This window comes from Ailuropoda melanoleuca, chromosome 4 (genome assembly GCF_002007445.2).
Source record: "Ailuropoda melanoleuca isolate Jingjing chromosome 4, ASM200744v2, whole genome shotgun sequence".
In the NCBI taxonomy this organism is placed as follows: Eukaryota; Metazoa; Chordata; class Mammalia; order Carnivora; family Ursidae; genus Ailuropoda; species Ailuropoda melanoleuca.
In genome coordinates this window covers 5,773,826-5,838,939 of record NC_048221.1, presented here as the reverse complement: position 1 = coordinate 5,838,939, position 65,114 = coordinate 5,773,826, and the positions used below count along the sequence as shown (strand labels likewise).

The 65,114-nt window shown below is 53.4% G+C and overlaps 4 protein-coding genes and 2 pseudogenes across 10 annotated transcripts; 4 read left to right on the top strand and 2 right to left on the bottom strand.

The window, feature by feature from the left end:
• Positions 1 to 4,430: 4,430 nt before the first annotated feature.
• MCEMP1 (mast cell expressed membrane protein 1) lies at positions 4,431 to 7,148 on the top strand. Its single transcript, XM_002921935.4, has 7 exons — positions 4,431 to 4,585; positions 4,916 to 5,056; positions 5,600 to 5,728; positions 5,964 to 6,014; positions 6,102 to 6,248; positions 6,537 to 6,602; positions 6,708 to 7,148. Coding segments are annotated over exons 1-7 (630 nt in total). The 5' UTR covers positions 4,431 to 4,491; the 3' UTR covers positions 6,710 to 7,148.
• A 140-nt stretch (positions 7,149 to 7,288) lies between these two features.
• On the top strand, positions 7,289 to 9,995 carry TRAPPC5 (trafficking protein particle complex 5). 4 transcript variants are annotated; one of them, XM_002921904.4, is made up of 2 exons: positions 7,289 to 7,897; positions 9,380 to 9,995. In XM_002921904.4, the coding sequence occupies exon 2, from the start codon at positions 9,392 to 9,394 to the stop codon at positions 9,956 to 9,958; it is 567 nt and encodes a 188-aa protein (XP_002921950.1). In that variant the 5' UTR covers positions 7,289 to 7,897; positions 9,380 to 9,391; the 3' UTR covers positions 9,959 to 9,995. The 4 variants fall into 4 exon arrangements, with proteins under 4 accessions (XP_002921950.1, XP_011226625.1, XP_019658065.1 ...); XM_011228323.3 differs by having other exon boundaries at positions 9,377 to 9,995; XM_019802506.2 differs by lacking the exon at positions 7,289 to 7,897 and adding an exon at positions 7,904 to 8,036.
• Positions 9,996 to 12,607: 2,612 nt separating this feature from the next.
• On the bottom strand, positions 12,608 to 20,293 carry FCER2 (Fc fragment of IgE receptor II). Of its 2 annotated transcripts, none has more exons than XM_011228325.3 (10): positions 20,145 to 20,293; positions 19,375 to 19,500; positions 19,009 to 19,062; positions 18,404 to 18,466; positions 18,127 to 18,189; positions 17,956 to 18,018; positions 17,779 to 17,868; positions 15,296 to 15,696; positions 15,076 to 15,182; positions 12,608 to 14,829 (listed from the first exon to the last, which is right to left on the bottom strand). In XM_011228325.3, exons 1-10 carry the CDS (start codon positions 20,200 to 20,202, stop codon positions 14,691 to 14,693), a joined length of 1,164 nt encoding a protein of 387 aa, XP_011226627.2. In that variant the 5' UTR covers positions 20,203 to 20,293; the 3' UTR covers positions 12,608 to 14,690. The 2 variants fall into 2 exon arrangements, with proteins under 2 accessions (XP_011226627.2, XP_011226629.1); XM_011228327.3 differs by having other exon boundaries at positions 15,296 to 15,447.
• A 16,973-nt stretch (positions 20,294 to 37,266) lies between these two features.
• CLEC4G (C-type lectin domain family 4 member G) lies at positions 37,267 to 40,487 on the bottom strand. 3 transcript variants are annotated; one of them, XM_019802485.2, is made up of 9 exons: positions 40,415 to 40,487; positions 39,988 to 40,089; positions 39,574 to 39,627; positions 39,320 to 39,382; positions 39,072 to 39,176; positions 38,662 to 38,751; positions 38,306 to 38,454; positions 38,074 to 38,189; positions 37,267 to 37,837 (listed from the first exon to the last, which is right to left on the bottom strand). In XM_019802485.2, exons 1-9 carry the CDS (start codon positions 40,467 to 40,469, stop codon positions 37,786 to 37,788), a joined length of 786 nt encoding a protein of 261 aa, XP_019658044.1. In that variant the 5' UTR covers positions 40,470 to 40,487; the 3' UTR covers positions 37,267 to 37,785. The 3 variants fall into 3 exon arrangements, with proteins under 3 accessions (XP_019658044.1, XP_002921952.1, XP_011226630.1); XM_002921906.4 differs by having other exon boundaries at positions 37,267 to 37,812; XM_011228328.3 differs by lacking the exon at positions 39,320 to 39,382 and having other exon boundaries at positions 37,267 to 37,812.
• Positions 40,488 to 44,303: 3,816 nt separating this feature from the next.
• Positions 44,304 to 44,536, top strand: LOC109490053 (annotated as a pseudogene).
• Positions 44,537 to 52,066: 7,530 nt separating this feature from the next.
• On the top strand, positions 52,067 to 53,880 carry LOC100467847 (annotated as a pseudogene).
• Positions 53,881 to 65,114: the final 11,234 nt, after the last annotated feature.

Genomic DNA, 65,114 nt, shown 5'->3' with positions numbered 1-65,114 from the left:
GGGGGGGGGGCTTTCTTCTGTCCATCTCTCTCCTCCCACGTTGTGCCTCCCCCCACCCCATCTCAGAGAACAAGACTTTACTTCCTCTAAGGACACTCACACCCAAGGATCATGGCCTCCTTCAGGAGGTGAAGTGAGTGTTACCTTTGAGGTGACGTGACGATCACCCTCGGGTCCCTGGCCTTCCAGGAAGTCGCTGGGTCATTCTGCCCCAGCCTCTACGATGCGGCTTCATTCGGGGTCTGGGTCTGGATGGGACAAGGACCCCCGCCCGCCCCCTCCCCCGCATACACTTCGGGGCCCCAAGCCCCCAGTAGCTCCAGGGTCAAGGTGGACCCCTGAGTCATCTTCCAGCCCAGAGCCCTGAGCCGCGATCCCTCACTCCCCAACCTCATGGAGTGGCCTACAAGGCGCGGGCAAAGCCGGGTCGTGGACAGGAGGGACTCTTCACAGGAGCAAGTTCACGTTTTCACAGGTGCAGCGCAGTTTTGAGTAGTTACAACCGCAACACACAGAGGCACCGACGTCCTCAGGAACACTTGGATACGAAAGCGCAGGGCTGGGTACTTGCGTGCGCTTTGGGGCATTCCTGGCGCTCTGAAGAGAGCATGCCACATAGTAGGCGCTCAGGAAATGTCTGTGAAATAAATAACCACGTACACAACACGGATACACCATCCAGGTGCGCACATTGTGTGTCTGCACAAGTACACAACCCAGTTACTACGGTCACACACACACACACACACACACACACACACAGAGGCACAAGAAAGCACCCCTGAAACACACAGGCATGGCCATGCAAGGAGGAACATAGACACATAGACGTGTAAACCCTGGACAGAGTCTCTTGCTCCCGACATCAAGTCCCCATCCCAGCCTGGATGACATCGGTCCCCGTCTGAATTCTGACCTGGAAGACTGAGTCACCTGCAGTCCCTACACAGCTTCCTGGAGGCACAGATCCAGGGGATTCAGAGTCCAGTTCCCTGGGAATCCTAAGCCAGGGGTCTTAAAAATCCAGCCCCTGAGAGATGCAGACACAGACTGCTGAACACTTGGTGCCCAATCTTGAAAGAGGCCCCAGACTCAAATGTCCCAGCCCCCAGCAGCACATTCCAGGGCCTGGAGTACGGGTGATGGAGTGGGGTCCTGGTTCTCAAGATGTTTTGGACTCTCCTGGAAGGAGGTGGTGGCGAGGGGCACCCTTGACTTCTGCCCATCTCCCCCCTCCCATGTTCTGCCCCCACCTCTGCCACCCACCCCCTATGATGGCACAGCCCCCTGTCTGATCCTGGTAGCCATGACCTGAGATCACAAACTCTCCTCTTGCCCCTGGAAACCACCCATACCCCAATCCAGAGATTCGCCTCCTAAATTCTCCCTCCTAACCCCACTGGGGCCATGGGGTTGAGATGGGACCACTGAGTCAGAAGTGTGTTGAGGAGCAGAGAGGGTGATTCTAGAACCTTGCCTGTCCTGCCCCCTCACTGATGTGGAGGGGTGTGCACTCCTTTGTCCCCAGACTGATTGGAATGCTTCGTTATCTCCAAGTCCCACTCAGTTGTCCCCCTGTGTCCAGACCCCAAGAAGGGGTCTCTTCAGAGCCCTCAATTCCAGCACGGTCATTCTCCTGCCCCAGAGTGCAGACTTGGATACGCAAGCCCCCTTCTCAAGCCTCCATTTTCTCACTTGCCAACTACCCAGCCCCACCCCAAGGTAGCCAAGATTCTTCTAGTTGCAAGTGCCACAAACCCCACTTTAAGTCAGCTTGAGCAAAAGTAAAAGGAAGTTTCTGGAGGTGCCTGGCTGGCTCGGTCTGTGGAGCATGCAACTCTTTTTTATTTATTTTTTTTAAAGATTTTTTATTTATTAATTTGACAGAGATAGAGACAGCCAGCGAGAGAGGGAACACAAGCAGGGGGAGTGGGAGAGGAAGAAGCAGGCTCATAGTGGAAGAGCCTGATGTGGGGCTCGATTCCATAACGCCGGGATCACGCCCTGAGCCGAAGGCAGACGCTTAACCGCTGTGCCACCCAGGCGCCCCGGAGCATGCAACTCTTGATCTCGGGGTTGTGAGTTTGAGCCCTGTGTTCAGTGAAAAGATTACTTAAAAATAAAATCTTAAAAAAAAAAAAAAAGAGGAAGTTTCTGGATATGTCTCTGACAGGCCCAGGGTTAAAGATTTATTTATTTATTTTAGAGACAATGCAGGGGGGCAGAGGGAGAGGAAGAGAGAGTCTGCACTCAGCGCAGAGCCGGATGTAGGGCTCGATCTCACAACCCTGAGATCACGGACCTGAGCCAAAACCAAGAGTCTGCTACTTTGTCCGGCGGGCTGGATGGAGCCTGGGCTTAGCTTCAACGGAGCTACAGAAATGTGCAAGTCTGTGGCCCCGCCCCCCGTACCTGTCCATCACAGCAGAGCCAGCTGCCCATTGGTCCGTCTCCTCTGTGATTGTTACATCAGGAGAAGGTTAAATCTCTCAATTGCTGCCTCCTTTCTAAAATCAGAGAGAAGCTGGCATTGAAACACTGTTAAATCAGTCTTCCTTGAGAGGACAAGGTTGGCAAGTTTAGAAAACAGAGCATTATCTTCACCAAACCTTGGGGGACCGTTCCAAAGTTATCTCAAATTTAATCACATATTTAAAAGCTAAAACATACCTACTTCTCCCACACAGAAAGTCTTTCAAAGGGACACCTGGGTGGCTCTGTCAGTAAGTGTCTGCCTTCCGCTCAGGTCATGATCCCAGGTCCTGGGATCCAGCCTGGCAGCTGCTCCCCGCTGAACAGGGAGCCTGCTTCTCCTTCTCCCTCTGCCATTTCCCCTCATCCCCTCTCACTTGTGTTCTCTGGCTCTCTCTGTCTCTCTGTCAAATAAATAAATAAAATGGTTTTTTTTTAAGTCTTTTAAATTTTATTTTACTTACTTTTTCCAAAGGGAGAGAACCATAATAGTTTAGACCAGCGCTGTCCAATATGGCAGCCATCAAATGCTTGAAATCTCCCGTCAGTGTAAATCACATTTGATTTAGAAGATTTAGTACCAAAACGGTAATATATCTCAATAATTTTTTAGTATCGTTGCATGCTGAAGTGATAATTTTGTATGTATATTATGTTAAATAAGATACATTATTAAAATTAATTTAGCCTGTCTCTTTTTGTCTTTTTTTTTTTAAAGATTTTATTTATTTATTCGACAGAAATAGAGACAGCCAGCGAGAGAGGGAACACAAGCAGGGGGAGTGGGAGAGGAAGAAGCAGGCTCATAGCAGAGGAGCCTTGACGCGGGGCTCGATCCCACAACGCTGGGATCACGCCCTGAGCCGAAGGCAGACGCTTAACCGCTGTGCCACCCAGGCGCCCCTCTTTTTGTCTTTTTAACGTGGGTGCCAGAAAATTTTAAATTAAAGATGTAGTTTACATTATATTTCTACCAGAAGGCACTGTTCTAAACTTAAAGAGATAATTCCCTACAAACTTTGTCTTGTTTTTATCTCCAGTTTTCAAGGTCACAGACACAAAGAGAGCTTTAAGACATCTAGACAGAGAGCAGACATGTGAATGCATGAATATGGATTTTTCTCTGCGGGAAACGTGTAGAAGCCTGCCAACGGGCAAGCCATGTGAATACGTGAGCAGATGTGTAATGGTTTCCAGAGGTGTGTGAGTGTGGGTAGGTGAGCGGATGTATGGATGAGAGTGAGTGTTTCCCAGTGTTTCTCTGTCTGGGGACCCAGAGAGAGAGGACACCATGTCCAGGGTTAGGTCAAGGAGTGCGTCTGGCCTCTGTCCCAGATATGGGTGGAGCTCCAGTGGTCGGTCCCCTTGCCTCACATCCGTTCCTTTCCTCCATGGGGCTTTGAAGAAGTAGAACTTCTTGGGGTGGAGCTGAGGGGTAGGACTGGGACAGGGAGCAGGAATATGTGGGAGACTTAGGAATCCTGCCTCCAAGCCCAGCTACCCCAAACCTAAAAGGTGGGACTCCCAGGTGCCACAGATGCTCTCCTGAGAAGAGCAGGGGATGAAGTTCATTTGGGTAGACACATACATAGCTTCCTGTGACATTTGTGACCATCCTTTAACATTTTAAAAATTTATTTATATGGAGTATAATTGACTTATAACATTGTGTGCACATTTGAGGTATACAGGTGTTGATTTGATACGTTTGCATATTGCAACATTATGACCGCCATAGCATTAGCTAACATTTCTGTTGCTGGTTCCTGATCATGCTGGTTCCTGTCTCTAGGTCTACGGGCTCCTCTGCTTGGCCCTCTGTAAGATCTCTGGTCTCCTAAGACCCTCTTGATCTGGGAGGGGGGCGGTGAGGATGCCCCAGGGCCGGAGGGTCCTGGGTCACTGAAAAGAGGAGGCCGACCTCTCCTCCCCCTACCCCCAACCCAGAGATTTCCTCATCTGCCATGACACCTTCCGGTGGGCGGGGATGTGTGTGAGCAAATTGGCCGACTGAGAACCATGGAGTCTGAGGAAATCTACAAGAAGCCGGAGGTCAAGATGCAGGCAGCAGCCTTCAAAAACAAGAAACAGAGGGGTCCAGCCGATAAGGAAGGTTAGGCACCTCGGGGTGGGGAGGGGAGAGGTCAGGTGGGAGAGATTGGGATGGGAGAGATAAGAGGCTGAAAGTGGGGTCACAGGGCTCCTTCCCCTCCCCCAAAATGTATGTGTGCATGTGTATCCCCCAAACGCTCATGCGTGCTCTGTCCGTCTAACCAAGAAGCGGCCCATGCGTTCCCCATTCCTTACCTTTTATCCCCGGAAATTTGTTGTGTGCAGGGGTTTGGTGAGCCAAGATCTCTGAGTCCCCTTCCCACCCTCACCCCACCCCCATCCCCACCCCAGGGATCCAGGCAGGTTTCTACTCTCACTCTCCCGCCCACAGGTGCAGATAACCCTGACTATGAGAATATCACCTTGACCTTCAGAAACCAGGACCAGCGGAAGGGCAGCCATTCACCACCCAAGAGTCAGGGCAAGCAGTCATCTGCCGGTGCACATCGCACAGCCTTGGGAGGGGACCATGGTAGGGCATCATGGGAGCAAGGAGCACCATGTGGAGGTTGGGGTCAGTGGTGTGGGGCGAGGTCCCATCAGGGCTTGTGTTACAGTCGGAGGCGGGGGCAGGGGGTTAGCTTCGCAGGTGGGGATGATGATGTCGGTGGTGTTGGGGTTGGTGGAAGTGTTGGTGAAGGTTTGGGTGATGGTGATGGTGGAGAGGTGACCACGTAGTAGACCACGAAGGAACCACCTAGACAGAGCCGATGAGACCTGTGGCTGGGGACACTGCTGACAATGGTAGGCACTGATGTTGACGGGTGTCGGTGACAGCTGCTGCTGACATTGTGAGTGCTGGTAAAGGGGATGGTAAGGGGGGGGGCAGGATGATGACAGCATTAGGGACAACTGCTGGTGGCTCTGGTCAGCGTGCATGTTGGTGGTCACAGTGGCTACAGCATTGGGAAGCATGGGCATGGGTGACAGAGCTTCTGATGGTGTTAGAGTCAGTGGTGATGGTCTGGGTGGTGGTGCTGGGCCCTGGAGGTCACCCGTCCTGCCTCTACCCCAGTCCCAACCCTGTCTAGGCCACCCTCAGACTATGCCCAGGTCCCCCGTTGTCTGCAAAGAGCCCTCGTGACCCTCCACATCCTCCTCACCCTGTCCTGCATCATTCTCGTGGCCTTGGTCCTGGCAAAGAGTGAGTAGGCCTTTTGGTTTCAGGGTTTTTGTTGTTGTTTTGGGTTTTTGTTTTGGTTTTGGTGGGGGGCCGGGACAGTGTGAAGAGGGTCCTCAGGAGGTGGGGAGGCCCAGTGTTTCCACTCTGTCTCCCTTCTCCCTCGTTCCTCTCCCTTCCCCCACCCTTGTTCCCAGGACTGCAGAACTGGGGGCGCCTCAAGGGTTTTCCTGCCTCCCCTGCCCCTCCTCCTGAACAGATTCTGAGATGTCCCAGGAGCTGCTGGTCTTGAAAAGGGAGCTCTGGAATGGTGAGGGTGGGACCTGGGGGAGGCCCAAGGGGTCGGGTGGGGGAAAGGAGAGCAGCGGTGATACGGACATGCCACTTCATGCCTCAGTCTCCATCTCGGTGCGAGAATATCAGGAGGAGCAGAATCGGGGCTGGAGCTCTGCCCAGCGGCTCATCATGGAGGCCAAGCAGGACATTGACGCGGTCAAGAGAAATGTCCAGTCCGGGAACAACGCAGTGAAGACACTACCAGCAGGTGCCCTTGCAGACCTTCACTAGGTGGAATTTGTCTCATGCTGGGTGCTGGGGAGTTGGGGGAGGGGAAGCAGGGGTCCCACCTTCCCTGTGCGAGGGCAGGGGGTTAGAGGTTGATGGATGTCACCCTCTGAGTCACTCAGGGGATATTTAAATGCTGCTGGGAACACCAAGTACACAGGTGCCGCAGGACCCCAGGCTGGGGGTCGGGAAGGGAGTAGCCTTCCAATAAAGGTGGGGGCCTTGTGTGAGACCCCACGCCTGCTTTCTCCTGTGCTCCTGCCCCCAGACATGAACCAAATCAAGAATAAGTTACAGGAAATCTCCAAGGCACTGGAGACGAAGCCACAGTCATGTAAGTTGGGGCTGGAGAGGTGGAAGAGGAGGGAGCCACAGGTCTGGCCCCAGTTTCTCTCCTGGGGGAGGGATCTGCCTGACCGTGGGTCTCCATCCCACCCAGAGACCTCAACAAATGAGAAGACATCGAAGACCTGGCTGCACCTCCCGATGAAGCTGGCCACATGTGTGTATCGTGGCGTGTTGTGAGCATAATGCATGACACAGTGGGTGGCTGTGTCAGCAAGGACCCCAAGAGTGTGTCAGTGTGAGTGCGGGGGTTGGCAACACGGGTAGCACCGTAAACACATGTGAGTGTCCTATGGTATGTTGTGTATAAATGCATCATGGCAGAGCTGTGTGTGGGGCACCCCGTGTGTCACTGTAATTGTGGGCGTTGCAGTGTGTGCCCTGTCACTACCTATGTTGGTGTGAGCAGCTGTGTGCCAATGCGAGTGTGACTAATTATGTCACTGAGGGAGTTCAGAGCGTGCACCCATGTATGTCCCTTTGTTTCTGCACTCACGGTTTGTGATTTGTGAAGATAAAGGCCGATGCAAAAGAACGTGGCTTTCAGATCTCATACTGGGAGCATCTGGGGGCTTTGGGGACCTGGTGGGGTAGGGTCTGGCAAATGTGGGGGGATGGGGAAAGGCACACAGTGAGCACATGGACATGATACCAGGAACCCTGGGGCACGAGGTTGTGTGGGAATGAATGCCCCGAGCGGGTCTTTGAGTGTCCGTGAACATGTACCCAGGGAATAACCCAGTCTCTGCACCTGAGAGTGTGGGCCTGAGATGGACAATGTCTCCCTAAGCGTAGGTGGGCCCACAGATATATCTGAGCCCTTAAGCAGGTGTAACTGTGCTCCTGAGTGTATATACCCTCTGAGCACAGACCCCTGGCTCATGGATGTATGTCCCTTAAGAGAACGTGTGCCTGAGTTAATGCTCGTGTCCCTAAGACAAGAGAATGTGTGTCCAAGGCATAGGTGTGCCTCTAGGACAAACAGACATATGTGCCCCTGAGACAGACACGTGGGCCCATAGTCAAATGTCTGCCCCTGAACCGGTGACCATCCGCGCTACTGTCTGGGAGCTGGCCAACGCAAGCCAGCCCGGCCACTAGCCTCATGGCCACACCCCTCGGTCGGGCGTCCCGAACACGTGCGCCCCCTGGCGGCCGCTCTCCGGAATCTCCGCCAACGCGCGCGCCCCGCCCACGAGCCCGTCCCGTCGCAGCGCCTGCGCACTCAAGGCCTTTTACGGCGTCGTAAAGCAACTCGGCCAAACGGACGGCCTCCGTACGCTGGTGAGACCCCGCCCGCGACCCCTTACCCACGTGGGCCTCGCCCGCTCCGGGACCCCCAGCCTCCCGCGCGCCCGGGGATCCTGGGCTACGGTCTCGGCGTCCGCTCTCCCCGCTCCGTCCGCTTCGGCCCACGCAAAGGGTCAGTGAGGAGGGTGGGCCCCTTCCCGCCCCCTCTGCCGGGTCCACGCTGGTGCGGGGGTCTCGGGGCTCCGGCCTTTCCGCGGCTTAGCTTACTGGCTTCCGTCGCAGCTCAGTGGGGGCGGGCCCAACACTCCCCCGCCCATCTCGCGCTCTGGGCCCTCTCAGTGTGGACAGATGCGCACCTGGGGGGCGTCTTGGAGCCTCTGGACTTCCCCCCGCTCTGGTCCCTCTCATTCCCCACGGAGACCTCGTTGGGGGCAGTCCCAGCATCCCCAGACGCCTCCGGCTTCTGGCCCCTTCCTGCGCAGTGGGAACGGGGTTCTCAGCTCCTTCTCCCGACCCCACCCTTGGCAGCGGCTTCACACAAGAGTGGGCGAGGGATGGGCCGGGGAAGAGAGGTTGTCTCAGGGCCCTTGGGATCCCCCCATCCGCTCCTACTCCCCACCCTCACCGCAGGTCAGCGTCGTGGAGGTCTCAGTGCCCCCTCTGGATTTTCTCCAACAGCCCCTTCCGGGTTTCTGCCACCGACCACTGGCTAGGTGCACTAGGATGGGAGGGTCACAGCGCCTCCTCCTGGCTCCCCCAAACCTTGAGTCTCACAGTCCACCTTCTCCCCTTGTCTCCTGCTGTCCCGCTACCTTTCTGGAGGGCACGGGACGCCTTCTCTGCGGCCCCCTCCAGTCTTCCTTACAAACGAAGGCCCATCCGCATCTTCAAGGAGGCGTGCTTCGTGCATGCCAGATGGGCGCTGTCAGAGCCATTTCCTCCTGGCTTGTCCCATATACTCGTATGTCCGTCCTCCAAGCCCCAAACCCTCCCGGCTGCCTACTCCCCTCTCTTGTTTCTTTGGCTTTCCGTGGGGGAGAGGCGGGGAGGTTCTTTCCATCTGCAGGAAGTCAGCACTGGCGCTGCTGGAGGCTTGCGGGGGACAGTGCCCAGAGACTTCTGACGGTCCCCCCATCCTTGTCCCCTCCCTGCCCTAGGTCTGACGCTCCCTCCCCCATGCGCTAGTTCTCTAGTTGCTCCCACAGGTGGCAGAGGGGGCACGAGGGTGCTTTTCACATAGGAGCAATCGCCTGGCACTCGAAGGTTGGGATGATTTCCGGTCCCCCTTCTGGTTTCCCTCTTGTGTCCTCCCGCCCCCCCCCCCGCAACCCCTCTCCTGGCCAAAGGTGTAAACCTACTTCTTGCCCCATTTTCCTTCACTGGAGGAGGCGTGCTTTACATGCAATTGGATGCCCCCCTTCCTTCCTCTCTTTCTTTCCTATATGGGAGGTCGGCAGTGGAGCACACGCGCCTCCACGTTTTTCCCCCAACACGCGTGTCCTTGTGTCCCAGCAGGGCGGCGGCAGCATGGAGGCGCGCTTCACGCGCGGGAAGTCGGCGCTGCTAGAGCGCGCGCTGGTGCGGCCGCGCACCGAGGTGAGCCTGAGCGCCTTCGCGCTGCTCTTCTCCGAGCTGGTGCAGCACTGCCAGAGCCGAGTCTTCTCGGTGGCCGAGCTGCAGGCGCGCCTGGCAGCCCTGGGCCGCCAGGTGGGTGCACGCGTTCTGGATGCGCTGGTGGCTCGCGAAAAGGGTGCGCGGCGAGAAACCAAGGTGCTGGGCGCCCTGCTCTTCGTCAAGGGCGCGGTGTGGAAGGCGCTGTTCGGCAAGGAGGCCGACAAGCTGGAGCAGGCCAACGATGATGCCCGCACCTTCTATATCATAGAGCGGGAGCCTCTCATCAACACCTACATCTCCGTGCCCAAGGAGAACAGCACGCTCAACTGTGCCAGCTTCACGGCGGGCATCGTGGAGGCGGTGCTCACGCACAGCGGCTTTCCCGCCAAGGTCACGGCGCACTGGCACAAGGGCACCACGCTCATGATCAAGTTTGAGGAGGCGGTCATAGCCCGAGACCGGGCCCTGGAGGGCCGCTGACCCTGAAGGAGATAAAGAATGCGGAGAGCCCCCTTCCCAGATGTGTCTTGTGTCTTGTGTGGGGGCCTCACAGATCCACCCGACACCTCGACCCAGGTGCCTGCCTCAGGCTGGTGAGGGAGGCCAAGACCCAAGCATGTTTACAATACAGTGGCGAGGTGGGGATGGGGGCCAGGTCCCACCCAGCCCAGGCTTACAGATGGGGCTGGGGGGAGGCCAGGCGTAGTGGCGGTAAGTCCGAAGAAGGAGTTTTGGTGTGGTTGGAGGTGGGAAAATGCTGTTACTCCCTGTCCAGCTACCCTGCTGTGTAGACAGCAATAGGTTAAGGATTAGTGTGTCTGTGTGCGTGGAAAGCAGGCAGAGGGTGGTGGCTGACCCGTACTTCAGACCCTTGCTGCTCAAAGTGTGGTCCAGGACTGGCCCCATCAGCATCTCCCAGGAGCTGGTCAGAGTGCAGACCCTCAGGCCTGCCAACTGCGGGTCCGCATTTTGGCAAGATCCCCAGGGGATTCCTGTTACCTTATTTTAAGAAGCAGTGAGTGCTCTAGGGCACAGAATGTATTGCAATTGGGGTGGCTGGACACCCCCCCCCCCCCCCCCCAGTTTCAGATTCTGCAGATCTGGGCCGGCTGAGGATTTGCATTTCTAACAAGTTCCCAGGAACTGCTGATGCTCCAGGGGCCACACTTTGAGAACCTTGCCTCTAGAGACCTGGGGAAATGGGTAGGCTCACTTCAGAATCATCTGGGTGCCTACAATATTTTGAAGTTAATATCGATGATATATGAACACATTTATGTTTTTTGTTTATTATTATTATGATTTTTAAGATTTTATTTATTTATTTGAGAGAGAGGGAGAAGCAGACTCCTTGCTGAGCAGGGAGCCAGATGCAGGGCTCAGTCCTAGGACCCAGAGATCATGACGTGATCCAAAGTCAGATGCTTAACCAACTGAGTCACCCAGGCGCCCCTATTTTATTTTATTTTATTTTAAAGATTTCATTTATTAGAGCGGGTGAGTGCAAGCAGGGGGAGTAGCAGGGAGAGGGAGGCTCCCCATGGAGCAGGGAGCCCCACGAAGCAGGGCTCAGTCCCAGGACCTGGAGATCATGACCTGAGCAGAAGGCCGACCTCTGAGCACCAAGGTGCCCCTATTTTATTTTATTTTTATTTTTTTAAGATTGATTGATTAGAGAGAAAGCACAAGCAGGGGGAGCGGCAGGCAGAGGGAGAAGCAGGCTCCCCGCTGAGCAAGGAACCCGATGCGGGACTCTATCCCAGGACCCTGAGATCATGACCTGAGCCGAAGGCAGACGCTTAACCAACTGAGCCACTCAGGCGTCCCTTTATTTTATTTTTAAAGATTTTATTTTTAAGTAACCTCCACCCAACAGGGGGATCAAGCTCAACAACGCTGACCAGGATCAAGTCGGCTGCTCTGCCGACCCAGCCAGCAGGTGCTCTTGTGAGTTTCTTGTCTCAAAAGTACAATCTGACACTTAAGGCAGCGGCTCCTTTCCCTTTGGCCCACCACCCGCCCCGAGTTCCTGATCACTCCTCCACCCCCAGGTAAATCTCGCCAGATTTTTTTTGGCAGGGGTGGGGGGGATTGTTCAAATTCCCCTTCCTTCCTTCCTTCCCCTCCTCCCAGACGTCAGTAAGTCAGAGGTGAAGGAGAACTCAGGTGCCCTCGGCTGGCTCCCCTCACTTTCTCAGTTGCTTTTCGGGATGCATTGTGGAGGTCAGCGTGAGGTGGGGAGAGCCCAGTGCCGAGTCTGATCGGGGGGCGGTTCCAGTTACTCCAGCGAGGGTGGGGTGAGCTTCAGCACCCAGCAGAGGACTTGAATGTCCACAGCGTGGATGGAGCTACTGGGCTCCTACCATGTGTAGCACCGGGGATGGTCATGGGCAGGAAATAGCTGTTGGCCGGGAAGGGTGGTGATTAGGGTGGCAGTTTGAATCGGGTGAGGGGGCAGTGTCTAGGAGGCCAGCCAGGGTTTGAGATCCAGAGTCCCAGAGGGCAGTCTAAGTGTCCACATGCAGGTCTGGGGGAGTGAGCAGGGGCATGCCGGGAAGCCAGATCTCAGGGGAAACTGCAGGAATCTTTGGGTTTAGCCTCCTGAGGTGTCCCCCCAAAGCCCCTGGAGAGTGGCTTCTAGGGCCTGGTGGGTGAGGGGCAGATTGCAGAAGCCAGGGGCAGGAGGCAGGAATGGGCCAGCCTGCTCCATCCAGAGGCCTGGCAGTGAAGGATGCCAGAGAGAGGGTGGGAGGGAAAGAGAGGGCTGTTCCCCTGGGGAGAGGTGCTGGAGAGCCTGTAGGCTGGGAGAGGGCCCAGGGTCTGTTTCTCCCTGCGGAAGGTAAGGAGGGACTTGTGGACGAGGGAGGCGTGGAACAATCTAAAGGATTGGGGGATGGGGCACCCATAAGAACAGATCCGGCAGGTTTCCCATCTCAGCAGCTCTGACAGGATGCTTTGGGCTGCAAATACATTCTCTACTGAAGCCCCAGACAGGGTCAGAGGGGTGGAAGGAGTGAGGAAGAGGAACCCAGCACCAGCCCTTGGTGAACCAGGCAGGCGTGATGCCTCCCCTCATTTATAGACCACGAAGCAGGTTCTGAGAGACGAGGTCATTTGCATGGACACATGTTCATTTTTCAACAGGTATTTATTGAACACCTACTATGGGTCAGGTGCTGGGGTCACAGCTGAGAACAGAACAAAAGCTCCTGTCCTCCTGAAGGTCACATTCAAGCCCCGGGGAGATGAGAACACGCAGAGCAGTGAATATCATTTTCTTGGAAGGGGAAGAGTTTGTGGTGAGAAAGTAGGGTGAGATAAAAGGGATCCGGAGTCAGGATTGTCATTTTAAGTGGGAGGGAGGGGGAGCCCAGGATAGCCCTCACTGGGGAGCAAGTGGGAGAGGGGACATGTGCAAAAGTCCTGAGGCAGGAGCGAGCCTCCACATGTAAGGGCAGGCGAGGAGGCTGGTGTAGGTGCTGGGGTTCGGAGGGGAGAGTAGAAGTAAAGCTGGGGAGACAAGGCAAGTTACAGGGATTCTGCAATTGCAAAGCACCCTGTAAGACTTTGGGTTTTTTTAATTTTGTTTTTGTTTTTTTCCTCAGAGCCAGAAGGAAACTTCTGGAAGGTGAGAGGCAGTGAAGGAGATTGAGGCAAGCTAGGATGGGGGCTACACCAGAGAGGTGGCTGGGGGCGGTGAGAAGTGGGCAGATTCTGTACATGGCTTCCTCTGAGGATTCCGAGGGGGCAGCGAAGGAAACAGGTGCTGAGTGTGACCCCAACGTTGGCCTGAGTGGCAGAGTGGGGCTGGGAGTCCCCTTTGGAGAGCTCAGGTGGGCAGTTAGGCACTGGCCTGGAGTTCCAGGGGGTCTGGAGGAGGCAGAAATGGGGAGAGCAGTGGGTAGACAACAGGTAGACCTAGGCCTAGCTTCACCCCTGCCCCTTCCTGGCCCCAGGGCCCCCGGGTGCCACTGTAGCACCCTCCCCGGTCCCCTTGGCCCAGTCCTTGACTCCCGGGTCCCAGGTGGTCCTGTGTGGGGCTCTCCTCATGGATTCCCCTCCAGGGGGCCTGAGAATCACATGAGCACGCCTGGTTCTTCCTTCTCTAGGCCAGGAATTGGGGTTGGGGTGGGCAGGCGAGGGGTTTAATGCGGGGTGTCCTGTGATCCTGGCCTGCCTCCTTCCTTAGCCTCTGATGCAGGGACTGACCCTGGCCAAGCCCGGGGCTGGTGCCACCTAGGCCTCCTGAAACCCATGTCAGGTGGGGCCAGCACCTTTGGACTGAGTGACCAGGCTACCTGTGGGCCTGCCAGCATTTACTGAGTGCCTTCTGTGTACCAGGCCCATTCTGAGCTCTTCTCATGTGTGGACTCATGCCCTCCTGCCAGCAGCCTAGGCTGGCAGTTAGGCTCAGAGCCATCCACTGCCCCGCCCTGCAATATTCTTGGGGGTCTAAGTGTGTTCTCTGCGCCATTGGACCCCAAAGTCTTCATCTCCAGCCCTGTCTAGTAAATGCTTCTTGTAATAAAGTAGGCGTGGGGGAGGGGGGAGGTACAAATGCCATTTTAGTTGCTCTGGATACTCCGAGGTGGCCTCAGGCAGGAGGTTCCGGAACTCGCAGCTCCCACATCTGGAGACCAGAGCCAGCGAGGCCCCAGGGAAGGGGCCGTCCTCACCCCGTTTTATTAACATGGGCTGGGTGGGGAGCCTGGCTGCCTGAGCCGGGGGTCTTCTCCCTGTGGGGCTAGGACATTGCGGGGGGCTGCATCTGGGGAGGCCAGGGGTGGGGTGGGGGTGTGGTCTACCCCTGACTCCAGCAGACGGTGGGCGGGTCTGACAGAGGAAGCCTGGGCATCATAGGGGCCTGAAGCATCCAGAAAGTTCCGAGGTGGGTATTCTGAGCACTTGAAGGCAGGGACATGGTGACAGCCAGCTGGGCTGAGGAGCAAGGGACAGGCCATCTGGGGAGTTGGCAGGAGCAGGGGGTGGGTCCACAGTCCTTCTTCCATTTAGGCAGGAGAAAATGTAGCCGGGACCTTAGCCACAAATGGTTGAGAGTCCTCAGAGCCCTGCTGTGGGCCTGGGTGTTCCTGTCTGAGGCGGGGGAGCAATGCAGGGGGTGCACCTGGCAGGTGGGCTGGGGACTGTCAGGGTCTGGGTCTCGGAGCACATCCTGGTGAACCGCAGGGGGGCCGAGGTGGCAGGCGGGCGGTCAGCACGTGGCCAGCCGTTCACACACCCAGCCGTCCAACTGGCTGCCGCAGAAGGCATCATTCCACTGCCCGGAGCCCTGCATCATCACGCAGTCCTCGCCCTGGCCCCCGTTGTTGGGTTCGCCCGGCCGCCAGTTGCTGGAGCAGAAGGCTTCGGGTCAGAGAACGGAGGAGGGGGAAGGAGCCCTACTGCCTTCAGCCTAGACACATCCCTCAGAGTCTGGGCCCTGCCCACCCCATCCCTGCAGCCCAGGAGTACCCTCTCCCCACATCCCCTCACCTCCATCTGGGTCTGCCTGCCCCCCAAGCCCGCCATTGCCGAGAGGCACCCCCTCTCTGAGTCGGGGCCTCGGGGCCCCTCCCCTCCACATTCCCCCTCCTCACCTATAGTTCAGGGGGTCCTTGTCCATCCAGATAAACTCCCCCTCTCTGTCCAGGTCCCGAAGGCCAATCCAGGTGCCCTTCCTGTTGGCACGTTTGGCCAGGAAGTCCTGGGGAGCAGGACAGGATTGGAAGGGCTGGGCAGTTGTGCCCGGGTCCCTCCCACCGTGCAGGAGATCGAGGTGGGGATCCACACCCCCCTGCCCACCAAGCCCAGGCCCACCTGCTCCTCTTCGCTGTGGATGCTGACCAGCCGCCCTTGCAGTTTGCTGCAGGCAAACCGGGCCTGGATCCACTTCTTGGGGTCCTTGCCGAAATAGTAGCACTTCCTCTGGAAGTTGACCCACTTCTCGGGGCACGTGTTACACATGGAGCCTGGGGTGGAGGAGAGGCTCAGGGGGGCAGCTGTGGTGGGCACCGTGGCGGACGCCGTGGCTGGCACCGTGGTGGATGCTGTGGCTGGCACTGTGGCTGGCACCGTGGTGGATGGTGTGGCTGGCACCGTGGTGGATGGTGTGGCTGGTACCGTGGCAAGTGCTGTGGCTGGCGCCGTGGCTGGCACCGTGGGTACAATAGGCAGAGTGGGTGGCAGCGTCTCTCCTGGAGTCACTCTTGGGGTCCGGGCTGAAAGCAGACCCACCCCAGAGCCTAACAAAGTCTTGCAGGCTGCTTCTCCGGAGCTCTGACGCTGATGCGAAAGACCAGCCCCCCGGCAGGAGCATCTCAACAGTCTGCACCATTGCCACAGACACCCCACCGGAGCAGAGCGCCCGCCACGGACACCAGCATCAAGGTGCTCTTGGCCGCAGCACGTCAGCCTCTGCCAGCGCCATCCCCACAAAGAGACCCGCAGCCAGCAGCATATCGGTCACCAGCAGCATCCCCAAGTCACCAGCTCTGGGGCCAGTGGCAACTCAGCCACCAATCGTGTGCGGTTCGTCATCACCACAAACACCTTCGTGGTCAGAACCAGCTCAACTGCCAACACCATGGCAATGGACACCAGCCCCTGCCAGCGACACCTTCGTCACCATCATCATCTCCATAGGGACCCAGGATTGCCGGTGATCTCTCTCCACTGCCACCACCACCGCCAACACCCGTGCCGACATGGTGAGGCCAAGATTGCCAGCATCACTCTCCCCTTGTCTTGTCCCCACCAATGGCTCCAGTAACAGCCCTGGTCACCCTTGCTACCAGCACCCCCAAAGCCAGATTCTTGCCACGTTTGGGGCAATGGAGATGATTTTTGTCTAGCTGGAGGGATTGATCAGGAGAGCTTATGCAGGGGGCTCCTGGAGGGCTGGGTCCCCCTGGCGTTGACCTTGGGCCACCTTGGTCTCTGTCTCCTCTTGTCCCCACCCCGAGGAAACGCTTAGGCACTGTCATCACCACCCAGCACTCCCAGGTGCGAGGTTAAACCCACTGTTACTGGGTTGACTCACTCTTGGTTTAAAATAGATTTTCTCGGAATGAGGTGCAGAGAGGTCTCCATAGCTCTGGTGGAAGTTTTCAAGGGGCTTGGGGTCCGCAACCTCGGTGAGGAACAAAGCTGGATGTGTTTCTCACACATGAACCAGTAACCCGTACATGGTGCAGGGGGGTGGGGCACATTAAAACAGGAAGAGAGTATCTTTGGGCACTTGAAGAAAATTTGGGGGTGCACCTGGGTGGCTCAGTCAGTTGGGCGTCTGACTCTTGATTTCTGCCGGGGGTATGATCTCAGGGTCGTGAGATCGAGCCCCGCATCAGGCTCTGTGCTCAGCATGGAGTCTGCTTGTCCCTCTCCCTCTGCTCTCCCCACTGCTCATGCTCTCTCTCTCTCAAATAAATAAATTGACTACGGGGGAAAAGAAAAAGAAAACTTTGAGGAAAGTGCCCTCGCTGTGTGTTGCGTGGTCATCGAGAGACAGGCCTGCAGCTGGGCTCAGACCCCAGGCCACCCCAAGGACTAGGTAGGAATTGAAAGGTCATCCATCAGAGTGAAGGTGGTCCAGAGCCCTCCCCAGAGGGACCACGGCCGGGTTTCTTGTTGGGATTCCCACAGCCACACAGTGTCCCAGGGGACTGCACTCCTACGCACCAAGCACAGAGCCTTCCTCTTTTCTTTGCCAGTTGGAGCAGCTGGGGCTTCCCAGAGGTGGAAAACCAGCGTGAGGGTGGGGAGGGCGTCAGGGCAGCACCACCCAGCTCCTTACCCCAGGTGAAAGGCACACTGATTGAATGTCTGCTCTCCCTGCAGCCTGCTGGCCGCCCCCCAACCCTCATGACCACCAGCATCACCCCCATCGCTGCAGACGTGACCCCCTCCCACGAACCACCCCCCCCCGACCCCGCTGGGTCAACAGTCTTCCAGGAGCGGGGAGGGCTGTGGCTGAGGCCATCTCACTGATGACTCCCTGCTGAACCACAATGGGCAGAGGAGAGAGAGGCAAAGAGAACCCAGAGATGGTAAAACACAGGAGTGCTTTTACCTGGAGGAGGAAAGAAGTGTTTGAGCTGCCCCCCGCCCCCGCAACCAGCTCCAGGTCTGTGGAGGGAAGCAGCTGGACTCAGAAAAAAACTCATGTGTGTCCCCCACGGACCCCGTCACACCCATGAGCACACACCCATCCACCTTGTCACGTGCACTCGTCTATCACACATTCGAAGACACATCACCACGCACCTGTGTTGGCCCGCGCGTGTACCGACGCACCGACTCACCGTTGGACGCGTGCAGCTCTATCCACAGCTTCACCATCTCCTCCTGGAGTCTTTCCAATGAACGTAGGGCCGTATGTCTCTCGTTCAAGCCTTGGGTGATTGGGTGGGGGACAGTGGTCAGAGACGAACTTGCAGCAACCACCCCCCTCCGACCCCCCATCCCCTCCCAAGGCTCACTGAGGGACTTGAGGTTGCTCAGGTCCGAACGAAGTCCATCCAGGTTCCGGGAGAGCTCGGAGTCTGACGGGGATGGGCTGGTGTCAGGGTTTGGAGTCCCGGAGCCCGGCTGCCAGCCTCATGGTCCCTCCCAGCTCTAGGATGCACCCCCCCGCCCCCGCCATTTCTCACCCTGCGCTTTCATTCTCTTCTGTTCAGCTCGGATTTCTTCCATGTTCTGTGACACCTGGGCAGCTGGTTGGAGGGGAGGGGGCTCAGTGGTAAGCAAGTCCTCAGGGCCCTCCCCAGTCTCCCATCCCCCCAGCTCCCCCACGGCCCCCCCATGTCTTCAGGGTCACCTGCTTATTTTGCAGTTCACAGGTGGTCTAGGGCACTGTGCCCACAAGTTAATCCAGGTTTCCCCACCCCCACCCCCTCCTCCTCCTAGACCCGAGCTGACATCACTCACCCTGGGATTTCTGGGCCATCTGGTCACCATTGTGTCTTTCCAAGTCCTTGGAAACCCGAGAGACTGGGGCAGCAGGAGAGAAGATGTGTCCTCAGGAGCCAGGAAGGCAGGTTCCTGAATCGCTCCCCGCCCCTGGCCCCAAGTGCCGGCCCCCCTCACGTGGTCACAGGGCCTGAAGCTTTTCGTTTTTCATTTTTGGGGCAAAAGGACTCAGGGAAATACAGGCAAGAATAGAATGAACACGTGTACCCTCCCCCCACCCAGAATGAAACAGGCATTTCTCGAAAGCTCACTGGACGTGGGTCTAAGTGCTTCACAAGTCTTAGCTTGTTTCTGCCTCCATAGCCCTGAAATGATGCCCATTTTACAGGTGAGGGAACTGAGGCCTAGAGCAATTACTTAGCATTCCATCAGGCACTTCTCAGTGCTCCCTCCCCTCCAAGAGTCTCTGGGTTTTCACCCCCAGGGGAGGGGGAAATGCAGGCTCACTCTCAGTTGGGGGGGGGATGGGACACTGGAGCCCAGCCCTTCTCCCACGTCCCACAGTGGTCAGTGGCAGCAGTGGGACAAGAGACCCCCTCCCGGAGTCCTTGGCCCCTCCATACCGTTCTGGGCAGCTGTTACTTCCAGCTGTTTCAGATTCTGCACAGTGTCCCAGTCTGGGGAGGAGAGAAGAGGAGGGGAGAAGATGGGATTCCAGGTGCCGCCACCCCCCCACACCCCACCTGTCAGCTGGGGATGGAGGCCTTGGGCATACCATGTGGGAGGTGTGGAAAGATGGGACACAGGGGTGCTGGACAGGGTGGGGAGCTCTCAAAGGTGGGCAGAAGGGGTTTGGGAGGGGGGGCAGGGGGGGAGACACAATGGGAAAATTGGACTCCAAAGGCTGTGTTGGGCTCCCCGGGGCCTGACAGTAGGCTTCTGGGAGGGAACACAAGAGGGAGACCGCTTGGGGCTGGGGGTGTCCTCACGCCAGAAGAGAAACAGGGTCAGCAGCCCGGCCCACAGCAGGATGGTCGCCAGCCCCAACAGCGCCAGCTGCACCCTGTGCCCACAGCATCTCCGCCTTCTGGAAAACTTCGGGAACTCTGCTGGGTCTGGGGAGAATGCCAGAGGGGGAAGGTTGAGACTGGGCTTGGCCATGCCTGTCTCCCCATCACCCAGAGCCCCTAAGCCTAGGAGCCTGTCCAGAGCCCACACTAAGGCAGTGGATCTCAGGGGACCCCCAGCCTCCTCTGTACGCCTTCTCTCCTGTCTGTCATGCCCACCAGCGAGCGCCCCACGCCCCGACTTTGTCCCTCTCTGCATCCACGCATCTCTGTCCCTCCAGCTGTCCAGCCCCATATCTGCCACTCCTTCTGCCCATGCCCCAGTGGTCAGCAAACCTGCCTCGGGGCCAGGTCACTGCCCAGAAAGACAAGCCCAGGACCAGGAGCTGAGATCTTTCCTCCACGGGCCCCTCATCAGATGGCTGACCCCCACCCAACTCTCACTGTGACTTTCTTCCCTTTTATGGGTTCAGTTACCCCCTCACACCCTCATACTAGATCTCCGGCCTCATGCCCAGAAAGCTGGGTCCTCCTTCCCCTTGGACAGCCAGCTCTCGCCCTGGTCCCCTTCCCCAAACACAGGACACAGGCTTCAGTTCTCCCTCAATATCCGAGCTCTTCCCCAGCCTTTTCCCTGGATTCCAGACCCCCTGGGGGCCTCACCCCAATCCCAGGGTCCCCCAAGACTCTACCTTGTGACCCCACCGTGGGTCCGGGCCCCCTCCCCTCACCCTGGCTGGGAGGATTCATCACACCGAATTCCACTTGCTCTGAGTTGCCGTTCTACTTGGCTTCCAATTCTATCGGGCTCCCAGTACCCCAGCTGGAGCGGTTTTTTTGTTGGAGGGCGTTGAGTCAGGGAAGGGAGGAGCCTGTGGCTTCCCTCTCCTGCCTGGCTCTGTGCCCAGAAGGCCAGTCAGGGCTCACCTCCCCCTGGCCCTTGGCTGGGCCTTCTTCCCCGAGAGAGACCCAGGAGCCCCTGTCCTCTCCTGGGTGAAAGGTAGGAGATCAGGTGCTTGGCTTTGCCAGTGTCAGCTCCAGGGAGTCCTCTCACCTGAGTATGAATGCTCCTCCATGGCAGTCTTGCTTGGATTCTCCCAGTGACAGGCTGCTCACCACCTGTCAAAGCAGTCTACTTAACAGGTGATAGCTCTGGCCGGGATCTGGGTTCTAAGGAACAAGAAGGTTAGATGTCAGGCTCCGGACAGCATCTGGGACCTGAGGAGCTCAGTGCCCGTTGGCTGATTTTGTTTAGACCGTGGTCAGGGATCAATGTTGCATTTAACTGGGAGAAGCAGCTGGGATGGAGGGTCACAGGCCTGAGACCAGAGGTGGGCGCCCCAGAGTCCAGCACCTGCAAGGTACACAGCAGGTGCTCGGTAAATGTGGCAAGTGACTGAACTTCAAAACCAACTTCCTTGTCCATAAAATGCCAGTGTTAATAATGCCTGTGCCCTGGGGTGGTGATGCGCTGCTCGCGGATATGCAAAGTGCTGTGAACGAGGCTGGCACGCAGCACCGAAAATACAATCAGCTTACTACTATTGCTGCCAGTGCAACCTTGGCCTGGACCCCACCTTTCTGAGCCTCAGTTTCCCCCTCTGTAAAATGGGGGTGATGATCGCGCCCAGTTCAGGAGATCGTGGTAGGAGCAAATGAAATAACAATGTATGTGAGGCTTTCAGTGAGGTGCCGTGCTCACACAGTGGATCTTCAGATCCTAAGCATTTATCAGGCGTCTACTGTGTACCCGGTCCTGTGGGGAGATGCAGAAACTCCGCCACCAGACCTCAGCTTCCTCCTCTGCCGACGTGCCCGAGGCATCTTTAGATCTCTTCACTTTGGGGCGCCCGGTGGGCATCCAACTCTTGGTTTCGGCTCAGGTCACGACGGTCCCAGGGCTGTGAGATCGAGCCCCGAGTTGGGCTCCGGGCTCAGCAGGGAGTCTGCTTGGGAGTCTCTTCCTTTTCCTTGGCCTCTCCCCCAGCTTGTCTGCTCTCTCTCTCTCAAATAAATAAATAAATCTTAAAAAAATTCTCTTGACTTTAAAGACTGTGCCAAAGACTGTGGGCTTGGGGGCCAGACAAGCCTGGAGGTTACAGGTTGCCTCTCTTGCTGTATGACTCTGGGCAAGTCACTTCCCCTCTCTGCGCCTTGGGGAAGTGGAGATGTGTGGTGGCCGGGGTCTGATTAATGGAGGCTCAAACTGCATCTTTCGCCGTTGTGGAAGAGGCCAGAGGCATCACCAACCCGCGGCCCAACCTGCCTGAACCCACACTGGAGAGACCCGGGGCTGAGTCCTAGCTTCTTCCTGAAGGCGCGACTTAGCTGGGTCATCTGTCAACCACGGGGTGACAGTGCCAACTCCACTGGATGAAGACCGATGTGGTGTGCGAGGCCCTGGCACATAGTCGCTGCTTGGTTAACCTACTGGTGGAGCGCTGGGGAAACTGAGGCACCAAGAAAGTCATTTGTCCATGTCACACAGTGGTAGGACTGGGATTTGAACCCAGGACGTGTGACATTGGAGCCTATTTGCTCAGCTACTGGGGGACACGGCCTCCTGTAGGGGTCTGCTGGCAACCTGACACCAGGCCTGACTCCAGTCTGTCTTTCTAACACCAGAGCTCCCAGGCCTGCTGACGGCCTGGCCTTCCGTGGCCCTCCACGGCCCCCTGCGATCAGCCCTCTGCGCACCCCCCAAGCTCATCTGTTCTTCACAGTCATGCCAGGCATTGGCTTCAACTTCCCCAACCCATGACCCTGCACATCCCTCGATCCGTCCATGCTGCCCGCCGCCCACCGCCCTTCCCACACGCAGACTTCCTCCTGCTCATTCCTCAAGACCTGGAGGTCAGTCCTTCCAGGGAGCCTTCCCGGTCCACTTCCCAGGGCCGACCCTGACACACACGCGCAGAGAGTCACCTCTGTGCACGCACGTTCACACAGACACACACTCACGCATATCACGCACTCACATGAGTTGTGAGCGTGTCGCTGTCCCGGCCCGTGGGGCTGACTTGGAGAGGCCGGCGGGGCCGCAGGCCGTGGTGAGGAGCTTAGCCTGGAGAGAGAGTTTCTTCTGAAAGCAGACCCACCCACAGCTTCTATTTTCACAGCCCTAATTATGGGCTCGCCACCTGGTTAACCAGATCACACGCATGGTCTCCCCTGGTCCTCCCCGCAACCCGGTAAAGTCCACACTATTAATATCTCTCTCCATCCCTCAGGTGAGCGAACAAGGTTCAGAGTCGCTAACCCGCATTCCCAGAGCGCTGCCGAAGTAAGTGGTAGAGTCGGGACTGAACCGAAGTGACTAGAAAGATCTATGAGATCATATAACATCTGGGTCAAATCTCGACAGTTTTGTTACATGGTAAGTAGCTGCAGAGGCCAGGCACAGTGCCCTGTGTCCTGGGACAGCAACATCTTTAATGTCCACAAACACTCTGTGAGATAGATGCTTTGTTCTTCGTGCTGCCCTATTGGTGAAGGAGGTGGGGCACAGAGAGGTTAGGTAACTTGCCCAAAGTCACACAGCTCATAAATGGCAAAGCCAGATTCGAACCCAGACAGCGTGAGTCCCAAATCCGCAGCTCTAACCACCATGCACCTGGCCTTGTATTTATGCGGACTTCTTCTTGACACCTCACACCCTGCTCTTCCTCCCGAAAATGTATCCTCTGATCCTTAATCTGCTTCCCAGTCTTGTTTGGGGAACACCCCGCGCCAAACCCCCACCCCTGATGGGAAGATGCCTCCCTGTGCCCATGTCCCACTTCCCAGCCAGGACTGGACTGGGGAGGGGCCTGGCTGAAATGTCTCCCTCGTCTGTCACACTGTGTTTTCAGCATCGGAGGGCAACCCTCAGTACATGTCTATTGACTGAGTGACCAGTGGGTTGAGGCTGTTCATTCAGAGCCCCCGACTGTCCCTCTCAACCTTGATCTGGGCTAATCACGGGGACTCTGACCCACTGCATGATTTGCCAACTGACAGAGAATGGTCATTTTATTTTATTTTTAAGAATTTTATTTATTTGTTTGACAGAGAGAGAGCAAGAGAGCACAAGCGGGGGAGGGGGGCAGCAGGCAGAGGGAGAAGCAGGCTCCCGCTGAGCGGGGAGCCTGACACGGGGCTTGATCCCAGGACCCCAGGATCATGACCTGAGCCGAAGGCAGACACTTAACCCACTGAGCCACCCAGGTGCCCCTAGGATTCTGTTTCTTAAAAGATAGGCAGAGGGAGAGGGAGAAGCAGGCTTCCTGCTGAACAGGGAGCCCGACACAGGGCTCAACCCTAAGACCCTGGGATGATGACTCGAGCCGAAGGCAGAGGCTTAATTGACTGAGCCACCCAGGCGCCCCAGGATGGTCATTTTAAGTAGGGAAGAGAGTTGTCAGGTGGGCACCAGAGAGAGAGGTCACTGGGGCTAGACATAAGGCAGCAGGAGGCTTGGGGGGGGTGACCCTGGGTGTTGTCATGGGGGCCAGGTGGGGGGGGACACTGGGGAGCTGTCACCTGGCCCAGGTGCCAGAGGAGGTGTCTGGGGCGGCGGCTGCGGGAATGAAGAGAAGCAGGTTGGTTGGGGAAGAGACGGGCCTTGGCGATGAGGAGGTGGGCGGGGGGAGGTACTCAGAAGATGCTGTAAAAATCGACTGGGTCTCAGTTGAAGTCTCTGATGGACGATGGGGCTGTCCTAGTGATGAGGACACAGGATGGAGGAGGAGAAAGTTTGGGAACAATCCCCGTTGGGTCACAGTGAAGAGAGGCCGGGGTAGGAGGTGGTGAATTGAGGGTGGGGATGCAGGCCCCGTGCTTAACCCCCCCCCCCATCCACACTGCTGCCCACTATCCCCCGTGTCCTTCCAGGGCGCATGGCGGCTCCTGTGAAGCTGGGTCCATGCCGAGACTCAATGTGGACAAGAGGATGCTTTGGGGGTGAAATCTCCAGTCCCCTATTAGGTGGGGGGGGGAGGACCGCAGTAACGTTGTCACGCGATTGACTCCTCCCTCTTCCCTTCTGTGGTATCAGCCCACCGCTTTGTTCACTTTAAGGGAAAAACAGGAAACCGTGCGGATGTGGGCCCCAGTCTGAGGGTGTCGGTTCTTCTTTCAGGTTTGGGATCCTTGAGCCTGGGGCAGCCCCCTCGCCCATCACAGACCTGGATCCGTAGGAACGAGTCAGGGGTCCCGCAACAACACTAGACGATTCTCAGGCGGGTTCCCCACCCCAGCCCCAGCCCTGACCCTACGCGACCTCAACCCACGCCTGAGGATGTTCTGATCCCCGACCATCTGTGCAGAGAGGAGCCGAAGCCACGCCACTAAACTTAGAACCTCAGCACCTGGGACAGGGCCCCGCATCCAGTGCAAATGTGATGAAGGAATATTTCCACCCTAACCCCAACCCCACCCTGGTGACACAGCCCCAGGCTCACCCCACCCGATCCATCTCTCCTGGAGTTGCAAAAGGGGGAAAGGAAGGAGGTGTGTGTGGTTTGGGAGGGAAGTGGGTGTGTCAAATCCAGGAGGGCTTGCAGGAGGAGATGCCTCTGAAAATGGGTTTCTCATTCTCAGCTCTGTTGGCACTGGGGCCGGATGATTTGTGGGGGGATGTTCTGTACATTGCAGGGTCTTAAGCAGCATCCCTGGCCTCCACCCACTAGCTGCCAGTAGCAGTCCCCCTTCCACCTCGTCATGATAGCCAAAAATGTCTCCAGACATCCCCGAGTGCCTCCTGGGGGGCAGAATCACCCCCCAGTTGAGAACCACTGCTGCGAAGCATTGATTTATAGACAAAGGAGGGAGGTGCTGGCTTCAGGCTTCAGCATGTGTTCTCCGTCCCCTTCTCTCTCTCTATCTGCTGTGGATGGATGACCTCTTTTCCTCTATCGTCTGCTCAACAACCATGATTTGAGCACCTACTGTGTGCCAAGTTCTGAGAACAAGACGAAGTGGCAGTTCTTGTGAGGGAGGTTTTGTTTTTCACTGTGATAAAATATACATCACATAAAATTTACCATTTTAATCATTTCCAGTGGCAATAAGGACACTCACATTGTGCCACCATCCCCGCCATCCGTCTCCAGAACTTTTCATCTTGCCCAGCTGAGACTCTGTCCCCATGCAACACCTGCTCCCCCCCTCCCGCTCCCCCAGCCCCTGGAGCCCACCGTCTACTCTCTGTCTGTGTGGACGGGACTCCTCTGGGGACCTCCTGAGAGTGGGGTCCTGAGGGATGTGTCCTTCTGTGTCTGGCTCATTTCACTGGGCATGATGTCCTCAAAGTTCATCCAGGTTGCAGCATAAAAACAAAGTTTAAAATTCACAAATCCACGGGATAGTTTTAGGAGGTGGAAAGCAGAGTTAAGGTACCTGGGGAAGAGCTAGTTTAGACTGGAGGGCTCTGAACCTGGGGGATGTAAGGTGACATCTGAACAGACCCCTCCGGGCAGCACGCTTTTCTTCCTCCCTGTCTCAGCTGCCAGAGGTCCTCCCCTGGGGCTTTGCAACCTCAAACCTTGAGCTGCTGCCGCCCCCTCCGGACCAGGGGAAATCCACACGGTCCCCCCCGCCGAAGGCCCCAGGTCCCAGAGAGGGGCTGTCCTGCAACCTCTCCCGACCTTGGCCACGTGGCTTCCACAGTCTGCCCTTTTTGGGTCTCAGCTTCCCCCACAGAGGAGGGCACTGGACTTTTGACCTTGGAAGCCCCGTGGTCCTGATCCGCGCCTCCCTGACAGGCACGGAAGCCTTATAACCTCTTGCAGGAACCCAGTGCTCCGGGAAAGTGGGAATTCTGAAGAACCGGGGTTGGGCCCAAGTGACAGCGTCTGTGACTCAGTAGAGTGAGGGATACGAGTGTGGGGGGCCCTGAAACGCACCCACACAGATGCACGCACATGAGGTGAGGTGACGTCATCACCTGCAGAGACCAGTAGTCGGTACGCGGCTTACCCACAGACACACGCCAAGATGCACATAGACAAACACAGCACACTCCAACCGCAGAGAGACGCAACACCAAACCACCCACACGCCACATCCACAAAGGTACAGACCACACGACACACCCGAACCACAAATCAACATCCACACACACAGACACAACGCAATGAGACTACAGACACACACAACACACACCTGCACAGGTAAACCCAGACGAAGACAAGTGCACAGAGAAACACACGCAGGTGCACACAAACCACACACAGCATAGAGACACGCAGATAGGGACGCCACACAGAATCCAGGGAGACACACCCAACGTGCAGAGTCCCACGTAACACAATCACACGTACAAACACAGAGACACAAACACACAGACATGCAGAGACACACACAGTCACGCGGACATGCACAAAGGTCCTCTGCAGGCTGTTCCAGAAGGAGAGGCTGGTGGAGAAAAGTAGCTCTCCTCCACGAACAGCCCTCCTGTTCGCCTCTGCTCTCCTGCCCCGCCCATGCGTGCCTCAGTTTCCCTTCAGGGACTTCTCTTGGCCTCTCCATGAGCCCTTGACTTCAATCACTGGCGATCCCTGCTGACTTCCCACATCTCTATCTTCAGCCCAGCCCCAGCCCCTGAGCTTCATTTGTTCACACGTCCTTTCATTCACTCACCCCATGGTCCTCTGCACCCCCGAGCTCCAACATTAAAGGGACCTTCCCCAGGACTGGGAGCTCCCCGAGGGCAGGATCGGGGGGCCCCCTTCCTGGAGGGGCCAGAGGAGTAGCCCTGAGCGCCCAGTCACATACACTCCCTCACTCACACCCCTCCTGGCTCCCCTTCCCGACCCCCACCCATGCAGCAAGTTTGTCAACAGGAAGAAGGAAGGCCAATTGGGAAGAGGCGGGTTCTGCGTTTTCACCTTCCTGGAGCCTTGGGGTCTGCAAGCCAGCTGGTTTTGTTTCTGTGTGTTGTGGGGATGGAGGGAGATTGGAGGGGGGCTCGGGATGAGGGGGTGCTGAAGCTGGCTTGTCCTTTCTTTGGAAGGGCCTCCCAGGCCCGCTGCCCACGCCTCCACACCCTCCCCCAGATCCCAGCACACCCGGAGGGACCAGGGGGCTGAGACAGCCCATCCCAGGAATCCTGAGAACATTCCAGGCCTGCACTGGGAGATTGGGGGATTTCTCTGACAATGCCCACGGTTCTCTGAGGGGATAGGGTATCGTGTGGGGGACCAGGCCGGAGGATGGCTCCAAGCCCTCAGAGATCCGGAAATCCTGGACCCAGACTCCCAAGAACCCACGTTCTCACCTCCTTGGAGACCTAGGAGTCCAGGACCCAGGTCCCCAGCCCCGCAGAGACCCGCGCCCAGCCCCTTAGGGACCCACGAATCCAGGTCCCCAGCCCCTCCCTCAAAGACCCAGGACCCCAACCCCGGAGAACGCTAGTCTAGATCTTGTGTTTTACCTACTCCTTTGGGCCGGTCTGCGTACTGGTGCTGCAGGTCGCCCGGCACAGGAGGCGTGCTGCCCCCTGCTGGACACACCCGGTCACCGCCCCCCACTGGGTGACCCCACACCCTCGCCCCGGTGGGAGAGGGAGAAGGAGGGCGGAGTTCCGGCTCCAGCCCCTTCCTTGCCGGGTGACTGGATCCTCTCGGGCCTCAGTTTCCCCAACTGTAAATTCTCCCACATAGGTCCTCGTGTGCATAAGGCCTTCCTCCGGACGCGAATGGAAAGGAGCCCACAATGCTTGGGAGCACTGGGAGCGCGATTTCCTGAAGCAGGCCGCTGCCGCCGCGTCTCTCCCGTCATTCAGCCCCACGCCTGGCCCCACAAAGGCTCTTAGAAGAAAACCCCAACTCCCCGAAGCCAGCAAGGCCCTGTGTGGCTGGCGCCTTCCCCTCCTGCATTGTTCCCCTTTTGCTCCAGCCACACCCACGGGGTTCGGCCCTGCTTTGTTCTCCAAGCTTCTGCTCTCTGACAGAAATGACCTTGGCTAAGGCAGCCCCTAGCCCCTCAGTAACCCCTTTACCCGACCTGCCTTCCGGGCGTGCACGCGGCTGCTTTGCTGGACGGTGAGCTCCGGGAGGGCGGGGCCGGTGCCTGTGTCCAGGAGTCCCCCTCCCGTGTCCCTCCAGGAGGGCCGGCCACCTAGTATTTGCTCCACAGGCAGCAGGTCCTGAGTTTCCTAGGGCCGCTGTACGAATTGCCACACACCTAGTGGCTTTCCACAGCCTAAATGTCTTACCTTACAGACCTGGAGGTCAGACGTCCCACAGGGTCTCCCCGGGCTAAAATCGAGCCACCCACCGGGCTGTGCTTCTGGAAACCCAAGGGGAGAATCCGTTTCCTTGATTTCTTTCAGTTTCTGCAGGTGCCCACAGTCCTTGGCTTGTGACCCCTACCCCCAGCTGTCAAGTCGGCCATGGAGCCTCTTCTCGTCTCTCTCTGGCTCTGCTTCTGTTATCCCCTCTCCTTCTCGGACCCTGATCTTCCTGCCTCCCTCTTCTAGGGACCCTTGTGATGATGACATTGAGCCCACCTGGAACATCTAGGATCACCTCCATCTCCAGATTCTTGATTTAATTAATCCCATTGGCAATGTCCCTTTCCCCATGTAAGGCCATATAGTCACAGGTTCCAGGGATTGGGACAGGGACACCTTTTGGGAGCCATTTTTCAGTTGACCACAAACCCCTAAAAGCCTGGTGCTATTATTACCACGCTTGATGGATGCGAAATCACAGGTGCCCAGGCTCACCCAGGAAGGAAGGGGTAAGCACAGGTTTTGGTTTTAGACTCTGGGCTTTCTGCTGGCGTCTGCCAAATTAACCCACCCGAGCCATCTGTGTCTGGATCTAGGGACAAGACAGTGAGGGTACAGGGATTGAGGCAGGTGGGGAAGGGGCTAGCAAGAGCTTGAGGCAAGTGTGTCCTGTCCTACCTTGGTGGCCCTCCGCAGACACCTCATCGAACCTGGTAAAAGGCCTTGGGATCTCAGGGGATTTCCTGGGATCCAGGGGAAGGAGGTGGGAGTTTGGAAAGAACAAGCCATTCTGTCATAAGCTCTTTCCTTGGAAAGTGGGGTGATGGGTGGGGCTGGTCTGTCCAGGAAACCTGCCTGGGCTTCAAGGTCAGCACTGACTTGCTGACTCAGCCCCAGAAAGTGCGGTCATGTGGTCACTCATGGGGCTGTTGGTGGGGACACCCATTGGGAAAGGGTCAGAGGGTGCCAGAGGGGGTCCCTCCATCCCCCCACTCCCTGCTTCCTAGCACAAGCCCTCTTGGCCTCTCCAAGGCAGACCCTCATTTCCCTCCCCCACCTTCCCCCCTCAGACTAGAAGTGCAGGGGTTGGGGGATTGCTTTTCCAGAATGTTCTACCTCCAACCTCATCATGGGAGCATACCATCTTCTATCCCTCCTCATCACCTGCTCCTCTCCCCACCAAACTGTAAGCACCAGGAGGCACCAACCGCAACCTGAACCCCAACATTTCATTTCATCATGACAATGTTCAAGCATACAGAGAAATTGAATTTAAGAATGAAAAACCCATTCCTAGATTCTAGAATTAATATATTACAATCAGTTCATCCATCCACCCCTCAATCCATCTTATGTTTTTATGCATTTCAAAGTGAGTTGCAGACATTAGCTCATTTCCCCCTAATACTCCAGCCCAGAAAACATAAGCTACAGTCCAATATTTGTTTGCCGCTCTCCTTATTTTTTTTCCTTTTGAGTAAATTAGAATAAAATGTGCAAATCCCAAGTGTGTTCTCTTTGAGCTTTGACAAATGCATCCACCTGTGTAACCCAAATCTCTGTCAAGACACCAGAACATATCCAACCCTCCAGAAAGTGCTTTCATGCTCTTCCCAGGCAATCCCTGCCTTGCTCCTAGGCAATCATCCTTCCCACATTTTTTTCTGTAGTTTTGCCTGTGATAGAATTTCATATACATGGGCTCATAAAGTCTATTGCAAATGGCTGCTTCTGTTCTAAGTTTCTCCAGACTCCTCTGTGTCCAGAGACCCTGACCTCTTGTTCTCCACTGGCATTCCAGTGCCCGGAGGATAGTAAATGCTGAGAAATGTTTGTGGATGGGGAAATAATTGCACTGAATGAATGAATGAATGAATGATGAATGAATGAATGAATGAATGCAAGAAAGAAAGAAATTGCTCCTTGCTCACAAGAGACTTGAACTGACTCCTTCTCTGAAGCTTCTCTTACCAACCTCCTCCTTGTCTTGCTCCAGGGGCTGTAATTCCAAATAGCAGAGACCCCCTCCAACCACCTCCTGCTTCCCAGCGCCCCAGTCTTATCTTCCCATGAGAACGTGTATTATCAGGCACGTGTTACCACCAGCTTCCTATTTCCCCCCCTTTATCTGTTTCAACTTCCAGCATCATTTCCTCCCCTCCTGCCCCTCTCTAAGTAAAATCCTCCACCCAGCTCTAGAACTGCTGAAGTCTTTCCTGGGTCAAAAATACCTTCCCCAAGCAGCTGGAGCCCCGAGACATTGCTGAGTAGTGAGGCACAAAATGGTGGAACCACTTTGGGAAACTGGAGGTTTCTCATAAAGTCAAACATTCACCTACCATCTGATCCACTCCTAGATACTTCCCCATGAGAAGTGTCAATTTAGACTTGTAAAAAAAACTTGTAGAGGAGTGTTTGCGGTGGCTTAATTCTTGGTAATTAACATGGCAAAGAGCACAAAGGCCTGTCAACAGGTGAACGGATGCACAAATTGTGGTCCAGCAACACAATGGAGGACGAGACAGAGCTGAGAAGGAACAGGCTGGATGTGCACAACAGCACGGGTGAACGCCTAGAGAAAGACGCCAGGCACGAAAGACTACATAGTGTGTGGGGGCGCCTGGGTGGCTCAGTTGGTTAAGCATCTGCCTTCAGCTCAGGTCATGATCCCAGGGTCCTGGGATCGAGCCCCATGTGGGGCTCCCTGCTCAGCAGGGAGTCTGCTTCTCTCTCCCCCTTCCCCCCAGTCATGCTTTCTCTCTCGCTTGCTCTCTCTCTCAAATGAATAAATAAAAAATCTTAAAAAAAAAAAAGACTACACGCTGCGTGATTTGATTCCTATGACACCCAGAAAAAGCAGGTCTAGCGAATGGTGATGGAAAGCAGAACAGTAGTGCTCCAGGGCAGGGGTGGGGAAGGAATTTTAGGGGCGGTGGAAATGTTCTATACCCGCAAGGTAGTGGTGACCACATAGCTGCATACGTTTCTGAAAACTCAGGGAATCGTAAGCCTGAAATGGGTGCATCACATTTTTAAAACCTTAACCGTGGTATAAAATGTAACTAACATAAAACTTACATCGTAGCTATTTTTAGGTGTCCAGTTTAGTAGTGTTAAGTATATTCACGCGGTCGTGCACTCAATCTCTAGAATATTTTCATCTTGTAAAAAGGAAACGCTGTCCTCATTAAACAACAACTGCCCATTTCTCCCTCGTGCAAGGTTCTGCCATCACCACTGCTTTTTGTTTCTATGAGTTGGAGTACTCTAGATACCTCACATCAGCCATAAAATACAGAAGTTGTCCTTTTGTGACTGGTTTATGTCACTGAGCGTAACGTCCTCGGGGTCCATCCACATTGAAGCAGGTGTCAGAACATCCTCCCTTTTTAAGGCTGAGCCATATTCCATCATATAGGTGGACCCCGTTTTGTTTATCTATTCATCTGCCATTGGACACTTGAGCTGGGATGGGATTGCCGGATCACATGGTAGTTCTGTTCCGAATTTTTTAAGGACCCGCCATACCGTTTTCCACGCAGCTGCACTGTTGCAGATTCTTACCAGCAATACATGAGCGTTCCAGTTTCTCCACTGCCGGGCAACACCTCTTATTTTGTTGTTGTTATTTTTGATACACACCATCCTAATGGGTGTGATAAATTGGTGCATTTTATTGTATATAATGTATATTGTGTATTGCATATGAATTATACCTCAACAAATTGTGTACAATGTATCTTGTATATTGTATATAAATTATACCTGAATAAAGTTGATTTTTAAAATGATCTCTCTTTTTTAAAAAGATTTATTTATTTATTTATTTGAGAGAGAGAGAGAGAGAGAGTGAGCGAGGGAGACAGAACACGAGCCAGGAGGAGGAGCAGAGGGGGAAGCAGACTCCCCCTGAGCGGAGAGCCCCAAGGGGGACTCGATTCCAGGACTCCAGGATCATGACCTGAGCCAAAGGCAGCCGTTCAACCAACTGAGCCACCCAAGCGCCCCTAAAATGGTCTCTTAAACAAAGAATTATACCTGGAGCCCGTGCAAACCAGGACTGCTGGAGATGCATGGGGACGTATGGCCACCCTAGTTGAGCTAAGCGACACGTGTGTAATGTCAGCTGATGGGAGGTTACGGCTGGATCCCAAGTGGTGACTGCCATGTTACGGGTGTTACAGGTTTATTTCCAGAAGGTTTTTCCAGAGGCTTTTGTTGAGTTGAGATACTTCTGTGGGGGCGTGCAGGCACCTACTGGCATGGGAGGGTATGTGACAGGATTATCACAGACGGCTGTTGTGTTGTAAGTGGTTACTGTTGAGGCGGGGGTGAGCTCCAGGGAAGTTCCTCTGTTAGTCCCTAGTGGCTGTGGCAATAAAGGACCTCAGACTTGGTGGCTTAAAACAGCACAAATTCGTTATCTCACAGTTCTGGAAGTCAGATGTCCGACACCAGGCTCTCTGCCCTAAAGTCAAGGAGTCAGCAGAGCGGCATTGTTCTCAAGGTTCTAGGGCAGAATTGTTTGTTTGTCCTTTTTGGGGGATGGGGACGTTAAAAAAAATAATGATTTTTTTAAGAGCAGTTTTAGCTTCACAGCAAAGTTGAGCAGAAGATACAGAGATTTCCGTATACCTCCTGCCTGCCCCCTTACCAACATCCCCCACCAGAGTGGAACCTTTGTTACCATTGATGAACCTACATGACCAGCCAGAGTCCATAGCTTACGTTAGGGTGGTGTTTTGTGTTTTTTTGTGGGTTTTTTGTGTGTTTTTTTTTTGTGTGTGTGTGTGTTTTTTAAGATTTTGTTTATTTGAGACCCTCGTGATTACGTTGAGCCCACCTGGGTAATCCGGGATAATCTCCTCGTCCCAAGATCCTTACTTTAATCACATTTGCAATGTCCCTGTTGCCATGTAAGGTGACATATTCACAGGCTCAGCGGGTTAGGGAGACCATTATTCTGCCTACTACAGGCCTGTTGTGGTGTTCTTGGCAATTGCTGGTGTGTCCCAGGCACATTACAGGTATATTTCAGATCTATTATGGGGTGGTCTCAGAAGTTCCGGGGTCTCCAGGAAAGGAGGTCTGTCTTTAAGACTGCTGACCTGGCCCATCCAGTCTCTGGGGGGAAACATCACAGGGCTTCTCTGTATTCAGGCCCCTTCCTGTACCAGATTTAGAATACGGTCTTTCTGGCAAGACCCATTCTCCAGGAAAACAAAAGCCAACCAAATGTCAAGGTCTGTTTTGGGATGAGTGTTAGGCTCCCGGGATCCCTTTCTTCCCAGGGAGGTTGGATCTTGGAGGAGGGAGGGCCTGGGACCAAGAAGCCAAAGAGGAGGAACTTGACCCTGACCCTCTCATGCGGGGTCTTCATGTACCAACTTAATGTTGACAGGTTAGAGCCTGGCTGCCAGGATGCAGTGCCTGTGAGCTGCCCAGGAGTGAGCATGACAGATGGTGGGGGCAGGGTGGGGTCTCCAGGCCAGTTGTCTTGCTCTCTAGGCTCCTACCCAGGGCTCTCTTGGGCCCCAGACCTTAGTGTCTGAGCCAGATCTTTGAAATATCCTGGGGAAGCTCCTGCTTAATTCTGGGGTCTCCTCCTTCTGCCCCAACCACAGCCAGTGCTCACTCAACTCCATTCACAGGAGAGACACCTGGGCCTCTCTGCCCACCTGTGCTGCTGGACATCCATCACTACATTGACAACCATTGAGGACTGTCAGTCCGTCTCTGTTGCTCTTCAGTTGTCCAGGGGTCTCGTTAGACTAGAATCTGTGAGTCTTCCTGACCACCATTAACCCAGCTCACCAAGCGTGTAGGCACCAGATAGGTGTCCTGGCTGCCACCCCCACTGTGAGCCATCTGTTTGTCCGCTGGTCATGTCTTGTGTGACGCTGTGTAGTGGTCCCTAAAGATATCCATGTTCTGGGGCGCCTGGGTGGCACAGCGGTTAAGCGTCTGCCTTCGGCTCAGGGCGTGATCCCGGCGTTATGGGATCGAGCCCCACGTCAGGCTCCTCTGGTATGAGCCTGCTTCTTCCTCTCCCTCTCCCCCTGCTTGTGTTCCCTCTCTCGCTGGCTGTCTCTATCTCTGTCGAATAAATAATAAAATCTTTGAAAAAAAAAAAAAGATATCCATGTTCTAATCCCTGGAACCTTGACCGTCGTCTTAAATGGCAACAGAGATTTTGCAGAGGTGATAAGAATTTAGAGGCAGAAAGACGTAGATATGAAAGAATTTGGCGGGTCTTTGTCCCCTGCTCCTGGCAGGCCTCATCTACACCCTTGGGATTTCCCAAGTGCTTGGAGTGCTTTTGTCATTCATGGGGGCCCCTTGGACTGTACCTGAGTTATATAGGTTAGGGTGGGGGGGGTCATGCCAGAAAGACCAACCAGGAGGGGTGGGACCTTCAACCATCTGACCTCCATGGAGGGGAGGCAGGGTGGAGACGGAGTGCAGTCTTGTGGCCACTGATTCCATTAATCACACCTTCAAAACGAAACCCCAATAAAAACCCTGGACACTAACGCTCAGAGGAGTTTCCTGGTTGGTGAAAACATCACTGTGCCAGCAAGGGGACATGTCCTGTGTCCATGGGGACAGAACACGAAAGCTCTGTGTTTGGGACCCTCCTGGCCCTTGCCATGTGGGTCTCTTCCTTTGGCTGGTGCGGATTTGTGTCCTTTGTAATAAAACTGTAAGTACTGAACAGAGCTTTCCTGAGTCCTGTGAGTCATTCTAGTGAATTACGGAACCAGAGGCATTGTGAGATCCTCTGAATTTGTATCAGTTGGTCCAAAGTGTGGGTGGCCTAGGCACCCCCAAACTTGCAGCTTGTGTCTGCAGTGAGGACAGACACTCTTGTTAGGAGCTGTACCTTTAATCTGTGGGTGGCGTCTGCACTAACTCGGGGTGATTAGTGCCACAGTTGCATGAGTATTACAGGGGATCATCCTGGGTTATCTGGGTGGGCCTTAACTGCCATCGCCAGCATCCTTATAAGACGGGAGGCAGGGGGAGATTTGATGCAGAAAAAGGCAATGTGATCAGGGAAGCAAGATACTGCCTTACTGATTTTGAAGATGGAAGAAGGGGCCATGAACCAGGGACAGTGAAGAATGAAACTCTAGAAGCCAGAAAAGGAGAGGACAGAGTTTCTCCCCTGGAGTTTCCAGAGGGAGCCTGGCCCTGGTGACACCTTGATTTTGGCCCAGGAAATCTAATTTGGGGCTGCTTTTTTTTTTTTTTAAGATTTTATTTATTTATTTGCCAGAGAGAAAGACAGCGAGTGAGAGAGGGCACACAAGCAGGGGGAGTGGGAGAGGAAGAAGCAGGGTCCCAGTGGAGGAGCCTGATGTGGGGCTCGATCCCAGGGATCCAGGATCACGCCCTGAGCTGAAGGCAGATGCTTAACGACTGAGCCACCCAGGCGCCCCTAATTTTGGGCTTCTGACTGGCAGAACTGTAGGCGAATGTGTGTGGTTTTTAAGCCACCAAGCCACCAAGGTCATTAGTTACAGCAGCTCCAGGAAACTCACACACCCCTCCAGGTTGACTGTCTGGAAATCCATCAGTCCGGCCAACAGTCCAGTAGGTATGTTATCCGTTCAGGACTCAGGTGGCTCCTGGGCCTGGTTAGTGCCCCGGTCTGGGCTGTAGTAATAGAACACCCAGAGAAGGATTGGGGTTCACTGGAAGGTCTCCCCTGGCCAGGTAGTCTGGGTGGTGTTCCCTCTTCTTTTGGCCTGCTCAGTCGCTGCTCTCACGGCTGGGAAGCCTGGGTGCTCCCAAAGGGCTCCCCAGAACTAAAGGTTGCTAGCCTGTCCTTCTCCTCAGTTGGACCTGTCTCCACTGGAAATTCTGGGAGAGCCCCCTGGTCTCCAAGATGGGAGCAGGAAACTTTGGGAGTGCAGGGTGAATTCAGATCAAAAGTCCCCAGCTGATAAAGCCAGGCTCAGTGCACCCTGCACTCCCCAAAAGAGTTCAGCCATACTTCACACATCCCAACACCCTCTGCTTACAAATCCCATTGTTTCTCGAAAAGTCCATCTTCTCGATCAGGAAATATATCCCAGAGAAGATGGACTTTTCGAGAAACAATGGGATATTTCCTGATCGCTCCACCCAGTGGTCACAGAACCTAGCTGGCTAAGACAGAGGGACCTACTCCTCAGTTCCAGGCAGCCCCTCTCCTCCCTGCCTCAGGACCTTGTCTCAGATGGTCAAATCTCCACGATGGGGTGACAATCTCCTCAAGGAGGGGTCACCCCTGCAGAATTCTAGCACAGTTCCTCCCCTGGAGTTGTAACTTCTCCAAATGTATGACGTGGCATTCGTGTATTCCTCCTTTGAGGCACTGGTCACATTTTTCCTGTGCCCGGCTAGATCAGAAGGGGTGGGGGGAGCACTGGGTCTGAATCATTCCTGTGTCCCTACTGCCCTACAGCCGTCCTGGCCAAGTGCAGGGTACTCACCGAGTTTTGGGGCATCACAGGGCCAGAAGATCACTTAGAGAGGTCAGGGTCACTCACAGGGCTAATATTAGGGTCTCTGGGATAAAATTTAGAACAGCTCATCAAAGCCACGAACCAAGATTCATTTCTCAAGCATTTATTGATGCTTCCTCCTAGGGCTGCGAAGACAGCTCCCAAAACCCGTATCTGTGAGGCCTCCCAGTTTGGGGGAGAATGCAAGAAAACCAACAGCTCTCTCCTTGAGTTGGCTTGCTTTCGTTAGGGAGGTGGGTGGGGTCCGTGGTCCGGCCCAGGAGCCGGGATTTGGGTGGGGGTGGAGGCTAGGTTATGTCTGTGTGAGGGCTCGCGGTGAGGTTGGAGTGGAGGTCCCAGTGCCTGTGTTGGGTTGGGCGGGACGGTTCTCAGTAGTCACGGGTAGAGGGGGAAAAAATCCCATGGCGGTGGGCGGCGCTAGGACGGTGAACAGCTCAAGCGATCGCCCTGGGGTGAGGGGAGGCGTGGGTAAGGTTTGCGGGCACTGGGCGGGGTCAGCAGCTGCGCCTCTTCTCACAGATCCAGTTGTCCCTCTCGTTGTCGCACGGTGCGTCGTTCCACATCCCTGTGCGTAGCATCATAGCGCAGTCCTCACGCCCCAAAGAGTCATTGGGCTCCCCCACGTTCCAGTGGCTGCAGTGGTTTGTCGGGGTTGTTTCTGGGAGTCAGGATGGCCCCGGCGTCCAGCCCTGAGGATCTACCCTTGGTCTAAACTAGACACCCTGAGGGTCTAATTTGAGCATGCACCTGGGATATAACTTTCTAACTCCCGGAATTTAACCCTCAGCCAGGTCCTGGGGTCTGGCCTGCCCATCCCAACCGAGTCCCTGAGATCTGGCCAAAGCACTTCCCGCAGGTGCTGACCTGTCCCTCTCCCCAAGTCCCTTCCCTCACCTGAAGCTGAGCGGGACTCCGTCTACCCACTGGTAGCCCTGGATCTTGCGCGCGCGGCGCACCGCCCTCAGGCCCAGCCAGTAACCTCGGCCTCGAGTGTTCCGACTCAGAAAGCCCTGCGCGGGAAAGGAGACCCAGCCAGCTGAGCCGGCCTCGCCCCTCTCCCCCGCCATGCCCCCTCAGGTGAATTCCGCCTCCCGCCTCCCGCCTGGGACTGTTGGGGGCTGCGCACCTGCTCTTCCAGGTCCCCAACAATCACCAAGTGCGCGCCTGCACCCGCGCACTGGCGCTGCGACTCCTCCCACGTGGCCCGCTCGACGGAGAAAAGGTAGCAGGAGCCCTGGAAGGGCAGCCAGGATGCGGGGCACTCCTCACAGGAGCCTGTGGGGTGGCGAGAGTCAAAGACGTGAACTGCTCCCTGGTAGAGCAGAGGGGAAAAACTGGGGGGAGGTGGACCCCCGAGGTCTAGGGGCGGAGGCACAGAGAACAGGCCAAGGTCAAGGGGCAGGATAGGGCGGAGCAAGGAACCCCAAGGCCCACAGGTGGGGTCCACTTGTCCCCTCCCTCTCTCCCCTCTGTATTGCTCACTGTTCCCCAGCCGGATGGCCTCCAGAGCCCTGAACAGCTCACTGCGGATGTCCTCGCGGTCCCTGCCCGCTTTAGCCAAGCTCTGGGTCACTGCGAAGTCAAGGGAGTTCAGATTATAGTTCAGGTCAGGGTTACGAATAGGGTCATGATTGGTTAAAGGTCAACATCCATGTCCGTGGTCCGGATCATTGTCAAGAATGACATCACGGTCAAGGACTGTTCTAGCTGGTCGGGGCCAAGTCGCGGTTGGGGTTAGAAGTTGTAGTCAAGATCAGAGTCCAGCGGTCAGAGGTCAGGATCACAAGATAGGGTCGCGGTAACCCTAACCAGGATAGGTGTCAGTACGTGAATCAAGGGTCGAGTGACAGCCAGGATGAGGGATCAGTGTCGAGGCAATGTCCAGCTCTCACCGCGATCGCTCAGTTCTTTCAGGGCACTCTCTTGCTGGATCAGCTTCGCCTGCGCCTCGCCGAGCTCGGTGCGTGCCCTCTGCAGCAGCGCCTGTGTCCCCAAGCCTGGGAAAGAGAGGGGAAAGGGGAGGAGGACGGGCGCAGGATGTCAGTAACCCCCTCGTCGGGCCCCCACCTGCCACAAACCCCGCCCCCGCTCTCCTCTTCCAATCCCGGCCCAAGCCCCGCCCCCAGCACGCGAGTCTCACAGCAGCTGTTGCAGGCTCGGACCTCCCGGTTCAAAGCACCCAGCGCCGCCGTCTGCTCCGAGGCTGGAACGATCCCCACCCGCCCCGCAAACACTCCAGGTCACCTGCGGGGACTTGCAGGACACCCTTCCCCGCTTCGGGACCAGCCCCCGGGACCGAGGGGTCCCCACCCACCCACTACCCTGTCTCCAGGGTCCTAAACCCTCCGGCCCCGCACACTCCGGGGGGCCTACGAGCAGCCGTTCTGCACGCACCGTTTGTCCTCAGCAGGTCCTGGTGGCCAAGCAGCGCCCCTCGCTCTGTGGAGGCTGTGGAGAAAAGGCTCTTGCAGGTGCGGCCCGGGGACTCCGGAACTGTCCTCTCGCCCATGGAGTGCAGGGACCCCCGTCTTGGGACGCACGGAAGGGGCGGGCAGGCATACAGCGCACTTGATGTGCACACACCCCGGGGAGACAAACGGATGGGGACATGCACACACATTCATGCGCACACAGACATACACATGCGGGTGCACACAGCCCAAAGACGGGCACAAACTCTGTTCACACGCGTTCACACTCAGACACAGGCAGGGGTCTGGGACCCAGCTGTTGCGTCCTGAGATAGAGGGAAGGTCTATGACCCCAGGGTGGCTTAACACAACCTCCCCTCATTATACGGTCACTCACCTTTAGAAACTAGGATGCTCAGAATGAGGGCCCACAGGGCTGTGGCTACCACCAGAACCAGGCCCAGGAAGAGGAGTCTCTGTCCCCAGCGTCCCTGGTGCCCTGGGATAACACAGATGGACTCCTGGGTCCCTCCTGCACCAGGACCACGCTGGGTCTCTGGGCCCTGAGGACAGAGCCCTGGGCTCTTGGGTTCCTCCCAAGGAACTGAGATTCAGAGAGGTTAAGTAACTTGTTCATGGTCACACAAGCTCTAAGTGGCAGAGTTAGAATTAGAATCCAGGTCCAGCTAGTTCTGGCGCCTCTGGTGTCTCTCCTGCACCCACTACTTGGACCCCCTCTTGGCTGTTCGCCTCACTTCCCCCAGCAAACCCCAAACCAATGACCAGAGAGACCCAAGCTGGTGAAGCAGTCCCGTTGCTCATACCTCCAGGGACTTCCTCAAGCCCGCCGCCCCACTTGCTGTACCCGACAGTGTCCATGGTGAGCAGGCGCCCAGCCCTGGGCATAGATATAAATGTAGCCCCCTCCTGGTCCCGCCTACTCTTTTCCTTCCTTCCCATCTCCTTCCTCTCAGTTCCTGGTATTGGGACCCATAGACCAATCACAGGGCTGGGCCCTTTTTGGTCTCGGCCGGTTTAGGGGTAAGTATGAAGTGGGATGGGGGAAATGGAGTCAGAGGTGAGGAATGAAGGGGGTTGAGCAGGGTAGAAGGAGTGGAGGGGGATGTGTGTGTGCAGTTGCAGTCTCCCTAGCCAGGCAGCTGCAGCAACATCTCCAGACTGGTGCTGGGGGCTTCATTTTGGAGCTCACCCCCATCTCTTATAGGTCTGGGGCCAGGCTTCCTCCTGAGAGGAACCGGCTCTACCCAGCCAAGTTCTGGCCCCTTCCAGAGGGTTCCTGAGAAAGCCCCCTCAGGCCTGGTCCTCCCGGGGCCAGCTCACCTTCCCTCCTCAACTTCTCTGCAGGTTCCTGGAGGCCGAAGCTGACCCTGACCTTCATTCAATCCTTCTTAGACAGAGGGAGAACATAGACGTTTGTTGGGTGGTGGCCAGCTAAGCTTCTGGACTCTGTTATTGGGTGGGCAAGTGGGGGTGTATGTATGTAACTTCAAGAAGCCTCGGTTTTTCTCCTCTGTGCAAAGGGGGACAGTGACAGGTCCTCCCTCCAAAGGATGCTGAGATAAAGACATGAGGTTATGCACGCCAAACCCTGGCACCATCCCCGGGCACAAAACCCACTAAATGTTCATTCATTCTTTCAGTGAATATTGGACAGCTACCGTGTGCCAGGCATCGATCTAGGAACTGGGTGTACATCAATGCCCCAAAGAAGCAAATCCCTTCCTTCTCAGAGCACACATTCTAGGTGGGGGTAGAGAGAGACAGACAAATAAATAATGAATATAATGAAAAAGTAAGTTGTATAGTGTAGCGGTTCTCAACCGGGATGAGTATGCCCCCTGGGAGACATTGGGCAGTGTCTGGAGACATTTGTGCTTATCGCATTCTGGGTGGGTAGGTGCTACTGACATCAAGGGGGTGGAGACCAGGGATGCTGCTAAACACCCCTAACACACAGGACAGCCCCCCACAGCGAGGAATGACCCACCCCCAGTGTCAATAATGCTGAGGGTGAGAACCCTAATGTCATATATTAACAAGTCATAAGTGCCGTGAGATAAAAAATGGAAGGAAAAGTCAAGCAGGAAAAAAAAAAAGGCTTGGGGGGCTGGGGCTGGGGCAGTGGCTGGTGGGTGGGCCTCACTAAGAAGGACAAATATTACTATTTTTTTTATCAAGCACTACCCACATTCCAGCCCTCTTGTAGGTGTGTGAACACATCCCACCTTCCCAAATCCTCTCAACAACCCTCAGAAATAACAAACATTATCCGCCTTTTATTTAAAAAATTTATTCAATGGGGGCACCTGGGTGGCTCAGTCTGTTAGGCGTCTGCGTTCAGCTCGGGTCATGATCCCAGCGTCCTGTGATCAAGCGCCACGTCAGGCTCCCTGCTCAGCAGGGAGTCTGCTTCTCTCTCTAACTCTGCTCCCCTGCTCCTGCTCTCTCTGTCTAATAAGTAAATAAAATCTTTAAAAGCAATTTATTCAATGCCTAGCTTCCACCTTGTTCCAGAAAGAAATGAGAGAGACAGACGTGATAAAAGAAGATGAAAAGATAGAGGATGGCCTGGGTGGCTCAGTCGGTTAAGCTTCTGCCTTTCGCTCAGGTCATGATCCTGGGGTCCTGGGATTGAGCCCTGTATGAAGTCCCCTGTTCAGCAGGGAGTCTGCTTATCTCTCTCCTCTGCTCTTCCCCTGACTCATGTTCTCTCTTTCTCAAATAAATAAAATCTTTCAGAGGAATCTCTCCAACAAATGTGTAGACCAAGTTCCCATTGAACTTTCCATAAATACAGTAGCAATTTTCTACCACTGGGCCAAGGTGGACAGCTTCGTGGTCAGGTGTGGTTTTAGGGAAAGCAAGCTTGCCTTAACTCAAAGTGAATGGCCGTCCCTACTGTTGGGGTGCTCTTAGCATGTTTCTGGAAGCAGTGAGTTTGAGACCACAGAGAGAAGCTGGCTGAGTGAGGGTGGAGCCACGGGCTTTGGTGGGTACCTGGGAGGGGTCTGTCCCTGGCACTCGCTCTCTCTAAATGAGAATCCTGAGCCGAGAGGAAATCATTTAAGTACAGTGGGAGAAACTATGCCTCATGTGGAATCAGGACATGTAAAATGTCACCAGTGAACCAGATGATAACCTCAGGCAAATCATTTACTCTCTTGGTACCCCATTTCTCCATCTTTAGCATCAACAGGTGATAAAGCTTTTGTTACCCAATTCATTATATATGTCGAAGACAGCTGTGAATGTACTGTGACATATTTAATTTACATACAAGCCCAGGATATTATTTAATGGGATGGAGTCTCCATTTACTAGACATTGGCGTGGTCCTGTATGACTGGACCAGCGTGGAACACCAGTTGGGGCTAGCCATGGGCTTCAGTGGATACTGGGAGGCATCTATCCCTGGCAGTCACACACACACACCCTGCAGGAATTTTCAATGACAGACACAAAGGTTTCCTTTAGAAATGATCTTGGTCCTGTTCACAGATAACAGGCGTCTAAGACCCCATGGTTTTAAGTCAAGAGATTGTGATTTTTTTTTATGATTTTATTTGAGAGGGAGAGAGAGAGGGAATGAGTGGGGCAGGGAGGAGCAGGAGGAGAGGGAGAAGCAGACTCCCCGCTGAGCAGGGAGCCCGACGAGGGGATCGATCCTAGGACCCTGGGATCATGACCCAAGCTGAAGTCAGACACTCAACCAACTGAGCCACCCAGGTGTCCCTAAACTGTACAGATTTAAAGTGTACAGTTTGATGAGTTTTGATTAACCCATGAAACCACCACAATCTGGATGGTGAATGCAACCATCACCACACAAAGTTTCCTGTGTCGATTGGTAAGCCTCCCTCGTTATCCCCCAGCTACCACTGATCTGCTTTTTGTCTTTAGATTTGTTTGCATTCTCTAGAATTTTGTATAAATGGCACCATACAGCACGTAGCCTCTTGAGACCAGCTTCATTCGCTCAGCGTAATTATCCCGAAATTCATCCATGTCGTTGCATGAACACTTCATTCCTTCCTACTGCTGGGTAAAATTTGGTTGCATGGATATGCCAGTTAGATTATATATTCACATGCTGGTGGACATTTGGGCTGTTTCCAGCTACAGGCTATCATGAATAAAACTGCTGTGAACTTTTGTGAGCAAGTATTTTTGTGCATATATGCTCTCATTTCTCTTGGTTCTATACCTAGGACTGGATGATTGCATTATATGGTAGGTTTCGTTTTTTAAGAAACTGCCAAACTATCTTCCAAAATGACTGAGCCATTTTTCATTCCCACCAGCCATGAGTCAGAGTTCCGTTTCTTCCCACATTCTTTTTTTTTTTAAGATTTTATTTATTTATTTGACAGAGAGAGAGACAGCCAGCAAGAGAGGGAACACAAGCGGGGAGTGGGAGAGGAAGAAGCAGGCTCATAGCGGAGGAGCCTGATGTGGGGCTCGATCCCAGAATGCTGGGATCCTGCCCTGAGCCGAAGGCAGACACTTAACGACTGAGCCACCCAGGCGCCCCTCTTCCCATATTCTTATCAGCACGTGGCATGGTCAGTCTTTTAATTTGGCCATTCTCTTATTTGCATAGTGTGATTTTTAACTGGCATTCCCCTGATGATCAATGACGTGGAACATCTTTCATATGCTTCCTTGCTACCTATTTTCTCTGGTGAGCTCTCTCTTCTTCGGATCTTTTGCTCATTTAGAGAAATGGGTTGCCTTGTTCCATGTGAGAGAGCGAGATGGGTCACCAGCAGCTCTCCTGGAGCCATCCAAGGAAGTGTGGCCAAGGTTGTCATTCTCGCTGTGTCTGCTCAAACCAGCACCATCTGATCTGGAAATATGGCCTCATTATGTGCTGCCAGTGACTCCGTCAGTATGTAAAGGATACAGGCTTCACTAAATTGGATTAAGTGAACTTCTTTCCAAGAGACCTACCTTAACTACCTTCATGCTAACTCATTGTACATAAAATAAAGCACTTCAGGGGCTCTTGGGTGGCTCAGTTGTTAAGCGTCTGCCTTCGGCTCAGGGCGTGATCCCAGTGTTCTGGGATGGAGCCCCGCATCAGGCTCCTCCGCTGGGAGCCTACTTCTTCCTCTCCCACTCCCCCTGCTTGTGTTCCCTCTCTCGCTGGCTGTCTCCCTCTCTGTCAAATAAATAAATAAAATCTAAAAAAAAAAAACCACTTCAATTATGAGTGTTTTTTAAAAAATGGGTTGCTTTTTTTCCTATTGTTTTGAGAGTTATTTATATATTCTGGTAACAATCTTTTATCAGATATGTGGCTTTCCAATCTTTACCCCTAGTCTGTGGTTTTTTTCTCTCATTCTCTTAACAATGTCTTTCAAAGACCAAAGTTTTGTATTTCCCAATTTATCTAGTTTTCTTTCATGGATTTTGCTTTTGGTGTTCTACCTAGGATATCTTTGCCCAATTTAAAAATTTCCCCTATGTTTTTCCCAGAAATTTTATAGTATTGGGTTTTACACTTAGATCTTTGATCCCGTTTGAGTTAATTTTATAAAAGGTGTGAGATGGTATCATTGAAGTTCATTNCTATGTTTTTCCCAGAAATTTTATAGTATTGGGTTTTACACTTAGATCTTTGATCCCGTTTGAGTTAATTTTGTAAACGGTGTGAGATGGTATCATTGAAGTTCATTGGGGGGGTGGCATACTAGTTTGAAACACTGTTAAACTAGAGGCAACTCAAAGTCTTAAAAGGTATAGCAGAGCGGTAAAGAGCAAGGCTCTGGAGAGAGAAAAAAAAAAAAAGCCTGGGGTTGATTCTTGGCTGCGTCACTGTAAGCCTTGAGTTCCTCCTCTACAAAATGGAAATAGTAAAGGGTTGTCCGTGCCCTGTCCACATTCCGTTGGCATTCACCTCTCTTATTGTAAACTCCCGGAACTCTTGGCCTGAGGGGTTTTTTTGCTCTCACCCAAGTGGAGGGCAGGCTGGACGTGCAAGAGACGTAATGCTGTGGGTTAGGGTAACTCTGAGTCGTGTGTTCCACTGTCTCCCAGACGTGCCCGGGGGGACTGAGCTCCAGTTGCACACAGCAGTACCTGCCCATGAACACACCCTCAACGGACTCTTTCTCCTCCCTGGCCGTTTCCTTAGTTTCCTCTTGGGGCCTCTAGAATCACCTCCCACGTCAACTACAAAATTTCAAAGTCCTAAGCTCTGCTTCTGGGGTCGTCCAAAGACTCTCAGTGTGTGTCAGGAGATCGGCAGAGTAACACGTACAGCCTGGCAGGGATCCGTAAGAGGCAGCTGTTCTTGTCGTTGACCTGCTCATCCTCGCTCCTCGTTGCCATCCAAAGTCAACTGGAACCCCTGGTAAATGAAATTATCCATGTTCAGGGACAGAGTCTGTCGGAAAAGATTTAAGAACTGTGGATTTGTAACTCGTTTTCCTGGGAGGTAACCTAAAAAGATGATTATCAACATGATGATAACGCTAGATTGCTTCTATGAGATGGGCAGGAACCCGAAGCTCGGAGAGGACACGTGGCTCGCTGAATCCCCCCAGCCAGGAAGCGGTGGTGCTCTGATCCAAGGTCATGTAGCTCCCGCTACAGCTACTCTTCTCTCAGTTACCCTGCGAGACTGAAAAATCCTGGCCACAAATTCCTCACTCTTGGCTACACCGGTGTCTCCGGACAGAACCGTTCTTTCTCCCAACCGGAAGTGGAGTCTATTCTCAATCCCGCGGGAATGTGCCTTGATCCCGTGACTTGCTTTAACCAATCAACATATAGCAGTAATTCCACGTGACTTACCAGCCTTGACCCCAGGATACCTTGCGGCTTCTGCCTTTATGCTCCTGGGATGCTGCCGGCTGCCTGCTTAGAGAACCTGGCTTAGTTTTGTGCAGATGACAGGCCATCGAGGACGGGAAAGCGGTCCAGCCGGCCTCCAGCACCAGAGCTCCTCTTGGCCCTTCCTGCTGTTTTCCATGCGACTCCAACAACCCAGCTGATTCATAGCAAGGCCAGGAAAGGAACCACAGCAGTCAACCCACGGAATTAGGAAAAATTACAGATTGCTGTGTTTTAAGCCACCGATTTGTGGGATAGCTTGTTATGGTGCAACAGATAACTGAAACAGCCTTCAACCTTGACAACCGCACCGTTGGACCCCAGGCGGACGCAGCAGTTGTGATGGAGTCTGGGATGAGCCGGGAGGGGGTCTGCTTTCCCCAGGCGTCCCGGGAGGGCACCTGGCGTGTCAGAGAACGTTTCCCGACCGAGGACAGGCAGCTCTTTTTTACTTCCAACATCAGCATTCTTGGAAGTGTGACTCCAGCGTCTCAGCCCCAACTCAGGGCTCAACACAACCATCTGGCCTTTGACCCCACAGCTTCCCCAGTGCTGGGGCTTCCCTGCGCCAACCGCTTCCTCACGGAACCCAGATGGTGGATTTCTGGTGGATTTCTCTGGGGTATGTTTACTTGAGTGGCCACATCCTCCTTCCTGTGGCTTCTGGGACACCTCATATAGTTCATGGGCTACTCAATGTCAAGCACTTTTCTAGGCACTGGAGGTTCAGCAAGGTACAAAATTGGCAAAAAGATTTGATTTTGTGGAGATTGCAATCGCGTGGAAGGGAAGACAATAAATGAATGAACACATATGCACCAGGTCTTATCATGTCAGAGTGATAAATATATATGTCATACTGTGCTGTCCCCTCAGGGATAATACAGAGGAGGGAGATGTGATTTGGGGCAGCTATTTTGGGTAGGATGGTCAGAAAAGTCCTTTCTGAAAAAGCACCATTTCTTTGGAAAACAGTTTGGCAGTTCCTCAAACAGTTCAACTTAGAATGACCACGTGACCCAGCAGTTCCACTCCTAGGTATCTACCTAAGGGAATTGAAAAGGTATCCACACAAAAACTTGACCATGAATGTTCACAGCAGCATGATTATTTTTTTTTAAGACTTTATTTATTTATTTGACAGATAGAGACATCCAGCGAGAGAGGGAACCCAAGCACAGGGAGTGGGAGAGGAAGAAGCAGGCTCCCAGCAGAGCAGGGAACCTGATGTGGGGCTCGATCCCAGAACGCCAGGATCACGCCCTGAGCCGAAGGCAGATGCTTAACAACTCTGCCACCCAGGCGCCCCAACAGCATGATTCCTAATAGCCCAAAAGTGGAACTGAGCCAAATGTCCACTAACTGGTGAATGGATAAATAAAATGTGGTATATCCATTCAATGGAATATTATTCGGCCACAAAAAGGAACGGAGCCCTGAGGCACCTGTGTGACTCAGTCGATTAAGCCTCTGACTCTTGATTCTGGCTCAGGTCAGAATCTCAGGGGATATCGGGCTCCATGCTCAGCACAGAGTCTGCTTGTCCCTCTCCCTGTTCTTCCTTGTGCTCGCTCTCTCTCAAATAAATAAAATCTTTTAAAAAAAGAAAGAAAAAGAATGAAACACTGATATGTGCTGGAATGTGGGTGAAACTCAAAACACGGTGCTAAATGAAAGAAGCCAGAGACAGAAGGCCCCAGATTGTATGACCACATTCATAGGAAATGTCCAGAATAGGCAGATCTATTGAGGCAAAAACTAGGTTTGTGGTTGCCAGGGGCTGGGAGTCGTGGGAGAAACTGGTGATGGTTAGGAGTACAGGGTTTCTCTTCGGGATTATGAAATGTTCTTTTTTTTTAAGATTTTATTTATTTATTTGAGAGAGAATGAGAGAGAGAGAGCATGAGAGGGGGGAGGGTCAGAGGGAGAAGCAGGCTCCCTGCAGGGAGCCCTGATGTGGGACTCGGTCCTGGGACTCCAGGATTATGACCTGAGCCAAAGACGGATGCTTAACCCACTGAGCCACCCGGGCACCCCTTATGAAATGCTCTTACATTGGTTGTGATGATGGATACACATCATGTGACTATAATAAAAACCATTGGATGGTAAGGGTGAATTGTATGGTATGTGAACCGTATTTCAGTAAACCCAGAAAGGAAGGAAGGGAAGGGAAACATTTAAGCAGAGATCTAAATGAAGCAAGGGAATAGCCCTGAACATACTGGAAGAAGCACATGCCAGCCAGAGGGAACTGTGTGGAGATGAGAATGTTCTGGCTTGTAAGGAAAATGTGGCTAATGTGTGGTGAGCAAGGATAAACTCACAGAGTTACTCTCGCTGATTTCACAAACATCCATTTAATGACTCCTAGGTGCCAGACATGGTCCTGGGAGCTGTGAATATAGTGAAGAAGGTGAAACCGAAATCTTAGCTCTCACAGAAGTCAGACATCAAACTGAGAATTGCAGTCACCACATTCCTAGAATGAAATGTTCCATAAATTCATTTCTTTTTCTTTCTTTTTTTTTTTTTTAAAGATTTTATTTATTTATTCGACAGAGATAGAGACAGCCAGCGAGAGAGGGAACACAAGCAGGGGGAGTGGGAGAGGAAGAAGCAGGCTCATAGTGGAGGNAGCCTGATGTGGGGCTCGATCCCATAAAGCCAGGATCACGCCCTGAGCCGAAGGCAGACGCTTAACCGCTGTGCCACCCAGGCGCCCCCTCATTTCTTTTTCTAATTAGTGGCTTTTTTTTTTTTTAAGTAGGCTCCACACCCAGCATAGAGCCTAGTGTGGGGCTTGAACTCACACTCTTTTTTTTTTTTTTTAAGATTTTATTTATTTATTTATTTGACAGAGAGAGAGAATGGGAGAGCACACAAGCAGGGGAAGTGGGAGAGGCAGGTTCCCCTAGCCAAGCAGGGAGCCCAATGCGGGGCTTGATCCCAGGACCCTGGGATCATGACATGAACCAAAGGCAGAGACTTAACCTTCTGAGCCACCCAGGTGCTCCTTGAACCCACACTCTTGAGATCAAGACACTGAACTGACTGAGCCACCCAGGTGCCTGTAATTAGTGGCTTTCTCCCTTTATTTATGAGCAGGCATCTCAGATTATCTCTCTTTTCTCTTGAATTGTCCAAGAATCTTTAGGAGCCCTAAAAACCAAATGTCGGAGGAGAGGGAACGGAAAGGCTTCCCGGCCTCAAACGGAAACTGGTTCTATCTGTCCCCTCCTGCAGTTCCTCCTCCAAACATACGGTGGCGCTACTGAAGACTGGTGCCCACGGTCTGACCAGTGAATGAAAGAGACAGCCTTCTGGGTCCAGATACCCACAGGCCAATGCTGTGTTTCTTCGCAGGAAGAAGATTCTATTCCTTACATGGGCATGTGGCCTGATACCTCCCCATCCCTGGTACTCATGCTCTTAGGTCTCCCACACAGCATTTCCTCATTAATTCATTTAACAGAGATTTGAGTACCTACTGTGTGCCAGGCTCTGTTGAAGGTCCTGGCAACGTAATGGTGGATAAGACAGCCAATCCCTGCTTGGGTGGGTCTAAACCTAAATATTTGAAAAGCAAAACTTTGGGGAAAAAACCCAGGTGGGAAGGTTTCCTTAGTCAAAATATCAAGAAGACAAACAACAGGGGCACCTGGCTGGCTCAGTCGGTGGAGCTTGTGATGCTTGATCTCAGGGTCGTGAGTTCAAGCCCCACGCTGGGCATGGAGCCTATTAAAAAAAAAAAAAGACAACAAAAGAAGGATCAATATTTTAAGCTGCATTTTACAAAATTCTGTTTTTATTTGGGTCACACTTTGTTAAGAAGCTGTTTCTCCCAGTTCTTTAATTTTCTGGCCATACAGGCACACATTCTGCTTTCCTTACAATTACTCTCATTGCTGCTCTATTTTGCTGTATCTTCTTTCTCCTTCCAGGCTTATCTCAGGTGTATCCTGTTCACTAGTCCTTTTCTCAAATATGGGTTTTATTTATTCTTTCTGCTATTTTTGGTTTAAAGACATGGTATTGTTTACCAATTGGGAGTCAAACCGCCTGTGTGGAAACCCCAGCTCTCCCATTCCCGAGCTGTCTAATCTTCGGAGGAGCCCCCCAAGTCCCGGTTCCCAGTCTGCAATATTAGTTCCTATCTCCCTGGACCGTTACAAGCTTATGTGCATTAATATGTTAAAAAGCACTTAAAATTTGCTTAAAACAGCTCAACTCACTGTTGCTAATTTTTTTCCTTCAATTATTTCACCCTTCATTAAAAAAAAAAAGTCTCCACTCCGCTCCGCTTTTGTCTTATTTTTAAAAATATCTTATTTTTTAAAAAGATTTTATTTTTAAGTAATCTCTACACCCCATGTGGGGCTCAAACCTGAGCTGAAATCAACAGTCAGACACTTAAACCGACTGCACCACTCAGGAGCCCCCAGTGTTTGTTTTCAAAAACTAATTTATTACGAAGTGAAATCCTTAAGTCCTTCATGTCCAGTCTCCTGTTCTCCTCCTCTCTTTTCCCCCCTTTGTTAAAAAAAGTCTTTGAACTGCTTGGACTGCTTCTCATTGAGTTTCGTTGTGGCTTCAGATTCTGTTTCTCCTGAAATTTTGAGTGTCTGTTGTATGCTGATTCACTCTTCCGGTTTGCTTTCCTGTAAATTGGTTGTATCCTTCATCTTTTTCTAGAAAGTGGTCTGTCTTTTCTTATTAATTTACAGAAGTTCTCTGTGTATTACCAAGAACAGAGGCAGGTGTCTCCCAGCTGATGGCTAGTCTTTCCATTTTCCTTACCGTGGTTTTCATGGCTCATCACTAAGTCATACTTGATGGCTACACAACTCTGAAACGAACTAGTGTCTGGGGGCTCTCAGGGGGCTCAGTTGCTTAAGCGTCTGCCTTTGGCTCAGGTGGTGATCTCAGGGTCCTGGGATCAAGCCCCACATAGGGCTCCCTGCTCAGCTGGGAGTCTGCTTCTCCTTCTCTCTCTGTGCTCTCCCTCTCTCTCTCTCAAATAAATAAATAAAATTTAAAAAAAAAGATCTAGTGTCTAGATCTCAGTAGCCTAGGGTCTCAGGAAGCAGCCCTTGAGACCCATAGTGCCACGACATTAATGTGAATCTCACACAACCACACCAAGGACGTCTATTTCAGAACGTGTGTCATGCACATCAGAGCAGATGCCTGTGGTATAGGAGGGGGAGAAGTCAGACCTTAAAAGTCAGCAGGGCTCAGAGGACAATTCAGGGCTGAGGAATGTTACTTCTCAAATAACGGGAGGGTCCTGCTCCTCTTCCTAGAAGTCCCCTTATCCTAAGACACAGGACACATCTTGCGTTCATCATCAGAAACGGAGCCCACGTCAACACACACACCGCTGACTTAGCAGCAGGATCTTACTGTGGGCCAGAACTTTCTGGGAGGGCACGCCCTCCTGCTGGGGCTCTCCAGGACAGCAGTACTCAGGAGGGGCGTGGGCTCAGTGGGAGGAAGCAGGGAAAAAAAAAAAAAGCCGCAAGGATTGCACAACCTCATCAGAATCTGTTCTTGGGAAAGGACGTAGGTGGCATTGATTCATCAGCCCCTTATGGAGGCAGAAACAGTGAGTGCGTTTGGGGGCGCAGAGGTGGTTTTCTGGAAGTGGTAGCATTGGACGTGGGCATGGAGGACTCGTCCGTTGTTGATAGAAAAAGGGTCTGCCAGGCAGAGGGCACAGCCAAGGCAAAGGCAAAGAGACAGGAAGGTGGGTCTCTTTTCTATATGCCTGTAGCTGAAGATGACTTGGAGAGCCAGGGGAAGCTGTCCAGCCCTGTCCCAGGCCCAGAATTCACTGTCAGGGGAATTAAAAGGGAACAGAGTTTCGTGGCACGAGGATGGCCACAGACCTTTCATCAGTTGTCCTAGCCCAGAACAGAGGAGAGACCCATTTCGGGGGGGGGGGCGCGGAACATGTGACCAGGGATTTGAAAAAAATGTAACGTTCTAGGAAGCAGAGGGGATATGAAGACCACTGGAGGCATCTGACTCAGCCTAGAGCATCTGGGAGGGCTTTCTGGAGGAGGTGATGCCTGGGGGAGTCAGAACTATTCTGGAGATGGGTGTATGAGAGAGATAGTAGTATATGCAAAGTTTGGGAGTGGGACTCTTGGAGAGGCTGAGACTAACTCAAGGCCAGTAGTCCAGGGCTGGAGTGTCAGCTGGGGCCAGGTCACACAAGGACTTGAAAAGCAGGGACAAGGGGTTTGGGCTAGTGTGGAAAGAAGGCAGAAGTCACAGGATTCAGCTCCAAGGCTAAGATCTCTCTGTGGTTTTGATTCTCTCCAGGGACGGGAGGCTCGCTACCCACCGGGGAACCTAGCTCGGTGCAAAGGGTATGTTATGCATTGGTTGTTGCTGTTAGTTTGGGCTTGGCTTTTTTATTGTGGAAAAAAAAATTAAGCACACACAAAGGTATGCAGAAAAACAAAAAACATGGAAACCCACATGATTTCCTCTCAGCTTTACAAAGTTTTGACTTCTTTACATATTTCAGATCCTCTTAAAAGGAAATAAATTGTACTTTCTCTTCCTGTTCTCCACCATGGGGGACCAAGGTGAAAAGGAGAACCCCGTGGGGGGACTTCACGTCTATAAGCTCTTCCTCAACATCTGTGTGGGGGAAAGCAGAGACAGACTGACCCAGGACAAGGGTGCTGGAGCAGTGCCGAGGCCAGCCCCCCACGTGCCACCAGCCCTAGAAGCGCCATCAGACCGTTTGGCAGCAGGAGAGATGAAACGGTGGCCACCCACTGCACAGTCCGTGGGGCCAAGGCGGAAGGAATCCCGGACAGAGGTCTAAAGCTGGGGGAGTACGAGTTGAGAAAAAAATAGCTTCTCCCATACTGGAAACTTTGGGTTCCGGATCCAGGAGCACATGGATCTGGGGATCAGCTGTGATGCAAGCATGGGTGTATGTGCAGCCTGGACTACTGTGCAGTGCTAACCAGGCCGGGCTTCTGCAGCAGACAAGATCGGGCCGCACGGGGGCCAGACACGGAATCGGCAAAGGGGAGGTCAAGCACTGGTTCCATCAGAAGTACGATGGGCTCATCGTCCCCGGCAAATAAATTCCTGTGTCTATCCAGAAAGCCAATACAAACTTTTCAGTGCGGGGCGGGGGAGTTGTAACTGACAATGCCATGTAGCTTCTCAGGTCTGATCTCTCTCTTTCCTTCCCCGGGGCAACTGCCCTCTCAAACTCGGTGCTTACTGTGTTAGAACAACTTTACGGAGGTATTTGACAATGTGTTGGGTGGTTTTACTCGTCTGGAAGCTTTATAGGCATGGTACCACCTGTTCTGTCTCCTTCCACAATGTATTTTTTGCCTCCTCCACACTACAAGAGGTTTCTATTCAACCCTCATTCTTCATTAAAAAAAAAAAAAAAGCCAAACACAAGAAAACAAATGCTTGGTAAACAAAGAACAGAATAAAACTTCCTTAATTTGATAAGCAGCGATTTCCGGAACCCACAGAACTGTCTTCCTTAAGAGTGAATTCTGAGAACTATTTTTTACAAAGTCAAGAACAAAATAAAGATGCCCCTCTCGCACTAAGAAAATAAAAATAAATAAGACCTATAAATATGGGAACGGAAGACTCAAGGTTGACAGTATGTTGCAGCCATGATTATTTATCGAGAAGGTCCTAGGGATTTAACTTCTGGACTCACTAAAGGGTGAAGCAAGATTGATCTATGAAGGGAGTGGGTGGATGGCTCAGTCGGTTACGCGGTTATGCGTCTGCCTTTGGCTCAGGTCATGACCTCAGGGATCCAGGAGTCCCGGGATTGATCCCTGTGTTGGGCTCCCTGCTCAGCGGGGAGTCTGTTTCTCCTTCTCCCTCTGCCCCTCCCCACCCGTCCATGTTCTCTCTCTCTCTCAAATAAATAAATAAATAAATATTTTAAAAAATTAAAATTAAGGGCGCCTGAGTAGCGCAGTCGTTAAGCGTCTGCCTTCGGCTCAGGGCGTGATCCCGGCGTTCCGGGATCGAGTCCCACATCGGGCTCCTCCGCCAGGAGCCTGCTTCTTCCTCTCCCACTCCCCTGCTGTGTTCCCTCTCTCGCTGGCTATCTCTCTGTCACATAAATGAATAAAATCTTTTAAAAAAATTAAAAAAAAAAAAGGAACAAGAGGAAACATATCCTCTTCCCAAGATAAGAAAAACTCTTGGGGCGCCTGGGGGGCTCAGCCGTTAAGCGTCTACCTTCGGCTCAGGGCCTGATCCTAGGGTCCTGGGATCGAGCCCCGCATCGGGTTCCCTGCTCCGCTGGGAGCCTGCTTCTTCCTCTCCCACTCCCCCTGCTTGTGTTCCCTCTCTCGCTGGCTGTCTCTCTCTCTCTGTCAAATAAATAAACTCTTAAAAAAAAAAAAAAAGAAAAACTCTTGAACATTAGTTCTTCCCAAATTAATTTATAAATTCAATATCACCTTAATAAAAATCCTAAATAGATTTTTGACAGAGTTGTTTTATTGTGGTAAAATATACACGCATGACATAAAATTCACCATCTTAACCATCTCTGCGTGCACAGCTGAGTGGCATGAAGCACACTCGCCGTCGCGCAACCACCCCTACCCTCTGTCTCCAGAATTTTCCATCTCCCCACACTGAGACTCTGTCCCCAGGAGGCAAGGACTCCCCAGCCCCTGCCCCAGCCCTGGCTCCCACCATCTCCTCTCTGTCTGTGTGGACGGGACTCCTCCAGGGACTTCACAGAAGTGGAACCCTAAGTACATTGTTCTAGGTTTTTTTTTTTTTAATTCTTTATTTTGAAATAATTTTAGATTTACAGACGAATTACAGTGATAGTACAGGGAGTTCTGTCTACCCTTCACTCAACTTCCTCTCATGTTAACATCTGACATTACCGTCATACGCTTGCCAAAAAGAGGAAAGGAATATTGGTGCAATATTATTAGTGAAACAATCGGCTTCAGTTATAGTTCATGTTTTCCCATTGATGTCCTTTTTCTGTCGCCGAATGGCATCCGGGATCCCACATGCCATTTAGGCGTTGTGTTAGCTTCCCAGGACTGTTGTGACAAAGGACCACAGACGGGGCGGCCTGCACTCCAGAAATGTTTTGTCTCACGGCTCGGGAGGCTGACAGTCTGAGATCAAGCTGTCGGCCAACTTGGCTCCTTCCGAGGTGTGTCTCCTGGGCGTGTGGACACCATGTCCTCCCCTCCCCCCGCCGCCCCCGCCGTGTCCTCACAGGGTCATCCCTCTGCACACGTCTGTGTCCTCCCTTCCTCTTCTTACAAGGCCACCAGACCATCCTAATGACCTCATTTTAACTTAAGCACCTCTATAAAGATTATCTCCGAATTCAGTCACATTCTGAGGTCCTGGGGGTTAGGACTCCAACATACGAATTAGGTGGGGGATACAATTGAACTGTCAGGTCTCCTCAGTGTCCCCCAAACTCTGGCAGATTCCTGGTCATTCCTCATCTTTCACGCTCTCGATCGTTTTGAAGAGTAACTATCAGGCAGTGTTTGGGGTTTTCAGCTGTTTTCTTTTAAAGATTTATTTATTCGTTTGAGAGAGAGAGAGACCCGGAGAGTGAGCAGGGGGAGGGGCACAGGCAGAGGGAGAAGCAGACTCCCCGCTGAGCCGGGAGCCCAACGCTGGGGAGGACCCTGAGATCACGACCCGAGCCGAAATCAAGAGTCGGACGCTTAGCTGACTGAGCCACCCAGGAGCCCCTCTGCTGTTTGCTTATGATTAAGGTTAAGGTGATGGGTTTGAAGAGAAAATTACCACAAAGGAGAAATGCTCTTCTCACATCACATTGGAGAGGAGGGCACGTCTGGTGCGCGTGACCATGGCTGGCAACATGGTGAAGGTCAACCTTGGTCAACCAAGGTCAAGTCCCTCTGCCGTAGGGTCACCATCTCTCCCTTTCCATACTCTGTTCCTTGCATTTTTTTCATTTTTTTTTAAAGATTTTATTTATTCATTTGACAGAGAGGCAGTCATCTAGAGAGGGAACACAAGCAGGGGGAGTGGGAGAGGAAGAAGCAGGCTCCCGGCAGAGGAGCCTGATGTGGGGCTTGATCCTAGGACCCTGGGACCCTGGGACCCTGGGACCACGCCCTGAGCTGAAGGCAGACGCTTAACGACTGCGCCACCCAGGTGCCCCCATACGGAGTAGTTTCACTGCCCCCAAAATCCTCTGTGCTTTGCCTATTTACTCATATGTGGAATTTAAGAAACATAACAGATGAGCACAGGGGAAGGGAAAACAAGAGAGAGAGGGAAGCAAACCTTAAGAGACTCTCTCTCTCTCTCTCTCTTTTTTTTTTTAACGTAAGCTCTATGCCCAGGGTGGAGCCCAAGGAGGGGCCTGAACTCACTGCCCCGAGATCAAGACCTGAAGTGAGATCAAGAGTCAAAGGCTTGGGGCGCCTGGGTGGCACAGCGGTTAAGCGTCTGCCTTCGGCTCAGGGCGTGATCCCGGCGTTATGGGATCGAGCCCCACATCAGGCTCTTCTGCTATGAGCCTGCTTCTTCCTCTCCCACTCCCCCTGCTTGTGTTCCCTCTCTCGCTGGCTGTCTCTATCTCTGTCGAATAAATAAATAAAATCTTTAAAAAAAAAAAAAAAAAGAGTCAAAGGCTTAACCAACGAAGGCATTCAGGTGCCCCCATAAGAGACTCTTGCTGATAGAGAACAAGCTGAGGGTTGCTGGAGGGGAGGTGGGTGCGGGATGGGCTGGAGGGGTGATGGGCATTAAAGGAGGGCGCTTGTGATGAGCACTGGATGTTGTATGTAAATGATGAATCACTAAACTCTACCCCTGAAACCAATTTTACCATATGTGTTAACTAAGTAGAATGTAAATAAAAACTTGAAATAAAACAGGGCCACACAAACAAAACTGAACAAAACAGATTTTTAAACATTTTATTGAAGGATCATCAAACAGACATCAAAGCAAGGCTTCCCAAGCGAATTATTTGAGTTATAGTACGTTCCAACCAGGGAAGGTAACACTCTGGGATCCAAGGATGGGGACGGACGAAGCTTCCGTTTTCACTGTACGGATGGATACGTTTTGGTTCCATGTGCATGAATTACTTATTCAAAACCATTTAAACATTAAAAATGCAAAGCCACAGTAATGTAAAAAAAATCATCTTAAGAAGAATAACAAAGAACACTTTGATAGAGAAAACAATGCCTGGAAGATGTCAGAACATATTGTAAACTCACCTTGGTTTCCCCAGAAGCAGAGACGGAGACAAGGATTTGGATCTAAGTGGTTTATCTGGGAGAAGCGCCTGTTGAGGCGTGGGAAGGTGGGGCAGGGAAAGGAGGAGGCCCGTACTGGGCGGGCACTGATGCGGAGGGGACTTACACGGGCAACTGGGGCTGAAGCCCATTAGGGGCTTCTGGGAGATGAGCCAGAACACGCCTCCCGGTGATCCTGACAGTTGCACGTTGGGTCTCCTCGGAAGCTGACCCAGGAATACAGCACGAAGATTGTTTATTGTGATACTGTGATTTATCACAAGAAATACATGTATGGCACAGAGCTCCTAAAACCCCTGGAATTTCCAAGAGATGAGAGCGATAAAGGCGTCTTACGCTAATGAGGTGACCTTTGGAAAGCCCTCAGATCACCTAAGGTGAGGGTGGTTCTGGTTGCCAGAGGAGTCAAACATACAATGAAAAGGCTGAAACTGTCCTTCCCAGCCCCGGACATCTGAGGAGGGGAGAAGGGCTGCCGGTTGAATCAGTCGCCAATGGCCAATGATCTAATCAATCACAATGGATTGATGAACTGAGTCTGTAGTGAAGCCTTCCTAAAACCCCAAAAGGACAGTGTTCTGAGAGCTTCTGGGTTGGTGAGCACCTGGAGGGGCTGGGGAGGGGTGCCTGGAGAGCATGGAAGCCCCCCGACCCTTCCCCATACCCTGCCCTCCACACCCCTTCCATCCAGCTGTTGCTGAGCTGTACCCTTTTATAATAAACTGGCGATCTAACAAACCTCCGATCTATGGTCTATAGCCAGTCGGTCGAAGCGCAGCAGGCATCCCAGACTCGAGGCTGGTGTTGGAAGTGGGGAGGCAGTCCTGTAGGACCAAACCCTTAACCTGTGGGCTCTGGCACTGACTCCAGGTAGGACACCCTGCCGGTGTCAGAGGATGGCTTGAATGTGTGAGAACCACCCCCACACGTTGGAATTGGGTGCGGACTCATTTTAATCATGAGGGAGCACCCTTGGGGCCACATCTGTGGAAGGGAGCGGAAGTGTATATTATATTTTGACACCAGGCAGTTCTCCAATTCCGACACCCTCTACCAGCTGCAAGAGGGGTGCCCAGGCTACCCACACTTCTGCCTGGCTGATTCCAAATTTGGGGGTTCCCAAAACCCCTTCTCGGGTTTAGGTCCTTTGTTATAACGGCTCACGGAGCTCAGAAGAACACTTTGTTTACATTCGGAACTGGGGACAAAGACCAGATCTCTTTTTTTATTATATCACAGGAAGGAAGCAGAAATGCACAGAGGGAGAAGTTGAGCCAAGCAGGTCTGACAACAGCTTCGGCTGACCCCACCCGCAGGAGCTCTGAAACCAGAACGGGCCCCACCTTGAGCCAACATGGCCAGGCTTCCGTCCCCCTGCAGCAAGGTGAGCCACGCCATGAAAGGGCATGACTTTGAGCGAGGCAGCTCGCTGCAGCTGAGTCTATCCCCGGACGGGGTGAGAGCTGATGCCAGTCTGCCAACAAACCTCCAAGCAGCTGGGGCCGCATGTCTTTCCTTGAACAGGCGTCTGGGTGGCCCACCCGCAGGGTCTACCATGTCACCGAGGGAGGAGGGAGCTGGGGTACCTATGTGCCAGCTCATAGCCGTCATTGCTCAACGGCCTTCATTCCCTGGTCCTTCCAGCCTTCGGGATGAGCTCCAGCAACCAGAGAAGGCCCTCCATCAAGGGTGCGGGTAATGGCAGGTGGACGTTGAGCAGAAGGAAGGTGTGCAAGGATGTGATAAAGCTCCAGGGGACGTGGCAGTTACACAAAGCCATCCAAACTGTGATCCTGGCAAGGAAGAGGGAGTAGATCAATGGAACACACGAGCCCTGATGGTATCCCATACCTGGTCATTTCATTAAGCTCCAAAGAGCAGCGTGCCCAGAACTCCAACCTCTGAGCCAAGGGAAACCTCTTGCCATCACAGGAAGGACAGAACTGAACCCATTGGGGATGAGGAATCTGATGGGGAAGAGTCCCAGAGCTTTGTCAAGATCTCCACACCCACAGACGGGGGGAAGGAACCCTGGTGTAAACATGGGTGAGGTTCTGCGGACCCAACACAGGTGGGGTTGGGGCTACAGGAGTCAAGGACAGAGACCAGCCTTTAGCCACTGGAACAGGTGGCTGCGGGCTTTTTGCCAAATCACATTTGGAGTCACCCCTAGGTTCTCCAGTCTTCCCACCCACAACTGTCTGGTTCTCCTTCGTTCCAATACTTCACGAAGCCGCAAAGCCCGTCTGGGACACGAGTCCACGTCCCTGGCCCGCTGTGTCCATCATGTGTATAGCTTCTGTTAACTTGATGCTTTCGCACCTGTCCTGCACGCATGTGTTCCGGACAACTCGATGACGTGCCTGAGTCACCTTGTGGGGGCCTCCTGCCTCCCTTGTGCCCCTCCAGTTCTGGGAGGAGTCCTCTGCCCAGGGGCATGCGTTTCAAATACACACCAACCAGTCCAGAGCCCACACCCCCAGCTACCTCCCTTCTCAGGCTCCCACACTCAGGGCTACCGTCCGCCTGCCCCAGTCACCCCAGGGCCCGGTACCAGACAGTGAGAGATGGCTGAAATTATTCACCCCAGCCAAGCCTGAGCCTGTGTACCCTGCCTTGCCTGTTCCTCCCTGGGAAAACCCCAGTAAAGGCTCCTGCCCACAGTCCCCTGCCAGCTGCCCCCGGAGAGGCCCTTGTGATTCCCGGTGTAACCCCTGTGACGTGTGGCACACGCCTCTCTGGGGATCGATGACTATAACAAACCATCTTTTCGATGCCAGTCTGATCTATTGCCTTACTACGCACCAGAAATTCTATTAAAGACTATATTTTAAAGCATTCACCTGGACTGCAAGCTCTTCTCGCAGCTCTGATGGTGGAATTTGGGGCACGTGCCAACTTATCCGAACGTGGGTATGTCAACACCACATTCCTCAACTTGGGAAAGAGCCCAGACTCTTCAGCCTAAGGGCCAGGGAGTGGGGGGAGGATCCCCCAGGTGGAGCTCGGGTCGGGGTTGCAGAGCCCCACCCCCACCTGATAGAGCGTTTCCTTCTCCCAAGACTCACCTGGGCTGCAGGGGTGACCCATCCTCCCGGAGCCTTGGATCCTCGAGGTCCACGTCTGAGAGCCCCCCTGCAGGTGACACGGTTTCTCTTGGAAGTGTGCAGCTGTAGGACGCTCTGGTGGATGTGGGGAAGTCAGAAGGGGGCTCTGACCCCGCTTTCCAGGCTCAGCATCTCCCCAGTCTCTCAGCAGGAAGCTCTTCTTTCAGTGCGACCTTAGACCTTAACCCCTTCTGGAATGCCCGAGCTCAGCGCCTCTCACATGCATATCCCCTGAGCACGTATGTTCCGACTTGCAGACAACGGGTCTCTCATCACACGCGCTCTGTAATACTGTGTGTTATGCGTTTTATATGTGCTAAGCATGTGCCCATGAACTTACTCACGCCTGCGTTTCACGTTCTGGAACCAAATCAAGCCGGTTCCTGAGAGCTGGTCCCGGGCGTCTCTTTTCAGCTCCGCATTGAAGGGCCTCGTGTCCATAGCTTGAAATCAGCCACAGTGGCCGGATGTACCCCAGGGAAACACAAACACTTCAAGTCTGGACCTACGTCCCCCCTCCCTCCAGAGAGCTAGTTAAGTATTTGCCAGCACACCGCGGAGGCTCATTTATGTGTTACGTGTTCCCCAAACACAAGTGTTCAGAGCTCGTTTGTGTCTCCTTGCAGGATGTCTGATTCACGTCATCCTTCTCCGCACATTTCCGAGTGGAGCCCGCAGCCTCTCGTCCAGAAAACCCCCTCTGGCCGTCTTGTTCCCAGTTGGCTAGTGGCCAGGTGCATGCCCCAGGCCAGGCCGGCCCCCTGGACAGGTGTACCTGCTCCTTGGCCCTTTCGATGATGAGGAGCCGGGCCCCCACTTCCCGGCCGGCAGTGAAGGAGCTGTGGCAGTTCTGTTGGGAGTTGGAGAAGGAGGGACAGTTTCTCTGGAGGAACGTCCACCCCCAGGGATGGGGCAGCACAGGCCAGCTGTGGGGGCAGGTGCGGCAGGGCTGGGACTCGGCTTAAGGTGCCCCTGACCCTGGGTCTGCCCACTCTCCAGTCCCTTGAGAGTTGGGGGTCCCTCCTTCATTCTGCACTCCCAACAGCCCATTTCCCTCCCCACTGCCCACCCTCCCCCAGGCCCAGGAGAACTCAGGAGTCCGGGCCCCATCTCCACCAGACTGGGAGAAGCAGGGAGCTCAGAACGAGAGACTGGCTTAATTTAGTGCCTACTGTGTGCCTGGCCCCCTGGGAATGCCAGCCACCCAGTCGAGCCTTCAGTGGGGTCAGTTCTTGCTGGGTCTCCTGCTTCAAAGGCTCCAGCCCCCGGGACCTGTTGCTCTGAAGACTGTGCCAAGAAAAAAAAAATGCAGTTATTAAACACCTGCTGTGTGCGTGCCCTGTGCTGGGCCCTCAGGGACCTTGTTTCTCAGCCAAGATCTTGGTTCATCCTCTCTGAAGTCAGGGAAGACCTTTGATGAGGACTGCACCAGGAGAACAGGTGGAGCCGGGACGACTCCTGCTCCTCCCCCCCTCCCCTGCACCAGAGTGGGGAGGGACTGTGGGAGAGGCCACCAGGCAGGGCAGCTGACCAGGAAAACCTGGAGGGACCCAAGTCTCAGCTTTCAGCCCTATCTCTCTCTGGGAGCTGCCCCCCACCCAGGCAACGTCTGCAGCCAAACACCAGGCCTGGGAGTCCCTGACCCTGGAGACCTGTACCTGACCTTGGACAAAGTTGGCCACCCAGGAGGCCAGCAAAGAGCATGAGAGGGAAGAGCAGTAGCCCCAGGAGGGCCTGGCTGTGGCCCAGCCACCCTGAGGGAGAGAAGGATGGGCGACCCCAGCACACCTGCGTTCCCGCCGCAGCCTGCCCCACGGAAGCCTGTTCCCCAGCCCTCACTGCCCAGGACCCAGGAGTCCAGCGGTACTTGTAGCTGCTCCATGCCTTAACCCTGTCGCACCTGTGAAGTTCTGGAAACGGAACTGTCAATCCGTCGTCTTTGGGGGAAAGTGGTCCTGCTGGTTATCGGCTCTTCCTCCTCAGAGTCTGTGCAAGCTGAGACCAGAGTGGGCCACCTCCTTACACCCTCCCCGAGACCCCGGAGTCCCAAGCCAGCCTCGCCCAGGCTGTCCGGCTGCCTGCCAACAGTTCCCCAGAGTCACGCATGTCCACCCACCGTCCCCAAATGCCTTGTTTGGGACTCCTGGGGACCACAGCTTTGCTTTCTCACTCCGTGATGCTCGCTTCCGAAACCTGCTTTCACTCAGGGAGAAAAACAGGGCGCCAGGCAGTGACGGATCACCGGAAAAGGCTGGAGGAAGACACGGAATGAGATGGGCTGGGTCTTCCAGGCTTCCAGGACGCAGCAGCCCTCTCTGGGGGGTCAGTTTCCTTAAATGCGAGTGACTAGACCACCAGGAGCTTCACTGTGGCCCCGGGGTTGGGGTTGGTATCCGCTAGGCACTGGATAGGTGATTGTATTACACAGTGTGAGAGACAACACAGATTGCTATTTATTTTATTATTATTGTTAAAAAATTTTTTCCAGGGACGCCTGCGTGGTGCAGTCTGTTAAGCATCCAACTTGTGGTTTCAGCTCAAGTCATGATCTCGGGGGTCGTGAGATCAAGCCCTGCGTCCAGCTCCACACTCAGCGGGGAGTCTGCTTGAGATTCTCTCCCTCTGCCCCTCCCTTGCCCCAGGTCTTGTTCTCTCTGTAATAAATAAATAAATCTTTTACAAGATTTTCCGGTTCAATTGAGCTGTAATTGACCCATAACATTGTCTTAGTTTCAGGTGTACATCATAATGATTTGATGTATTATATATTGCAAAATGATCACCACAGTCAATCGAGTTCCGTAGTTAACATAGTTACGCATTTTCTTCTCATGATGAGAATTTTGAAGATCTGCTCTTACGAATGTTTAGTAGGGTTCCAATTTCTCCACATCTTTGACAATACTTACGACTATCTTTTTTATTCTAGCCATTCTAGTGGGTGCAAAGGGATACCTCCTTGTGGTTTTCATTTGTATGTCCCAGGGCGGGGCACTTATTAAAAATGCAGATTTTTTTTTCTTTCACGATTTTATTTATTTATTTATTTATTTTTTTTTTAAAGATTTTATTTTTATTTATGCGACAGAGATAGAGACAGCCAGCGAGAGAGGGAACACAGGCAGGGGGAGTGGGAGAGGAAGAAGCAGGCTCATAGAGGAGGGAGCCTGATGTGGGGCTCGATCCCATAACGCCAGGATCACGCCCTGAGCCGAAGGCAGACGCTTAACCGCAGTGCCACCCAGGCGCCCCTCACGATTTTATTTAAATTCAAGTTAGTTCACAGAGAGTGTAGGATTAGTTTCAGGGGTAGAATTTAGTGATTCATCAGTTGCATATAACACCCAGTGCTCATTACATCACGTGCCCTCCTCAATGCCCATCACCCAGTTACCCCCTCCCCCCACCCATCTCCCCTCCAGCAGCCCTCCGTGTTTCCTAGAGTTAAGAATCTCTTATGGTTTGCCTCTCTCTCTGTTTTGATCTTATTTTAGTTTTCCTTCCCTTCCCCTATGTTCATCTGTTTTGTTTCTTAAATTCCCCATATGAGTGAAATCATATGGTATTCTTAACCCACTCCCAAGAGAGTCCAATTCAGTGAGTCTGGGATGAGGCCCAGGAAAAACAGGGGGAGGGGGGTGGTCATTTCTTTTCTGATAACTACATTTAACTTCTCATGGAAGCCCTGTTTCCTCCTGGTAAGCCAACCTGTCATCACAATTGAGCACATATGTGGCCCCTAACTTGGGACGGAGACCATGGAGGGTAGAGATGGGCAGGCATGGGGTCCTTAGCAGCATCTGTGGGCTCACTCTGAAACAGGACTTTCCGTTACCTGAGCCAATCAATCATTTGTTCATTTGTTTATACTTGTTTGTGTTCTTTTCTCTAACTTACAACTAGACACAGCCTGACTGATACACACCCTTACAGCTGAAAAGGACAAAGACAGTTCTGAGCTCTGATCAAGGAGATAATTTTTTTTAAAGATTTTATTTATTTATTTGAGAGGGAGAGAGACAGAGAGAGCAAGCGAGAGCACAAGAGCAGGGGGAGGGAGAAGCAGACTCCCCATTGAGCAGAGAGCCCGACTCAGGGCTCGATCCCAGGATACTGGGATCATGACCTGAGCTGAAGGCAGCCTCCTAACCAACTGAGCCACCCAGGCGCCCCAGGGAGATCACTTTAAATCCCTGCTTTTGGGAATGGGGTGAGAGGCATGTGCCTTAACCCTTACTTGTGTTTGGCTCTGG

What these genes read in the sequence shown, in the direction of transcription:
- FCER2 (XM_011228325.3), bottom strand. Translation starts at nt 20,202, where the DNA reads ATGAATCCTCCCAGCCAGGGTGAGGGGAGGGGGCCCGGACCCACGGTG. An exon ending in TCCACAGCGAAGAGGAGCAG is followed by an intron (nt 15,183 to 15,295) that starts GTGGGCCTGGGC and finishes CCTGCTCCCCAG; the next exon opens with GACTTCCTGGCCAAACGTGC. An exon ending in AAGGACCCCCTGAACTATAG is followed by an intron (nt 14,830 to 15,075) that starts GTGAGGAGGGGG and finishes CTTCTGCTCCAG; the next exon opens with CAACTGGCGGCCGGGCGAAC.
- TRAPPC5 (XM_002921904.4), top strand. Translation starts at nt 9,392, where the DNA reads ATGGAGGCGCGCTTCACGCGCGGGAAGTCGGCGCTGCTAGAGCGCGCG.
- MCEMP1 (XM_002921935.4), top strand. Translation starts at nt 4,492, where the DNA reads ATGGAGTCTGAGGAAATCTACAAGAAGCCGGAGGTCAAGATGCAGGCA. An exon ending in GAAAAGGGAGCTCTGGAATG is followed by an intron (nt 6,015 to 6,101) that starts GTGAGGGTGGGA and finishes TTCATGCCTCAG; the next exon opens with TCTCCATCTCGGTGCGAGAA. An exon ending in AGTGAAGACACTACCAGCAG is followed by an intron (nt 6,249 to 6,536) that starts GTGCCCTTGCAG and finishes TCCTGCCCCCAG; the next exon opens with ACATGAACCAAATCAAGAAT.
- CLEC4G (XM_002921906.4), bottom strand. Translation starts at nt 40,469, where the DNA reads ATGGACACTGTCGGGTACAGCAAGTGGGGCGGCGGGCTTGAGGAAGTC. An exon ending in CCGAGCCTGCAACAGCTGCT is followed by an intron (nt 39,177 to 39,319) that starts GTGAGACTCGCG and finishes TCTCTTTCCCAG; the next exon opens with GCTTGGGGACACAGGCGCTG. An exon ending in GAAAGAACTGAGCGATCGCG is followed by an intron (nt 38,752 to 39,071) that starts GTGAGAGCTGGA and finishes TTGACTTCGCAG; the next exon opens with TGACCCAGAGCTTGGCTAAA.